A 60,948-nucleotide genomic window follows, 5' to 3' on the forward strand; every position below is an offset into this window, starting at 1 on the left:
GAAAACAAAATATCCCCTCAGTCTGTTTCAGGCAAAGAAGCCCGGTGTGAAAGCAACAAATGTTCATGTCAGCAGGGGCAGTTTTACCAAACTGAGTTCCCAAGGACCAAGTTTTGCACCTGAGCGCGAATTCGTAAAATTAACGATATTGTCATCAGTGCCTAATGTAACAAATCGTTTCTCCAGATTAATATTTAAGGAGATACACTAATTACGTTTGTGGCGTCATGCCCCGAAGTATATTGCACATCTTCCAGAGTGGAGAAATGTTTTCCAATGAATCCTTAAAGGTAAATCGGATACAATATAAAAATAAGAGCAATCAATCTTACTAGCTGTTGTAATGTAGGAAACTGGGCAGTCAATTTACGCACAGCAAGCTCCCACAAACAGCAATGTGATAATGACGAAATCATCTGTTTTAATGATGTTGATTGAGGGATAAATATTGGCCAGGTCACCAGGGATAACTCCCCTGCTCTTCTTCGATTTAGCGCCACTGGGTCTTTTAGGTCCACCAGAGAGGGCAGACTGGGCGTCGACTTAACGCCTCAACTGAAAGACGGCACCTCTGACAGTGCAGCACTCCCTCAATACAGCTCCTCCAGCCTGTTCCACCATTCAATTACATCATGGCAGTTCTTTTTACTGCATCACACTAAGTCAAATTCGAACCGATATGCTTTTACTCATGTATATTTTATTCTGCTCTCCCAATGCACAGTAAACCATGCAGAGATTAGTCTGGTGCTTGATTGGTGGTTGGAAAGCTACCAACTGCACCATTTTGTAAGCTGCAGAGAGGTCAGACAGAAAAAGCAGCGCCCACTCCTCTTTCGACTCAAGCACCGTTTACTCATGGCACGGCTGTTTTTTTGGGAGAGATGAACTATTCCGTTGGACGTTTTCAACGTTTCCATGAGCATAATGAATAGTTAGTTGATGGCAAGACAGAAAGCAGTTAGTAGGGGTGCTATTCAGAGTGGAAGAATGTGGGAAGTGGGGTCCCACAAGCACCACTGTCTTTCACAATTTATATTAACGCTTAAGATTTTGGAATCAAAAAACACAATTTCTAAATTTGTGGACACCAAATTTGGAGGATGGGTTGGGGTAGTCAATATTGAGGAGGACTACAACAAATTACAATTACCTGTCATGGACAGGTACAAAAAACAATGAAAACGGCTATTGGAATGCTGGCCTTTATATCTAGACCAATGGGATATAGTCCTCCGGCACCACACCTGAATATTCCTGGGATGAGCGGATTGTCCTATGAGGAGGCATTGAGTAGAATGGTCTTATGCGCTCAGGAGTTTAGAAGAATGAGAGGTGATCTCATTGAAGCAAATACGATTCCGAGCAGACTTGATAGGGTAGATGCTGAGAGAATGTTTCCCTCGGCAGGAGAGTCTAGAACCAGGGGGCACAGTCTCAGGATAAGGGGTCGGACATTTAGGGCTGAAAGGAGGCGAATTTCCTCACTCAGAGGGTTAGAAATCTTTGGAATTCTCTACCCCAGAGGGCTGTGGATGCTCAGTCATTGAGTATATTCAAGGATGAGATCGATAGATTTTTGATCTCTAAGGGAATCATTGGTATTCGGGATTGGGCGGTAAAGTGGAGGTCGAGGTTCAGCCATGACCTTATTGAATGGTGGAGCAGCCTCAAGTGTCCATATGCTCTACTCCTGCTCCTATTTCCTATGTTCTTAAATTACGTGGTGATGTTACACAAACTAGGGATATTTTCCCTGGAATTTAAAGATTAAGTGGTGATTTGATCTTCCTTTATCAAGATATTAAGGGGAACTGATACGGTAGATAGAGAGAAACTATTCTCAATGGTTGTGAAACTAGGATGAGAGGACATAGCCTAATAATTAGAGCTATGCCTTACAGGAGTGAAGTTAGGAAACAAAGTGTGCTAGAAGTGTGGTACTCTCTTCTGCAAATAATTGATGCTGGTTGAGTGGCAATTTCTTAGGTAAGTTGCTATTGATTCTCTACTGGTTCCTGTACAGTTTATTTGAGTACTGGCTTGGTGTAGACCTTTAAAAGTTTGTTACATTGGGAAGGGTTGTAGGAAGTGCTTCTGGAAGTTTTCAATGCTTTGACTCTTAAAGGAAGGCCTCTGAGAACACCACTTTCTCCAGGTCCTGAGGACTCTAGTTGCAGTCCCACTTAGGCTGCAGCATGAAATGGAGATGGAGCAGAGGTAGCAAAGGGGACAAGCTGTTTGGAGAGGAAGGAGAAAGAAGAAGAGGAGGAGGAAGAGGAAGTGGAAGGAAGGAGACAACCCACACAGCCTCTTTTTAGCCGGGGCTATCTGGGAAGGAATCATCCACCTGTGGTACAAGTGAACAAAACCCCAGTTCCCCTTACAACATTAGTCCCACACATTACCTCCCCTCTGTAACTGACCATCACACCGTCCTCGTGGCCACAATGCTGAAATATAAAGCCATGGTGTGGAGATGCCGGAGTTGGACTGGGGTGGACAAATGTAAGAAGTCACACAACACCAGATTATAGTCCAACAGTTTTATTTGAAATCACAAGCTTTCGGAGCGCTGCTCCTTTGTCAGATGAAAGCTTGTGATTTCAAATAAAACTGTTGGACTATAACCTGGTGTTGTGTGACTTCTTACATTTGGAATATAAAGCACCACAAAGCAGTTTATAATCCAACTTTATCCATATATATATCCAATATTTCAACAAAAAATCAACTGATCACCCTTGTGCATTCCCTTAGCAACTGTCTTGCATATCCTAGTGCTCCTACGCAGTGCTACCACAGTGGCTGCTGCATGGCTGGTGGAAACTTGCTGACGTTCAATGGAGAGACTGCAGATGGCCTTGTAGGTGATCTCGATGAGCTCTGGGCCTAGCAGGCCTGGCTTCCGAAATGCACCACCTCGGCATGGCCGGCAGCAGTCTGGGCTGGCTGGCTAACAGGCAACAGCAAGGGCACTGGTGGAATAGCAGTGGTGTGAGTACGAATGCTATCATCCTGAGGGGGCAGCACGGTCTGCCTCCACGGATCAATTGCCACTCCCGGGGCAGCACCTCAAAAATTCTATTAATCTGATGAATTACAGCTTGCTGGAATGCTTTGACACCCTGGAAGTCCCATTCAACACTAGTAAACCCAGCCATGATGGCATCACTCTGCCCTTATGTGGCAGAAAGCTGAGCTTGCAAGTCTACAGTCTGAGCTTCCATTGCAGCACTCAGATATTGGGTGTTTTTTGCTTGTGCTGCAATGGAAGCTGAGACGTCGGCCATCAGACACTGCATGATGGTTGTGTCCACAAGTGCATTAGTGGATCTGCCCACCCCTTCCACGCTGGAAAAGTTGGGCTCCAAGATCTTCCCACATCCCTGTTCAAGGCTGGAGCTGGACTATTCCATGCTCCTTGACATTATATTCATGCTTTCTAGCAGGCCTGCTAATGCGTATCCACCAGCGTTCTTCTGTACACCACCACATTTAAGGCCTCATTTGAGTCCTGTGCGGCAGAACTCGTGTATGACCTCAAACTCCAGGGAGCTGTCACCTCTGCTACTCTTTCCCCCTACCCTGGCTGCAGGTGACTCATGCCCGGTGTCTCGCCATGTGCAGATCCTGCATCGAACCTATCCTCTACAGTACCCGACGTTTCAGTATCTAAGCTGGTGACTGGGAGTGTGAAATCGAGTGACAGGTTTTCTTCTTCTGCTTCATCATTCTCCTCTCCCTCTTCTTGTTGACCCATTGGCTGGGCATGCTGGATTTCTTGGGTGTCTGAAATTAGAAAGTCACAAGGTTAGGATTGTGGTGAGGGGAGCGGGTAAAGCAAGAGGTGCATGTTTACAACATTTGCAGCTTGTAAATCAGAAGAGATTGTGAGATGAGGGTGAAGTGAGATGTGAGAAGGAGGATAACACATGAGGATAGCAGCATCTTGTATTATTTCAGCCCCACCACAAGCCACGGGCCCAGCCATGCCCTTGCCAAGAATGGCCAGCACTGTCTCCTCCAAGGGGGTGAGGTGATGCAGGTGAGTCTGTCCCCCGCTGGTTAATGCACCACCTTTTCCTGGCCTGTTCATGTATTTTGGTTTGCATTGAAGCAGTTTTAAATATTTTGATCACAAGAAGTCATCACCTTTAAGAGGTGCAGACTTCCTTTACGAGGTGCAGGATTGCTTTAGTTAAAGCTATCATCGTGCGAATATTGTGCAAACTTTAGGCCTCTGCTGAGTGCACAGCCAGTCAGGAACACGTTCAGCGCTGGGTTGCAATCATGCAAAGTAGCAGGCAGCACGGATTGTATGTGCTGTCTAAACTCCTTTCAAAAGGAATGGGCAGATCACGTTTTGCCATCCTGGCACCCATTCTCAGGCCTAATTCAATTTCAACCCCAATGAATTGACAGCTCGACTGTTTCTATCACCTTTTCCTTCTACCGAGCGAGATACAAGAGCTTAGGGCATTAATAAAAGAAAAGCTGAGAAACATCACTGTTAAGACGAAAATTAAATGTATCTAAATAGCATCTTCGGGTCCCAGGAAGTCCGAAAGCACTCCATGGCCAATTAGTTACTTTTGAAGTGCAGTCATTGCTATTATGTAGGTAAACACGGTGGTCAATTTTCACACAGCAAGTTCGGATAAGAGGGACTGAAATAAATGACCAGATAATCTGTTTTCCTTTGCAATGTTGAATGTGGGCCAAATGTTGGCCAGCAGACCAGGAGACCTCCATTGCTCCTTTTGGATTCGTGCCTTGGGACCTTTTAGGCCCACCTAAAAAAGACAGAGTTCACCTTGATTTAACGTCTGGTCTTAAAGATTATTTCTAGTTTATATTCGTTTATGGGATGTGGGTGTCGCTGGCAACACCAGCATTTACTGCCCATCCCTAATTGCACTTGAGATGGTGGTGGTGATCTGCCTTTTTGAACCGCTGCAGTCCGTGTGGTGAAGTTACTCCCAAAGTGTTGTTAGGTAGGGAGTTCCAGGTCTTTGACCCAGCAACGATGAAGGATCAGTGATATATTTCTAAGTCAGGATGGTGTGTGACTTGGAGGGTAACTTGGAGGTGGTGGTGTTCCCTTGCACCTGCTGCCCTTGTCCTTCTAATTGGAAGAGGTCGCGGGTTTGGGATGTGCTGCTGAAGATGCCTTGGCGAGTTGCTGCAGTGCATCTTGTAGCTGGTACACACTGCAGCCACGGTACGCCGGTGGTGGAGGGGGAGAATGTTTAAGATGGTGGATGGGGTGCAAATCAAGTGGGCTGCTTTGTCCTGGATGCTGTCAAGCTTATTGAGTGTTGTTGGAGCTGCAGTTATCCTAGCAAGGGAAGAGCATTCAATCACATTGCTTACTTGTGCCTTGTAGATGGTGCAAAGGCTTTGGGGAGTCAGTAGGTGAGACACTCACCGTAGAATACTTAGACTCTGACCTGCTCTTGTTGCCACAGTATTTCTGTGGCTGGTCCAGTTAAGTTTCTGATCAATGGTGACCCCCAGGATGTTGATGGTTGGTGATTCGGCGATGTTAATGCCATTGAATATCAAGGGGTGGTAGTTGTCTCTCACTTTTTGGAGACTGTCATTGCCTGGCACTTGTGTGGTGTGAATTTTATCTGCCACTTATTAGCCCAAGCCTGAACATTGTACAGGTCTTGTTGCATGCGGGCATGGACTGCTTCATTATCTGAGGAGTTGTGAATGGCACTGAACAATGTGCAGTCATCAGCGAACATCCCATTTCTGACCTAATATTGGAGGGAAGGCCATTGATGCAGCAGCTGAAGATGGTTGGGCATAGGACAATGCCCTGAGGAAATCCTGCAGCGATGTCCTGGGGCTGTGATGATTGTCCTTCACCCACAACAACGATCTTTCTTTGTGCTAGGTAAGATTCCAGCGAGCGGAGAGTTTTCTCCCCGATTCCCATTGACTTCAACTTTACTAGGGCTCCTTAATGCCACACTCGGTCAAATGCTGACTTGATGTCAAGGGCAGTCACTCTCACCTCACCTCTGGAATTCAGCTCCTTTGTCCATGTTTGGACCAAGGTTGTAATGAGGTCTCGAGCTGAGTGGTCTTTGCAGAACCCAAACTGGGCATCATTGAGCAGGTTATTGGTGAGTAAGTACCACTTGATAGCACTGTCGATGACACCTTCCATCACTTTGCTGATGATTGAGTGTAGACTGATGGGGCGTTAATCGGCTGGATTGGATTTTTCCTGCTCGTTCTGGACAGGACACAGCTGGGTAGTTTTCCACATTGTTGGATAGATGCCAGTGTTGTAGCTTTACTGGAACAGGTTGGTTAGAGGCGCGGCTAGTTCTGGAGCACAAGTCTTCAGCACAATAGCTGGGCTGTTGTCAGGGCCCATAGATTTTGTTGTATCCAGTATGCACAGGCATTTCTTGTTATCACTTGGAGCGAATCGAATTGGCAGAAGACTGGCTTCTGTGATGGTGAGGACCTCAGGAGTAGGCCGATATGGATCATCCACTCGGCACTATTGGCTGAAGATGGTTGCACACAATTCAGCCTTGTCTTTTGCACTCACGTCCTGGGCTCCACCATCATTGAGGATGGGGATATTCATGGAGCCTCCTCCTCTCGTTAGTTGTTAAATGGTCCACCACCATTCATGATCAAAGCTCTGCAGTCCTGCCACACCCATTCATTAAATGTGGTGGGCCATTAAGCAACTAATGGGAGGAGGAGGCAAGGACCTCAAGAGTAGGCCGATATGGATCATCCACTTGACACTTCTGGCTGAAGATGGTTGCACACATAATCAAACAAAGAAAATTGACGTCAAGGCATTAGTACAAGTGACCAAAAGCTTCATCACAGAGGTCCAGGTGAGCTTAGGCCCTAAGCACTGAATGTTCTCCCTAAATCTCTCCAAATTTCTCTCCTCCATTAAGACTCTCCTTAATTATTCTCTCTTTGACCAAGCTTTAGGTCACCTGTCCTAAATTCTTCTTTGTCTTGATGCCAACTCTTTATATGCCCTTTGAGATTCCTTGGCACGTTTTATTACGTTAATGATGCACGTTGTTGTTGCTCTTGACTAAAATGAATCATATTAAAACAAATTAAAATGCCCATTAAAATGAATGGATGAAAATCATAGAATCACACAGCAAAGAAGCTCCACCATGGCGACTTTTGGGAATAGTTATCCAATTAGGCCCACTCCCCTGATCGTTCCCCATAGCCCTGCAAATTCTTCCCCTTCGAGTATATATACAATTCCAATTTGAAAGTTACTACTGAACCTGCTTCAACAAAAGACACCAGCAGTTTGTTCACGATTTACCTATGCAGGCTACCGCATGTGCATTTCTTAATTGCACATGATGAAGAGAAAATCGTCTCAATTACGCCCATTTCTGCTGTGGGTCACTCTCCAACACCGCACATTGGCTGCAGAATTAGGAAGGCGCCGATTTTGATTTATATTTAGCGGACCAGCTATTGGGTGAGTGAAGAGTCTGTCGGGATTTTCAGGCCCTGGCCTCATTTGAATTTGGCAAACAAGCTGCAGATGCCAAACGGGTGTTCCTGATGCAGCTTCCTCTCTTCGCCCTAAGGAATGTCGACTGGCTGGGATGCAGGCAATGGCCCGCAGGTTGGGAGAAGAAACATCCTTCGTACCAAGGCACGGGCAGCAGCGGCCAGCAGTATTATTCTGCAGCAAGGAGGAGCACACCTGCTCCTTGCCTACACAAAAAACATATTTTTAGAAAACCTTTCCATCCATTTCCACATAGGCAGAGCATTTCTGTCTCAAGGTTCACCCATGTGTCTTTTAAAGTTGCAATTGGGTCCTAACTATATCATTAGGACCCCGATTTTCATAACAATGTGGCCTACCACTTCTTTCAGGCAGGTACCTCGGCCGCCCAGCTATAGGCCTCTTTCAAAATGTTAGTGTTATTTGGGTGGTAAAGCTATTGACCCTATATTGAGAGTATTACCGCCCCGTTAATGCTAGGTGATAGAAGCCAAAATTGACCACAAACCGTGTAAATTGTAACATACCGTTTCTCCGGAATGTACGTCCAGTTGCGGCGGTAATTTCCCCATGTAAACTATTGGTGCATAATGTTATCTGATTTAATATAAATTGCTCCCACCTCTTTTTTTAACAGAGCAGCTCTTGTTTCAATGTTTAACATGGGCATTGGTAGGGCAGCAAGCTGTTCCTTTAACCTTATCACCTTTTAAAAATAGATTGCCATATTAGTAACAGGGAGGATGTAGTTGTGAAAAAGATACATTATGCAATTTTTTGAATAAAAAGAAGTGAGATTGCAGTAGCAGTAACAATTGTTGAAAATAATCACAAAAATGGAATGGCTCTATAAAAACACGATAGCAGAACTCAAGTTGGACAAGTCACAGAGCCTTGATGGACTGTACGTTAGTGTGTTGAACAGACAGAGAAGATATCACAGTCGTTATGTCCAAGAATATTGAAGTATTCCTTAAATATGCAAGTTGTTCGGTCGGTTTGGACTGAAACCATGTAACACTTTTGCTGTAGAAGGGAGAGGAACAATTCAGTAATTTTCATACAACCTGAACGATTTCCCTTAGCATTGACTTCAGTGCAAAGGAAGGTCACTCCGGGTGTATAACAGGCGATTAAGCCGATGCCTCCATTTTGCACACTGGCTAAATTTAAATTTCACACCATATGATCCTTAATTTGAGATGAAATGAGTCAACATTTAGAAATTTAGAGATTCTGGATTAACCGAGAATTTCGGGTCTCCATGGGTGAGTACGCATGGGGTACTCACCCATAGGCCCAATGGAAGTGCCAGTTTCCTGCATGCACTGCGCATGATGGGAAACTGGCACTTCCGTTCCTCTGAATGAAGGGATTCAGAGGTCGAACGCGTGTGCGGGAGAGGCTACGCGTGCGCATTTAACTTCGGTTTATTTTGCAGGTTTTCCCGTGAGGGTACATCTCCAGAAGTTAGAAATGTAAAAAGCAGGCATAAGACCTGCTTTTTACAAGGTAAGTGGTGAATTAATTAAAATTAAAACATTTTTTCCACAGGTTTATTATTTTTAAATACTGTAAAGGAAGGTAAGTTTAATTTTAGCCCCGTTAGAACCTAAAATTATTTTTTTCAAAAATTTAAATTATTGTTTAAAATAGTTATTTCATGTAATTTATAGTTTATTTAAAAAATGTGATTTAAAAAAAATTTAGTTGAAGATTTAGTGCTATTTTGGGGCTGTAGTATTTATACGTGTTGACAGCTCTTCCTGTCAGACTTATGAATGGAGCATCCCCTGCTCCGATTGGCTGCCCATGGCCAACGTGATCCCAGAGGACTCATCGAACTAACTGCGCCCCTGGGATATGCAAGCACTGCGCACCGGCAGTTGGAGCAGGCCCAGGATCGGAATCCCACGCGGGCCCACAGCTCAACGGCCGGCGCGCTAGGTAAGTGCAGGTCGGGGGCTTGCACCCGCGGTAAGCCCCAGACCCGAATTTCTGGGCCTTTAATGAAGTTTTCGAAGCAGTGACTGACTGGGTAGATAACATGAAAGCAGCAGACGTACACTGGGAATTTTCTTGGAGCTTGCTCTGATCAGCCACCACAACATTGACAGATGATTGTCATAAGCCCCAATAAACCATGTACATTGAGTTTCCACCACCTTCCACCGAAATAACGGCAGTCAACCGAGAGTTCCCAAGGAAATGTCTAATGACAATCCTTATAGATTTTCTGAAGGCAATATGTAAAATGTCGCACAAAGAAAGCACTTGCATTTATATAGCACCTTGCTTGCATTCACAAAGCGCCCACAATGCAGCAATTATATACTCAAAACAGGATATGTTCACATTTCTGGTGTATGGCTTGAATGTGTAACTGACGCACATGAGTGTGCTACCAATGAGCTACGTTGCCACCAATATTGTGGGCATGCTGCAGAATTTCCTTAAACCATAAGCTTAATAAGAAACTTGTTTTAGGCATATGGCACAAGTGGACAGACGTTGGTTGAGAGACACAGAGTTAGGGTGAATGGGTATTACTCAAATTGGAGAATTTTTGGAAATGGTGTACCATTATAAAATCTCTTATTATATACTTGCAAGCCACATGCCATTGTAATCTTCCTCTATGAATCAGAGTGGACAGTTGCCTATATTTACCAGCCTCTGGAAACTGTCAACATTTTATCAAAAGTTTTGTTATTATTATTATAGATGGAGGGAATGCTAACAGAATGGAGCATTGGAAATTGGAGAGGTACACCAAGATGTTGACATACCTGGAAGAACGTGGCTGATACATTGTGATGCAGGAAGGCAGATTATTATCAGGAAGGCAGATTATTATCTGAACAGCAGTAGATTGGGAGAAGGGGAAGTGCAACGAGACCTGGGTGTCCTTGTGCACCAGTCGCTGAAGGTAAGCATGCAGGTGCAGCAGACGGTTAAGAAGGCAAATGGTATGTTGGCGTTCATAGCAAGAGTATTCGAGTACAGGAGCAAGGATGTCTTGCTACAGTTGTATAGGGCCTTGGTGAGACCTCACCTTGAGTATTGTGTGCAGTTTTGGTCGCCTTATCTGAGGAAGGATGTTCTTGCCATGGAGGGAGTGCAGCGAAGATTCACCAGGCTGATACCTGGGATGGCAGAAATGAAGTATGAGGAGAGATTGGGTCGATTGGGCTTGTACTCTCTGGAGTTTAGAAGAATGAGAGGGGATCTCATCGAAACTTATAAAATTCTAACAGGACTAGACAGACTAGATGCTGGAAGGATGTTCCTGATGGTCGGGGAGTCCAGAACCAGAGGTCACAGTCTAAATATAAGTGATAAGCCATGTGGGACAGAGATGAGGAGGAATTTCTTCACCCAGAAAGTGGTGAACCTGTGGAATTCTCTACCACAGAAGGCAGTTGAGGCCAATTCATTAAATATATTCAAGAAGGAGTTCGATATATTTCTTAAGGCTAAAGGGATCAAGGAATATGGGGAGAAGGCAGGGACAGGGTACTGAGTTTGGTTGATCAGCCGTGATCTCAATGAATGGCGGAGCAGGCTCAAGGGGCCGAATGGCCTACTCCTGCTCCTATCTTCTATGTTTCTATGTTTCTATTATGGTCCACCAGTCCTTGGTTCCCTTTGGAATCCCAGGCCTTTGTAGTTGGCTGTAATATTCCTCCCCGTCCTCCAGCCATGCGCAAGTCAGTATAGAAATAGGAGGATAGAACAGCTGAATGCATGGCTGAAGAGATGGTGCAAGATGGAGGGCTTCAGATTCCTGGGGCATTCGGACCGATTCTGGGGGAGGCTTGTACAGGCTGGACGGGTTACATCTCAACAGGGCCGGAACTAATATCCTCGTGGGGAGGTTTGCTGGTCTTGTTGGGGAGGGTTTAACCTAATCTTGGCAGGGGGATAGGCACAGGAATGTAACTTTAGAAAGGAGAAATAACGAGCTTAAAGAATTGGGAGAGGCAGCGAGCACTAAAGTAAGAAATAATAAGTTATTAGGTGGAGTCCAACTAAGAGAGAATAGAGAATGGTCTAAGATGGGTTTACAGTGTATGTATGTGAAGGCACGAAGCGTAGTAAGCAAGGTAAGTGAGTTGGTGGCACAAATAGCCACATGGGAATATGATGTTGTGGCAAAAACTGACACCTGGCTCAAAAAAGGGCAGGATTGGGTATTAAATATTCCTGGATATAACGTGCTCAGGAAAGATAGGGAAGGAAGGATAGGAGATATGTGGCAGTATTAGTTAAGTGAATGTTACACTGCTGGAGAGGGAGGATGTCCTGGAGGGGGTCAAGGACAGAGTCTACATGAATGGAGTTAAGAAATAATTGAGGTGCCATTACACTGCTACGTGTATTTTATAGACCAGCAAATAGTGCGAAAGATATGGGGGAGCAAATTTGCAGAGAAATTACATGGAGGTGCAAGAACTATAGATTAGTAATAATGGGGGACTTCAACTATCCTAATATAGACTGGAATCATAATAGTGTAAAGGGCAGAGGAGGGGAAGAATTTCTGAAGTGTGTTCAGGAAAATATTCTCGATCAGTATGTTTCCAGGCCGACAAGGGAGGAGGCATTGCTTGATCTGTTTCTGGGGAATGAGGTAGGTCAAGTGTAGCAAATGTCAGCAGGTGAACATTTAGGGTACAGTGATCATAGTATCATAAGGTTTAGATTCGCTATTGTAAAGGACAGGGAGCAATCAAGAGTAAGAATGTTTAACTAGGGGAAGGCCAATTTCAGTGGGATGAGAACAGATCTGGCCCAGGTAAACTGGAATCAAAGGTTGGCAGGCACAACTGTAGTGGAACCTTTAATGGGCTACCTTTAAAGAGGAAATAGTTTGGGTGCAGTCGAAGTGCATTCCCACGAGGGGGAAAGGTAGGGCAACTAAAGTCAAAGCTCCCTGGATGATGAAACGGATAGCCAATATGATGTAGCAGAAAAAGAGCGCATATGACAGATGTCAGGTTGCAAATATATGTGAGAATCAGGCTTTATATAGAAAGGTCAGAGGAGAAGTGAAAAAGAAAATAAGGGGCTAAGAGAGGGTATGAGAATAGAACGGCAGCCAACATAAAAAGTAATTCAAAGATCTTCTATTGACAAATACGTAGTAAAAGGTTAGTAAGAGGAGGGGTGGGACCGATTAAAGATCAGAAAGGAGACCTATGCATGGAGGTAGAGGGCATGGCTGAGGTACTAAATGAATACTTTGCATCTGTCTTCACCAAGGAAGAGAATGCTGCCATAGACATAGCGAAGGAGGAGGTAGTGGAGACATTTGATAGTATAAAAATAGACAAAGAAGAGATATTAGAATAGCTGGCTCTACTTAAAGTAGATAAATCACCAGGGGCAGATGGGATGCACCCTAGGATGCTGAGTGACTTGAGGGCGGAAATCGCGCAAGTACTGGCCATAATATTCCAATCCTCTATAGATAGAGCCATAGTCATAGAGTTATACAACACAGAAAGTGGCCCTGCGGCCCATCGTGTCCGCACCAGCCTTCAAGCCCTATCTATTCTAATCCCATTTTCCAGCACTTGGTCCGTAGCCTTGTATGCTATGGCGTTTCAAGTGCTCATCTAAATGCTTCTTGAATGTTGTGAGGGCTCCTGCCTCTACCACCCTTTCAGGCAGTGGGTTCCAGATTCCAACCACCCACTGGGTGAAACTGTTTTTCCTCAAATCCCCTCTAAATCCCCTGCTCCTTACCTTGAAACTATGCCCCCTGGTTATTGACCACTCTACTAAGGGGAAAAGCTCCTTTCTATCTACCCTATCTATGCCCCTCATAATTTTGTAAACCTCAATCAGGTCCCCGTTCAGTCTTCTCAGTTCTAAAGAAAAGAACCCCAGCCTGTCCAGTCTCTCATCATAGCTGAAGCGCTCCAGGCCAGGTAACATCCTGGTGAATCTCCTCTGCACCCTGTGCAATGAAATCACATCCTTCCTATAGTGTGGTGACCAGAACTGCACACAGTATTCCAACTGTGGCCTAACTAACATTATGTACAGCTCCATCATAACCTCCCTGCTCTTATATTCTATGATTTGGCTAATGAACGCACGTATCCCATATGCTTTTTGAAGGTCGAGAGCTGGAGTGACAGTGTGAAGGTCGAGAGCTGGAGAGACAGTTTGAAGGACGAGAGCTGGAGAGACAGTTTGAAGGTCGAGAGCTGGAGAGACAGTTTGAAGGTCGAGAGCTGGAGAGACAGTTTGAAGGTCGAGAGCTGGAGAGACAGTATGAAGGTCGAGAGCTGGAGAGACAGTTTGAATGTCGAGAGTTGGAGAGACAGTTTGAAGGACGAGAGCTGGAGAGACAGTTTGAAGGTCGAGAGCTGGAGAGACAGTTTGAAGGTCGAGAGCTGGAGAGACAGTTTGAAGGTCGAGAGCTGGAGAGACAGTATGAAGGTCGAGAGCTGGAGAGACAGTTTGAATGTCGAGAGCTGGAGAGACAGTTTGAATGTCGAGAGCTGGAGAGACAGTTTGAAGGTCGAGAGCTGGAGTGACAGTTTCAACGTCGAGAGCTGGAGAGACAGTTTGAAGGTCGAGAGCTGGAGAGACAGTTTGAATGTCGAGAGCTGGAGAGACAGTTTGAAGGTCGAGAGCTGGAAAGACAGTTTGAAGGTCGAGAGCTGGAGAGACAGTTTGAAGATCGAGAGCTGGAGAGACAGTTTGAATGTTGAGAGCTGGAGAGAGGACAGTTTGAAGGTCGAGAGTTGGAGAGACAGTTTGAAGGTCGAGAGCTGGAGAGACAGTTTGAAGGTCGAGAGCTGGAGAGACAGTTTGAAGGTCGAGAGCTGGAGAGACAGTTTGAAGGTCGAGAGTTGGAGAGACAGTTTGAAGGTCGAGAGCTGGAGAGACAGTTTGAAGGTCGAGAGCTGGAGTGACAGTTTGAAGGTCGAGAGCTGGGGTGACAGTTTGAAGGTCGAAAGCTGGAGAGACAGTTTGAAGGTCGAGAGGTGGAGAGACAGTTTGTAGGATGAGAGCTGGTGCGGAACCCGGTTACCAGGACGCCAAGTTGGACAGCCAGGGGTAATGTGCAGGCCAGGTGTGTGGAAGAAACCGAGGGGAACATCGAGAAAAACTGAGAGGAAACATCGAGAAAGACAGAGGAAACATCGAAAGAGAGAGCGGTAACATCGAGAGAGACCAAGATGGAAACATCGAGAAAGAATGAGGGGGCACTTTATTTATTTAATTTTATTAATTAATTAATTAATTTATTTATTTATTAAATTGATTTAATTATAAGTTGTGTGTTCCTCAGGATGCTCTCCCAGTGTGGCCACCCTGTAACCAGAGATTATTCTAGAAGCCTGGGTAGAAATATCAATGTAATTACTGTAGAAATTACTTTTTTTACATTATTGCTTGTTCATTTTATGTGCTGTCTTTTTATGTCTTTTATTTATTTTATGCCTGCTTTATTTATATTTAAAGTATGTATGCGTGTATATGTCGGTATGTATTTTTTTGTGATGGCGCCGATGAAGATGGCTACCATCCTTGCGAGCTCCGTGCGTACCAGGCAGCTAAGTGTTCTTGCTGCTTGGTGCTCTCGGCTTGTCAAGAAAAAAGCATTTCACTGACTAGATTACACTTCTTGTATTTAGTTATGTGACCAATAAAATTGAAATTGAAATTGAAATGTTTTAACCACCTAATCTACCTGTCCTGCTGCCTTCAGAGATCAATGTACATGCACACCAAGGCTCCTCTGATCCTCTGTCCTTCCTAGGGTCCTACCATTCATTGTGTATTCCCTTGCCTTGTTAGTCCTCTCAAAATGCATCACCTCACACTTTCCAGGGTTAATTCCATTTGCCACTGTTCTGCCCACCTGACTAACCCGTCTATATCGTCCTCTAGCCTGAGGCTTCCCTCCTCGCTATTTACCACTCCACCAATTTTCATGTCATCTGCGAACTTACTGATCATACCTCCTACATTCATGTCTAAATCATTAATGTACACTACAAACAGCAAAGGACCCAGCACCAATCCCTTCTGTACACCACTGGACACAGGCTTCCAGTCACAAAAATAACCTTCGACCATCACCCTCTGCCTCCTGCCACTAAGCCAATTTTGGATCCAATGTGCCAAGCTGCCCTGGATCCCATGTGCTCTTACCTTCTTCACCAGTCTCCCATGCAGGACTTTGTCAAAAGCCTTACTGAAGTCCATGCAGACTACATCAATTGCACTACCCTCATCCACACATCTAGTCAGCCCCTCGAAAAATTCAATCAAATTGTTTAGACATGATCTCCCCCTAACAAATCCATGCTGACTATTCTTGATTAATCCTTGCCTCTCCAAGTGGAGACTAATTCTGTCCCTCAGAATGTTTTTCCAATTATTTCCCTACCACTGATATTAGGCCTACTGACTTGTAATTCCCTGGTTTTTCCCTGCTACCCTTCTTGAATAATGTTAGCTATCGTCCAGTCCTCTGGCACCTCCCCTGTAGCCAGAGAGGTTCTGAAAATTTGTTTCAGGGCCCCTGCAACCTCCTCCCTTGCCACACACAGCAGCCTGGGATGCATCTCGTCTGGGCCTGGGGATGTATCCAATTTTAAGCCAGCTAAAACTGCTAGTACCTCCTGCCTCTCAGTACTAATTTGGTCAAGTATATCACAATCCCCCTGCCTGATTTGTATGCCTATGTCGCCCTTCTCCATAGGATACGGGGCTGGTGCCAGAGGACTGGAGAATTGCAAATGTTACAAATTACAAATGTTCAAAAAAGTGTGTAAAGTTAAATCCAGCAACTACAGGCCAGTCAGTTTAACCTCGATAGTGGAAAGCTTTGAGAAATAGCAATCAGCGACAAAATTGAGTCATTTGAATAGGTGTGGATTAATTAAGGAAAGCAAGCACGGATTTGTTAAAGGCAATTAAAGTTGACAATGCTGGAAATACTCAGCAGGTCAGGCAGCATCTGTAGAGTGAGAAACAGAGTTAACGTTTCAGGTCGATGCCTGTTAAAGGCAAATCGTGTTTATCCAACTTGATTGAGTTTTTTGATGAGGCAACAGAGAAGGTTGATGCAGATAATGTGGTTGAGTTAGTGTACATGGATTTCCAAAAGGCATTCAACAAAGTGCCACATAATAGGCTCACATGCAAAGTTGAAGCCCATGCAATAAAAGGAACAGTGGCAGTATGGATACAAAATTGGCTAAATGACAGGAAAGAGAGAGTAGAGTTGAACGGTCATTTTTCGAATGTATAGAGTAGTGCTATCCAGGGATCGGTTCTAGGACCACTGTTTTTCTTGATATATATTAATGACTTGGACGTGGGAGTACAGCGCACAATTTCAAAATTTGCAGATGACACAAAACTTGGAAGTATAGTGAACAGTGAGGAGGAGAGTGATAGAAATCAGGAAGACATAAACAGGCTGGTGAAATAGGCGGACACGTGGCAGATGAAATTTAACACCAAAAAGTGTGAATTACTACATATTGTTAGAAAGAATGAGGAGAGGACATATAAACTAAATGGTACAATCCAAACTTGGGTGAACAAACTGAGCGACCTGGGGGTATATGTATGCAATTCGTTGACGGTGGCAGGGCAGGTTGAGAAAGCAGTTAAAAAGGCTTAGGGGATCCTGGGCTTCATGAATAGAGGTATAGAGTACAAAAGTGTGGAAATTATGATGAAACTGTTTAAAACTCTGGTTCGGCCCCAGCTGGAGTATTGTGTCCAATTCTGGGTGCCAAACTTTAGGGAGAATGTGAAGGCCTTAGAAAAAGTGCAGGAAATATTTATAAGAATGATTCCAGGAATGATGGACTTCAGTTACGTTGATGGACTGGAGAAGCTGGGGCTGTTCTTCTTGGAGCAGAGAAGATTGAGTGGAGATTTGATTGAGTTGTTGAAAATAATGAGGGGTCTGGACAGAGTAGATAGAGAGAAACTGGTCCCATTGACAGAAGGGTCGAGAACCAGAGGACACAGACTTAAGGTGATTGGCAAAAGAACCAAAGGTGATGTAAGAAAAAACCATTTTACGCAGGGAGTGGTTAAGATCTGGAATACACTATCTGAAAGAGTGGTGGAGGTAGACTCAATCAGGGCTTTCAAAATGGATTTGGATAAGTATCTGAAGGGGAAAAAATACAGGGCTACGAAGAAAGGGCAAGGGAGTAGGACTAGCTGAGAGTCGGCACGGGCTCGACAAGCTGAATGGCCTTCTTCCATGCTGTAACCATTCTATGATTCTATGATTCCCTAGGTGCAAGTTAGTGTCCATGCTATTCCCAGGATGCTTGAGCTTGGCTGGGGTAATTTAACTTGAATGCTAGGGCAGAATAACAGAAATTTAACCAAAAGCAGGCCATGATTGAAAGATCCAAACCCACGAACCCCAAAGGGAACAAAGGTGCAATGCAAAGGAAGCAAAATAAAAGATGCAAAATGAACTCCTCTATGTCAGTGGTAAATAGCCCAGATCACAGCTTCAGCGTTACTGCCGCTCCTTGAACACATGCAGGAACGGGCTACTCTATAACTTTTAATGCCCAGGGACCGATGAAAAATAAGAGATAACAGGGTGGTTGTGACCTAACATTGAGTTTCGTAGCCTTGAGAACCCCAACGATCGGCCTGCTGTAACTTTCACTGAAGCCCGCTGCTGCTAATCGGGGTCCTAATGTATTGGGGCCCCGATTCCAATTTTGGGCATAACTTGGGACAAGAGCGCTCCGCCCATGTGCACTGGTATTCCGAACAGGAAACGGCTTCAATGGGAATTAAAGTAGGGCGCGCGTATAACAGGCGGAGTTTCCGCTGCCTGCCGCTGTACGCCCATACTAAGTTGAATTTTAATCCCTATGGTTTTCCTGATTATTTTAAGTTATTGGATAGTAATGTGAGTTCCAGAAACCCCAAATAACTGCATTCCTGCCAAAACTTTCAATGGACAATAGCGTGCCGCCGGTGAGCACTTCAACGCAAACTTTAAGCCCGACGGCAAGCTGAAAAGCTCAGAAACGTTCACATCCATGCAGAAGATTTAGAATACTAGTGAACTAATTAGGGGTAAATTTCGACTTCCAAGTGGACGTAACACTGACGGTTTGTGACAGGCTTCCCTACACCAGGCTCGAAATTCCTTTCCATTGAAGTCAAAGGAAATTTTAGTCGGGCGGAGTGCATAACCGGCGTAACGATCCTGTTCCGACAGTTTTACGCTCTCCAAGCTGAAAGTTACCCCATCGCCTGATATTACCATTAAAAAAATGAAAGGAGGTTAATCTATTACTGTATCCACTGGCGACAGTGTCATTTAAATGTGTTCCCTTCGCGTTGTGCTTATTTGCCCTGGGCTAATCAAGTCATATCTTATTTCCTTTTGGGATTTCTCACTAATTTTAGAACTCTCTGAATATTTCCATCAATTTCAGATAAACAACAGCAGTTATAAATGGCACTTGCAGTATCTAAAGTGAATTTACAGTACTTTAGAATCACTGCTGTTACTGTAGCTTTTAAGGATGGATCACGGTTTTCTATGTTGTTTATTATTAGTTGGATTTGTTCCTGTGCGGTTGACGGACGGGCCAACTTGCACACGCTGGGCGATGGATGAATTGGCCGGGATGTCTAAGGATGGAGACATCGTTCTCGGCGGAGTTTTCAGTGTTCATGCCAATGTTGAACATCGGGATCTTCCATTTAATACCCAACCAACTGCGGTCAAATGCACAATGTAAGTGATAGACTGAACCTCGATAATTAGATATTTGTTGCAGCTTCATTCATTTGTGATGATATAGTCAAATATTTAGACTGTGCGCTTGTTCTGGAACAAATTTACGAACAAGAGCCGGATCCAATAATTGATCATCAATTATTCTTGCGCGAGAGAAAATCCTTCCTGAATTGTTTTCAAAGGGAAATGTTGTACAATCCCTAGCATTCCTTTCATTGTTTAATCTAACCGTGCTCTGTCTTGGTATAGCGAATGCAGAACTTTCGAATACCTGTTTTCATTTATTAAAATAACCCAAGAATGCCAATGTCATATTTCAAAAAGAAGACAATTGAAACAATCTCTATATTTGTTTTAGCAGCCTCCAAAATAATTTCCGCATCTTTCAAATAACACCTCTGAAGACGAAAACCAAAATAACGGTTGAAATCCTGTTATTTAAACATGAAATGAAAACATAAACGTACCGCTCTAAGCTTTCCGAACAAATGATAAACCAAATTGATGTTACATTGCATTAGTTTGAATTGCAAGATGACATTCAAGATTAACGATTAATAATGCAATTCAGTGTTCGATATGTAATCTCATCCACAAACACCTGCTCGTCTCAACTAAGAAGTTATAACTCTAGTTCAGAATATAGAGGTTTCAATATCACAGCTGCGAAAGCCAAAACAATTTCCGCTAGGTATCTATGCTTTCTAACCCAGCAATGTGTCTTCCACAGATTTTGGTTCCGAGCTTTTCGCTTTGTACTGGCGATGATTTTTGCTATCAAAGAGATAAACAAGGACCCAAAGCTACTTCCCAACGTTACACTGGGCTATCGGATTTATGATGCGTGTACCATGCCGCCGCTCTCTCTCAAAGCCGCCTTTGAATTTATGAACAGACCGGAAGGATCATCTTCAGATTTAAACTGCAAAAGACCCTCCACGGTTTCCGCGATTGTTGGTGACTCTGGATCGTCACAGTCTATGGCGATAGCGAGTTTAATCGGTTCTTTCAGGATTCCCATGGTGAGTTACTGAATTGATATATCATAACTCGAGCATAGTTCCACGTAATTGTCATACTCCGAGAGAAATTTTTTAATTATTCTATTTAATCAACGCTTTAATGCAAACTAAATGATACCTAATTTTAGTAATACTCGGAAAACCGAATGCATTTCTTATCTGTAACATAACCGTTCACTTTAATGATGAGTAATGAACGTGTCACAGTTTAATAGGTTGTTCAATTTATTTTGCTCTTTCCTTATAGTCTTCGTAAAATTGCAGTTAAAGTCCATGCAATTATTATAGAGGAAAATGTAAATTGTTACTTTTCATGATGAATTGAACAAATATTGTAAAAAAGCAAAATATTGCGGATGCTGTAAATCAGAAATAAAAACAGAAAATGCTGGAAATACCCAGCAGATCAGGCAGCATCCGTGGAGAGAGACACAGATTTAACGTTTCAAGTGGAAGAATTTGTCAGAACTGGAAAAAGACAGAGATTTTATAGATTTTAAGCAAGTGCAGGGGCTGGAGAGATTAAATGACAAAAGCGATGATACAAGGCAACAGGAGATGATAATGGAGTGATTACCTTTTGCCTTGCACCATCATCCATGTTGTCTTTTAATCTCTCCTGCCTTCCACCCTATCACCGACCTTCCCTTTTGTTCTTTCCTCCCCTCCCCCCTTTCCCTGCCTCAGTACTTGCTTAAAACTATTACATCTCTAACATTTTCCAGTTCTAACGACGTGGCACGTTAACTCTGTTTCTCTCTCCATAGATGCTGCCTGACCGGCTGAGTATTTCCAGAATATTCTGTTTATATTCATGGCTGTACTATGTTATCAGCTGTTTTGATAAACTCATAATGGGAATTATACACATCGTTTTATCTACACGGTTTATTAATTGCCACATCTGCGCGAACACTAAAGATGCTCGAAATTTGATTGAGCTTGACTTTGAAAAAAATCAAATTAGGTATACATTTTCTGTGTCACATTGTTGAGACTTGTTGACACTTTTAGGGGTGATTCCACGGCCCGTTGTTCCCAGTCGTTGGCTGTGGAAGCGGACCGGAGAATCGCTGGTCAACAGCGACTGATTTCCTTGCCGAGAGCGTTTGCTACCAGTAGCATTCAAACTGCGGAATCAGCCCTGTTTTCGTATAGAAGTTGCGCTGAAAAATAGGGAAAAATTAAAACAGTGAAGATAATAAAAGTAATTGAATACTGAACAAATTTGGAAATGGGTAAAGCGCGATTTAAAGTTAATTGTTTCTCAACCGTTGGAAATTGTCAATGAAACATGCTTTTCTCATCTTTTCAATTTTACTATTCCACAGGTCAGCTACTTTTCCACCTGTGCGTGTTTGAGTAACAGAAATCAATACCCGTCATTTTTCAGAACAATACCGAGCGATTACTTTCAGGCGAGGTCTTTAGCGCAGCTTGTGAACCATTTTGGATGGAAATGGATCGGGACAATTAAAAGCGACGATGACTATGGCATCTTTGGAATGCAAGCGTTCACAGAGGCGGTAGAAGAACTGGGTGTTTGCATCGCTTTCTCTGAGAGTTTTCACGCAACGTATTCGGAGGAGAAGGTACTTCAAACTTTGGCGACTATAAAGGCATCTTCTACTAAAGTTGTCCTGGCCTTTCTCGCGCAATCGGATATGGATATTTTAGTGAAAGAAATCGTTCGACAGAACCTCACTGGCATTCAATGGATAGCAAGCGAGGCCTGGGCAGCTACGACACTGCTCACGGCTGAAGAAAGTAACCAATTCCTTTCTGGTACAATTGGGATTGCAATTCGTAAAGTACATATACCAGGGCTGAAAGATTTTTTAATGCAGATCCACCCTTCTCAATATCCGGGAAACATTTTAATGAAAGAGTTTTGGGAGACAACCTTTGGTTGCACCCTACGAAAAACGGACAACAGAACAGATGAAGGGAACATTTATTCGCAGTTTAATGAGTGTACAGGAAGGGAGAATCTGCAGTCAGTGCGCAATGCGTTTAATGATGTTACACAGTACAGGGTTACTTACAATGTATATAAAGCAACTTATGCTATAGCCCATGCAATTCACAATATGATTTCATGTGAAAATGGCAAAGGACCATTTTTCAATAACAGCTGTGCAAATATTTCTAGTTTCCAACCATGGCAGGTAAGAGCATATATTATTTAAAAACTATTGAGAAATTAAGAATAATAACCATTCACATTAATATTAGATATGCTTCTCGCTTATTTAGGGGACTACTGTCAGAGGGAAAGCCTATGTTGAATTAATAATAATATATTTTATGTTCATTTTTACATCTTTTCTCTTTTGGCAGCTGCTACATTATATGAAAATGATAAAGTTTGTTACCAAGATTGGTGATACGGTGCAATTTGACAAAAATGGGGACCCGGTCGCAACATATGACATTGTAAATTGGCAACCGAATGCATTTGGTGGTGTCGATGTTGTCAATGTTGGATATTATGATGGAGCTGGTCCATCAGGAAAAGAATTTGTGATCAACGAAGAGGGAATTATCTGGAGTGGAGGTCAAGTTATGGTAAGGCTTTTATGTGTAGGACAGTTCAGCAATGTTTGCTTCCTTCTGAACAATGAGGAGTCACAGATGGATCTCGCCTTAAGCAAACTTGCTTCTTTATCGAATATCCGACGATTCAGAAGAATCTTGCTATCAGGAGAAGATTAGGAAACGTTAAATCGCGTCATCTGGTCAAGAATAAAAAATTGTTGAAATGGCCAGTTGTTGATTTGTGGCCAGGGGCGTATCTGACATCTATGACATTAGATTGGTGAAGCAGGTTTGAAGGGCATAGGAAGATAGGAATAGCAGTAGGCCATTTAGCGCTCGAGCCTGTTCCACCTTTCAAAGAAATCATGACTGATCTTAAACCGAACTCCATGTACCCGCCTTTGGCAAATATCCCTTAATACCTTTGGTTAACAAAAATATATCAATCTCAGATTTAAAATGAACAATTGATCTCGCATCAATTGCCATTTATGGAAGAGAGTTCCAAATATCTACCACATTTTGTGGGTAGAAATGTTTCCTAATTTCAATCCTGAAAGGTCTGGCTCTGATGTTTAGACTATGCCGCCTAGTCCTTGAATCCCCAACCAGCAGAAACAGTTTCTCTCTATTTACACTACGTCCTGCACCGTCTTCAATCCCTCTATATTCTTTTTACAACATACTACTTATGTTCTTATGTAATCTCATGACTAAGGTCAGAGCATGTGGAGTCAGGGGACAGAAAGCAGAATGGATAGCAAGCTGACCACAAAACAGAAAACAGAGAGTAGAGGTTAAAGGCAGCTACTCAATCTGGCAAAAGGTGGGAAGTTGTGATCAACAGGGACCTGAGCTGGGGCCATTGTTGTTCACAATTTACATAAATGGTTTGGACACAGGAATTGTAATACAATTTCTAAATTTGCAGCTGACACCAAATTGAGGGTATAGTTATTACAAAGGGAGAATGTGACAAAATACAGGACGACATGGATAAACTTGCTGAATGGGCATTTAATAAGCAAATTCATTTTAATATTGATCAGTTTGAGATGATGCATTTTGGTGTTAAGAATAAGGAGGCACATACTGCTTGGATAATAATATAAATGAGGTAGAGGAGCAAAGGAATTTAGGGGTACAGATACACAAATCACTGAAAGTGGAGACTCAGATTAACAACGTCTTAAAAAAGTAAACCAAGCACTGGGGTTCATTTATAGAGAGATAGAATTGAAAAGCAGGGAACTTGTGTAGGACCTTGGTTAGTTCACACTTGCCATATGGTGTACCGTTCTGGTCTCCATATTGTAAAAAAAAGGACATTGAGGCATTGGACAAGGTGCAAAAAAGATTCCCAAGTATGATAGCACAACTGAGAGGCTATAACAATCAAGCAAGACTGAATAGTTTGTGACACTTTTCTCCAGAAAAAAGAAGGCCGAGGAGTGACCTGGTAGTGGTCATTAAGAGAAACAAAGGATTTGATAGGATAGACATGGAGAAAACGTTTCTACTTGTTGGGAGACCGAAACTTGAGGCCATAAATAAAAATCCAATAGGGATTTCAAGAGAAACTCCTTTACCCAGAGAGTGGTGAGAATGTGGAACTCGCTACCACCAAGAGTAGTTGAGGAAAATAGCATAGATGCATTTAAGAGGAGGCTGTATTTGCACATGAGGGTGAGAGAATGGAAGGGTATGCTGATAGGGTTAGATAAAGAGGAGTGGGAGGAGGCATGTATGGAGCCTTAATGCAGGCAGATGCCCTATTGGGCCGACTGACCTGTTTCTGTGCTGTAGACTCGATGTAACTTGATCTAAACCAGAAGACCCTAATTTTATTTTGGTGTGTAATACACACGATGATTTACTGGTACTCCTGAGTTCTATATGGGTAACAATTTTTTAACAGGGACCATTGGTAAGTTTCATTGAATTCCTAGCAAGGAGCACCTAATGGATATTTTTAAATGGCAAAGCACCAGAGGAATTATTTTTTTGCATTAATTATTATGGGGAAAGTATTGCTTGAATAAGTGGTGGAAGCAGATTCTATAGTAACTTTCAAAAGGCAATTGTATATAAACTCAAGTCGGAAAAAAATGCAGGACTATGGGGAAAGAGCAGCATTGCCCTGACTCCTTCAAAACTCCACGTAATTTATTGTTCAGTAATAATAATTGATATATCTTGTTGGAAAACGTCTAAAAAATCAACTTTTTAAAAATAGGTTTAGCACAGTTATGATTGGACCGGATATTCCGGTCCCTATGGGAGAGTATGCGCTGTGTACTCACCCGTAGGGACAACTGAAATGCCGGATTCAGGCATGCACTGCGCATGCGCTGGAAACTGGCATTTCTAATCTGTCAAGAAAGCTCTTGGCAGATGCTCCGGTTGCGCTGGAGCAGGGACTCTGCAGATGGAGAGTTCCGTTTTGTGGAGACCCTCCGCCCACAGAAAACATTTACAATTCTTGTGCCTGGTAAAAGCAAGCGTAAGGCCTGCTTTTACCAGGATAAGAGTTGAAAAAAGTAAAAAAAATAAATGTCCACTGATTTGTTGGCCCAGAAATTCGGGTCTCCAAGGGTGAGCATGCATGGGGTACTCACAAGTAAGCCCAATGGAAGTGTCGATTTTGTGCATGCACTGCACATACGCGGGAAACCGGCACTTCCATTCCCCTGAAAGAAGGGGTTCAGAGGTCGAACGCGTGCATAGGAGAGGCAGCGCGTGCGCATCGAACTTAATTTTTTTTTGCATGTTTTTCATCGCAGGTAAGTCTCCAGAAGTTAGACATGTAAAAAGCAGTTGCAAGGCCTGCTTTTTACAAGGTAAGTGGTGAATTAATTAAATTTAAAACATTTTTTCCACAGGTTTATTATTTTTAAATACTTTAAAGAAAGTTAAATTTATTTTTAGCCAAGTTAGAAAATGTAATTAATTTTTTCAAAAATTTAAATTATTGTTTAAAATAGTTATTTCACGTAATTTATAGTTTATTTTAAAAATATGATGTTTTTAAAAATTTATTTGAAGATTTAGTGATGTTTTGGGGCTAATAGTATTTATAGGTTTGACAGGTCCTGTCAAACCTATGAATGAAGCATTCCCTGCTACCATTGGCTCTCCATGGCCCACGTGATCCCAGGGGATGCATCGAACTAACTGCGCCCTTGGGATACGCAAGCACTGTGCGCCGGCAGTCGGAGGAAGCCCAGGATCGGAATCCCACATGGGCCCACAGCTCAATGGCCAGCGCGATAGGTAAGTGCAGGTCGGGGGCTTGCACATTGAGATGGGCGGGAAGCCCCCGACCCGAATTTCTGGGCCATTATTTAAAAATACTTTAAAGAAAGGTAAGTTTATTTTTAGCCCCGTTAAAAACTTAAAGGCCCAGAAATTCGGGTCGGAGGCTTCCCGCCCATCTCCCTGTCTCTGTAACTTCCTCCAGCCCTACAACCCTCCGAGATATCTGCACTTCTCTAATCCCCGATTTTAATCGCTCACCATTGGCGGCCATTGTCTTCAACTACGGATGCCCTAAACTCTGGAGTTCCCTCCCTAAACCTCTCCACCTCTCGACCTATTTTTCCTCCATTAAGATGCTCCTTAAAACCTATAAGCTTTTGTTCATCTGCCCATATAACTCCTTATGTGATTCAGTGTCGATTTTCTTTGATAATATTCCCGTGAAGCGCCTTGTGATGTTTTCCTATGTTAAACGTGCTTCATAAATGCAAGTTAAAGATGGATAGACTCATAGGGTGAACAATTGGGTTGCTTTGTGCCTCCTGTTAGCAACCTAAGAGGGCGCTAATGAGTTGCAAAGGAACTAGCGCCTTCCACGAAATTCAGCAGGAGGTTAGCGGCGGCACTAACTGGTAGCGCCCTGCCACACTGTGCGATGATGTCATCACCGTGCGCAGCACCCCGCTCGCACCCCGGCCACGATCATTGGGAGCGCCTATTGACTGAATGCTGGATGCTATGTCTGAAGGGTTCAGGGGAAACTAACTGCGGCCAGGGAGGTGCTATTTAAAGGTGAGGTGCGGGGTGGCCATTTTTGTTGCTGGCCGCCTGCCAGCACCTGCCTGCGATCCCGTCCCCAGCCTTCTGAACGGCCCTCTGCCACGGAGCGCCGGCTGCAATCCAAGAGCCCAGCACTTCTCTTGAAGAAGCTGGGGCCCGGGTCGCGCTTTGCAAGGCCCCTCCCCTTTAAGAAGTGAAGGGAGGCCTGCATTACCATGGCATGATGTTGCACCACGATATTGACTCGCAGCACCCCAAGAAAGATGCGGGGCACTTCCAGTAGCACCCCGCTTCCCTCTTGGGGCACAACCACTCAATTTCCGGTGTGGGGGCACTAATTTTTCTGGGGCACTACTTGTAGTGCCCCAAGTTTTTAGCCCATAGATTCATAGAGTCACTACACATGCCGGCTCCCTTAGAGCAATCCAGTCAGTCCCATTCCCCTTCTCTATTACCGTAGCCCTGCTAGTTTATTTCCCTTAAGTGCCTATCCAGTTGCCCCAGGAGACCATTGAGTGTCTCCGCTTCCACCAATTCTAGGTCATCAACACTCGCTGCATAAAAAAGTTTTTCCTCACCTCCCCCCTGTACCTCATGCCCAAAACCTTAAATCTGTCTACCCTAGTCCTTGTACCATCAACTAGTGAGAACAACCTTTCCCCGTCTAGCCTATCAAATGCCATCATAATCTTGTACACCTATATCAAATCACCCCTCAACCTCCTTTGCTTCAGTGAAAAAAAATACAGCTCCAACCTGTCATTGTAGCTAAGATCCTCCAACCCTGGAACTATTCTGGTCATTCTCGTCTGCACCCTCTCAAGGGCTTTCACATCCTTCCTAAAGTGTGGTAACCAGAACTGGATGCAATACTCCAGTTGTTGCCTAACCAGCGCTTTATAAAGGTTCAGCATAATTTCTCTGCTTTTGTACTCAATACCTCTATTTATGAAACCCAGGATCCCATATGCTTTGTTAACCACTCTCTCAATATGTCCTGCCACATTCACGGACCTATGCACATTAACTCCCATGTCCCTCTGTCCCTGCTCACTCTGAAAAACTGTGCCATTAAGGGGTAGATTTTCCCAAACCTGTCGGGAAGAAGGCGGGACTTCCCCTTTCGGGTTTTTGACCCGCCTACTTTGTCGTCTGGCCAATCCGCTCGATTTTCACTTGATTGACCTTGTTGAGCCCGCCCAGCAGGCTCAGCAGGCCAATTAAGGGCCACCCGGCAACAGGTGATGTCACAGACTGCAATTTAATCTGTCAAAAGTTCTTGACAGATGAAATATCAGTGTTTCACAGCTGTTTGAAGCTGTCAAGCACTGACGGTCCGAGTTCTAACATGAGTCCTTCTGCGCAGACTCAGTTAGAACTCTTACCGGCACTCAAAGCTGAAGGCTGTCACTTTTGCCACATCGCAGCCGTTCAGGGTTCAGTTCCGGCTGAGTGATGGGCTCCCGACAGCTACAGGAAGAAAGGTTGTTAAGGTAAGTGCAGGTAAGTAAAAGTTCTTTAGGCACTTTAGACACACCAAGCACACTTACATTTACACTCATACACCCATCATTCACCTGAGCACCGACACCTGGCGTGGTTTGGAGCCGTCGGGAAACCCACACGAGACCCCTCAAAATCGGGATTAGGCTAAAAACTGCCTGTTAACTACCTGTTAACAGGCAGTTAATTGGCACTAATCCCTTCCCGCCTGGTTTTGGTGGGTCCCAGTGCGGGGCAGGTTCCCGCTGCCCCTGAAACTTACGAGGGGCAGGGTTTTGGGCGGGATGGTGTCGGGACCCCCAAATTCAGGATTCCCCCCCCACATGCCTGAAACCCCGTCTGATGGCTCCACGAAAATCTAGCCCTAAGTGTATATTGCCTCTTACTGTTCCTCCTGCCAAAATGCATCACCTCACACTTCTTTGTATTGAATTCCATCTGCCACTTGTCTGCCCATGCTGCTAGCCTTTCTATGTCCAGTTGCAGTCGATTGTCACACCCAAGTTTGGTGTAATCTGTAAAATTAGAAATTCAACTCTGTATTCCAATATCCAGGTCATTTATATATACCACAAAAAGCAGTGGCCCCAGCACTGACCCTTGGGGAACACCACTGTCTACCATCCTGCAGTCTACCACAAATCGCTATTTTCTGTCGTTAAGCGATTTCCTTATCTAAGCTGCCACTGACCCACCTAGTCCATGAACCTCAATTTTGGTAACCAGCCATCTATGTGATACTTTGTCAAATGCCTTCCAAAAATCCATGTAGACAACATCCATTGCATTCCCTTCATCAATCCTCTCTGTTACTTCATCATAAAAATTCAATTAGATTAGTCAAACACGATCTGCCTTTTACAAATCGTGTTGACTTCCTTAATTAGCTTAAACCTCTCCAAGTGCCCGTTAATTTTTTCGTTGATTATTGCTTCTAAAACTTTATCCACCACTGATGTTAAACTGACTGGCCTGTAGTTACTAGGATTATCCTTACACCCTTTCTTGAACAATGGTGTCACATTTGCAACTTTCCAATCATCGAGCACCTCCCCCGCATCTAGGGAAGATTGGAAAATTATGGCAAGCCCTTCCACTATCTCCTCCCGCAATTCCCTTAGCAACCTGGGATGCAAACCATCTGGATCAGGCGTATTGTCTACTCTAAGCATACCCAGCCTTTTTGTAAATCCTGTCAATCAGTTTTCATGCCTTCCATTGCTTCTACCTTTTCCACTTCATCAGCATCCACCTCCTTAGTAAACACCGATACAAAGTACTCATTGGCCCAGAAATTCGGGTCGGGGGCTTCCCACGGGTCCAAGCCCCCAACCTGCACATACGTAGCGCACCTGCCGTTGTGTTGTGGGCCCACGTGGGATTCCGATCCTGGGCCTCCTCCAGCTGCCGGCGCACAGTGCTCATGTATCCCAGGGGTGCAGTTAGTTCGAAGCATCCCCTGGGATCACGTGGGCCATGGAGAGCCAATCATAGCAGGGAATCTCTATTCATAGGTTTGACAGGAAGACCTGTCAAATCTATGAATAGAGATCGGCCCCAAAACCTAACTAAAACTTCAAAATAAATTTTAAAAATATCACAATTTTAAAAAAGCTATAAATTACATAAAATAACTATTTAAGCAATAATTTAAATTTTTGAAAAAATTAATTACAGTTTTTTTAAGGGGCTAAAAATAAACTTACCTTTCTTTAAAATATTTAAAAATAATAAACCTGTGGGAAAAAATGTTTTAATTTTACTTAATACACCACTTACCTTGTTAAAAGCAGGCCTTGCGACAGCTTTTTAAATGCGCAGCTGCTAGAGACTTACCCTCCCGGAGAAAGCTGTAAAAAAAATGGAAGTTCCAGGCATAAGCGCTGCCTCTCCGGCGCACGCGTTTGACCTGTGAACCCCTTCCTTCAAGGGAATGGACGTTCCAGTTTCCAGCGCATGCGCAGTGCATGCACGAAACCCGCACTTTCGTTGGCCCTATGAGTGAGTACCCAGCATGTACTCACCCGTGGGGACCCGAATTTCTGGCCAATGAGTATTCTAACCTTGCCCTGCGCCCCTAAGCATGTATCCCCTTCGTTGTCTCTAACAGGACCCACCCCGCCTCTTACTACCCGCTTACTGTTTACATGCCGGTAGAAGATTTTTGGATTTCCTTATATGTTAACCGCCATTCTACTCTCATACCTCTTTGCCAATCTTATTTTCATCCTCACCCCCCCTCTCAACTTATTGTGCTTGGACTGGTTCTTCCTTGAAGAATTCACCTGACATGCATCATACATCCTCTTTTTTTTCATCATCTTCTCCATCTGGCTCGTCATCCACGGAGCCATTGCTTTGGTTCCCTTACCCTTCCCTCTTGTTGGAATCTACCTAGCCTGTACTTGGAACATCTCCTCCTTCAAAATCACCCATTCCTCCATTAGAAATTTTCCTGTCAGTCTTTGGTCCCATGTACCCTTGCTAGATCCTTTCACATCCCATTGAAGTTAGCCCTATTCCAATTTAGAACTGCCACTCTAGATTGTGCCTTGCTCCTTTCCATTGCTCATCTAAATCTTATGATACAATTATCACTCATACCCAAGTATTCTCCCATAGACACTTGGTCGATCTGGCCCACCTCATTCCAAGCACCAGATCCAGCAATGCCTCCTTCCTAGTTGGGCCACGAACATATTGGTAAAGGAAATTCTCCTGAACAAATTTCAGAAATTCCTCCCCCTCCTTTCCCTTTACTCTAGCATTATCCCAATCGATATTTGGGTAATTTAAGTCCCCCAATATCACCACTCTATGGCCTAGAAATTCAGTTTGGGCCCGCCAGCTCGCTTGCGCCCAGAAGTTACCGCTGCGCGCGGAGCCACCTATGCCCGCCGGAAGTTCAGTTTCAGCGCCCCAAGTCGAAGCCGGCCGCTATTCAAGGGTGCGGCCGCCCCCGCTTGGGGTGCTGAAACTGAATTTTGGCGTGCTAGGTGCCGCAGCACCACCCGCTGCAGAGCGGCAGGCTGCAGTACTGCAGGCCTTCCTCCCTCTCTTAAGGGGGAGGTGCCTGCAACAGCGAGATCGCCACTCGCTAGTGCCGGCAAATGAGCCCGGCACCACGGAGAAGTGCCGGGCTCCCGGAAAACAGCCGGCAATGCCACGGGGGGGGGGGGGGTGGAGGAGGCCGGGGAAGGAGGTGCGGGCAGGCAGCCGCCAAAAAGGCGGCCGGCCACACCTCCGCCTTAACTCGCCCCACTAAGGCTGCAGGATGGCCCCGTTTTCAGATCGCTGTTTGCGGCGGCTGCGAAGGAGGCGGCCGCAACTAAATATGGCGGTCGGGCCGGTAGCGGGGCACTGCGCACACCGATGACGTCATCGGTGGCGGTGCAGCGCTACTGGCTAACGCCGCCATTACCGAATATCAGCGCAATCTCAGCAAGTAGCGCAAAAGCCCTCTTTGGGCCAAAACTGGGCGCAAAGCCTACTGAATTTCTAGCCCTATAACTCTTGCATCCCTCTGTGATTTCCCTGCAGATTTGCTCCTCTACTTCCCTCTCACTATTTGGAGCCCTGTAGAATACCCCCAATAGCATGACCATACACTTTTTGCTAATCAACTCTAACCAAATGGTCTATGTCCTTGTCCCCTCAAGAACATCCTCCCTTCCCAACACTACGATGTCGTCCTTAATTGGTACTGCCACCCAACCTCTCATTTTGCCTTCCCTATCTTTTCTGAACACCTTGTACCCTTGAATATTAAGTGCCTAGTCTTCACCGTTTTTAAGCCACGTTTCCACTATTGTCACAGCATCATATTACTACATGGCTAATTGTGCTGTTAGCCCACCAACTTTATTCACCACACTTTGTGCGTTTATGTACATGCATTCTAAACCCATTTTTGAATTATTTGTAGTCTTTCTTAGTGTGCTCCTATCTAATATGGTACTACTACCGCCTCTAGTACTATCTTCTGCAGTACTATCACTCTTTATGCACCTTATTCCTCTTTTCTATTCCTATATGCTGGTGCCCATCCCCCTGCCAAGCTATTTTGAACCCGCCCCAAAAGCACTAATCAATCTCCCAGCGAGAATATTGGTCCCAGCTCTGTTGAGGTGTAACCCGCCCGGCTTGTACAGGCCCCACCTTTCCAAGAAATGGTCTCAATGCCTCAGAAATATATAGCCCTCCCTCATGCACCTTCTCTCCAGCCACACATTCAGCTGTTATATCCTTTTATTTCTGTACTCACTAACATGTGGCACCGGGAGTAATCCAGAGATTACTTCCTTTGAGGTCCTGCTTTTTAATCCCTCTCCTAGCTCCCTAAACTCTGCCTGCAGGACCTCATCCCACTTTCTGCCTATATCGTTGGTACTGATATGGACAACAACCTCTCGCTGTTCACCCTCCCCCCTCAGAATGTCCTGAAGCCGCTCAGTGACATCCTTGACCCTGGCATCAGGGAGGCAACATGCCATCCTGGAGCGACGTCTAGGGCCACAGAAATGCTTGTCTGATCCCCAAACATTTGAATCCCCTATTGCTCTTTCACACTTTTTCCTCCCCTCACCCCGTGCAGCTGAGCCATCCGTGCTGTTGTGGACTTAACTCCAGCTGCACTCGCCAGAGGAACCATCATCCTCACCAGTACTCAGAACAGAATGCTGGTTGGAGAACACAATACACTCAGACGACTCCTGCACTACCTGCCTGGTCCTCCTCTTCTGTCTGGCAGTTACCCATTCCCTCTCTGCCAACATATCGTTAAGCTGCGGGATGACAGACTCAAGAAATGTGCTATCCATGTAACTCTCAGCCTCGCAAATGCACTGCAGTGACTCCAGCCACCACTCAAGCTCCAAAACCCCGAGTTCGAGTTGCTGTATTAGGCGATACTTCCTGCACATATGGTCGACCAGGCTACACAAAGCATTCAGGACTTCCCACATGGCACAGGATGTGCACTCCATGGGACTGCGCAGCCCTGCCATGCCTCTATTTAATAGTCTAAGAACTAACCCAGCAGCAATAAACTTAACACTTAAGAAAAAAAACTCCCCAGCTACTCACCAATCAGCTCCTTCCCTCTATTTAATACGCTATTAACTAACTCAGTAGAAATAAACTTAGAAACTTAAATAAAAATACACTCACCAGCTACTCACCAATCAGCTCCTTCCCTTGTGCCGACTTCAATTTTTTAAATCTGACGTCACTTTTTCAAAAATTGCCTCTGTGGAGTTGTTGCCGGGACTGCTGCTTTTAACAGCTCCCTCTCTTTGTGCTCACTCCAGGCCCGCTTCTTCCGGTGCAGCTCCCGCTCTCGGCGCTCTTTGAGGTGCTGCTCCCGCTCTCGGCGCTATTTATACCGCTGCTCCCGCTCACGGCGCTATTTATACCGCTGCTCCCGCTGTTGCGCTCCTTTTGCCACTGCTCCCGCACTTGGCGCACTTGGTGCCGCTGCTCCCGCTCTCGGCGCTCTTTGTGAGTTTTGTTGTTGTTGTTGTCCTACCCAGGTTCCAAAAGCAGTCTGCTCTGAAAGTTGTCTACATGGAACACGAAAAGCCGCAAGGAAAGGACGGCCGATTTGTTGTTTTGATTGTATACAATGTCCTTACGGTGAAATTAGTAACTCCACTGGTAAGAGTACACTTTTGCATAAAATGTTTCATGCATATATATATTTTTTCAGATTTACTCCTTCTAACAATTTAAACTTACCTCTTCTTAGATTCAATAGATTGCATTAAATGTCCCAACGAATATCGATCCAATGAAAAACAAGACCGATGCGTACTAAAGGAAATTGAATTTCTTTCCTTTGGAGAAATTATGGGAATCATTCTAATGGCACTGGCATTGCTTGGAGCCTGCTTAACGACCAGTGTGCTTGCTTTATTCTATGTTTATAGAGATACTCCCATTGTTAAAGCTAACAATTCGGAATTAAGCTTCCTTCTTCTTTTTGCATTAATCCTGTGTTTTGTGTGCTCAATAACTTTCATTGGAGAACCCTCAGTCTGGTCGTGCACATTACGTCACACATCGTTTGGTATTATTTTTGTTCTTTGTATTTCTTGTGTTTTGGGAAAAACAATTGTTGTGGTAATGGCATTTAATGCAACCCTTCCCAATAATAACACGATGAAGTGGTTTGGACCAACACAACAACGCTTAACTGTTTTTCTTCTTACACTTGTACAATGTTTAATATGTATTGTGTGGCTAATTACATCGCCACCTTATCCTCTGAAAAACACTGATTATTTTAAGGATATAATCATTTTTGAATGTGACGTAGGGTCATCAACTGCCTTTTACTGTGTACTTGGTTACATTGGATTTCTGTCTTGTGTGTGCTTTGTTGTTGCATTTCTAGCTCGACACCTTCCAGATAACTTCAATGAAGCCAAGCATATAACTTTTAGCATGCTTATCTTTTGTGCAGTTTGGATAACTTTCATTCCAGCTTATATAAGCTCTCCTGGAAAATATACTGTGGCTGTAGAAATATTCGCAATTTTGGCCTCCAGTTTTGCCCTGCTTATCTGTATTTTTGCTCCTAAATGTTACATTATCTTGCTGAAGAAAGAAAAAAATACAAAGAAACATATCATGGGCAAAGTTATTTCGAAGAATATCTGAATAGTCTTGTAATTATAAAATCCAGTGTTTATAGATCTTCCATTGGAACATAAAATACACTTTCAAGTATTAAATCCATTCGTGATTTCTATAAGTGCATTATGGAATATTTGTCGAAAAGAAAGCATTTAAGAGGGGCTGATTAAATTTCAAATAGTTTAAGACGTTTTTAGTTTACCTTTATACTTCATTTTGTATATAATGAAGAAATTCGTAAGGAAAGACAAAGAATTTGGTGCTGTTTATGTCCCTACACTATTACTAAGCGCTTCACATCCAGTGAGTTGCTTATATTAGGATCATACAGAAAAGAAGGAGGCCATTGAGCTAATTTGCCCATGGAGGCTCTTTGAAAGAGTAATCCAATGAGGCTCACTCCCCGGTTCTTTCCCATATACTTGCAATTCGCCCCTACACGCCGCCTTCTTGCTTTAATCAAATTCCATTTTTAAGGTTACTATTGAAATTGCACCCACCACCCTTTCAAGCAGTGCATTCCAGATCAAAACAACTTCCTGTCTAAATAATATTCTCCTCATCTCCCCATTGGTTCTTTTGCCGATTACCTTAAATTTGTCCTCAGGTTACCGACCCACCCATTACTGGAAACAATTTTGATGATTTACTCTAGCAAAATCCCTCAAGTTTTTGAAGAAATCTATTAAATCTCCCTCTAACTTTCTCTACTGTAAACAAAACAATCTCATGATCACTAGTCTCTCACATAACTGAAGTCACTGATCCTTGGTACAATTCTGGTAAATCCCCTCTGCAACCTCAGTAAGGCCTTGCCATCCTTCCTAAAATGGGGTGGACATTCTTGGACATAATACTCCAGCTGAGTTCCAAGCAGGGATTCATAAATGTTCCGTTTAACCTCCTCGCTTTGACGTGCATTTCCCAGTGGCGCATTTTGTGGTAGTTATTATGGTGTACTCTGAGAGTACGCCATCATACCACCTTTGAAATTGACCTCAAGATCAGGATTTCCGCATGCGCATGTACTAAATGCCGAACTTGCGATCTGTCAAGGTACGCCTTGACAGATGATCCACACTGGCAGGGCAAATACTCAGTCCTTGCGCAGAGGTGGGCTAATAGCCCACCAACTGCCCAGCAATTACTTCCGAAAATTTTACAGTTAGTGAAAGCAGGCGCAGGAGTCTGTTTCACTGTGGAAGGAACGGATTTGTATTGAAAATTGATATCAAGCAGCAGATATAATTGTAATTCATATAACTCTAACTCCAAAACATGCAGAATCTGCAAATTGTTCAGTAAGTTTAAGTAAAATTTTATGATACTGTTACCAGAAAACTACCACAGAAATAAACTACTTGCTCTTAACACATACCACTTGAGATATCCTAAGATTTAAAGGGTTTTTTTTGCAGCAGAGCGGATAGGCTCATGTGGACTCTCCACCGATTTCACAGTGCATTTCAAATGATTCTTAACCCGTCTAAACATAGAAACATAGAAGATAGGAGCAGGAGTAGGCCATTCGGCCCCTCGAGCCTGCTCTGCCATTCAATGCGATCATGGTTGATCATCCAAATTCAGTACCCGGTCCCTGCTTTCTCCCCATACCCCTGGATCCCTTTAGCCTTAAGAAATATATCCAACACCTTCTTGAATATATTTAATGTATTGGCCTCTACTGCCTTCTGTGGTAGAGAATGCCATAGGTTCACCACTCTCTGGGTGAAGAAATTCCTCCTAATTTCTGTCCTAAATGGCCTATCCCTTATCCTTAGACTGTGACCCCTGGTTCTGGATTCCCCGGCCATCGGGAATATCCTTCCTGCATCTAGTCTGTCTAGTCCTGTCAGAATTGTATAAGTTTCAATGAGATCCCCTCTCATTCTTCTAAACTCCAGCGAGTATAAGCCAAATCGACCCAATCTCTCCTCATATGTCATTCCTGCCATCCCAGGTATCAGCCTGGTGAATCATCGCTGAACTCCTTCCATGGCAAGAACATCCTTCCTCAGATAAGGCGACCAAAACTGCACACAATACTCAAGATGTGGTCTCACCAAGGCCCTGTACAACTGCAGCAAGACATCCTTGTTCCTGTACTCAAACCCTCTCGCTACGAAGGCCAAAATGCCATTTGCCTTCTTAACCGCCTGCTGCACCTGCATGCTTAACTTCAGTGACTGGTGCACAAGGACACACAGGTCTCATTGCACTTCCCGTTCTCCCACTCTATTGCCATTCAGATGATAATCTGCTTTCCTGTTTTTGCCACCAAAGTGGATAACCTCACATTTATCCACGTTATCTTGCATCTGCCATGCTTTTGCCCAATCACCCAACCTGTCCACATCATCCTGGAGTTTCTCGGCATCCTCCTCACTGCACACATGCCCACCCAGCTTTGTGTCATCTGCAAATTTGGAGATATTACATCTAGTTCACTTGTCTAGATCATTAATATATATTGTGAATAGCTGGAGTCCAAGGACCGATCCCTGTGGTACCCCACTAGTCACTGCCTGCCACTCGGAAAAAGAGATGTTTATTCCAACTCTTTGCTTTCTGTCTGCCAACCAGTTCTCTATCCAAGTCAATACCTTGCCCCCAATCCCATGTGCCTTAACTTTACACGCTAATCTCTTATGCGGGACCTTATAGAAAGCCTTCTGAAAGTCCAAATACACCACATACACTGGATCTCCCTTATCTATTTTACCAGTTACATCCTCAAAAAATTTCAGTAGATTCGTCAAGCATGATTTACCTTTTGTAAATCCATGTTGACTTTGTCCGATCCTGTCACTGTTTTCCAAGTGCTCTGCTATTACATCTTTTATAATGGGCTCTAGCATTTTCCCCACTACCGATATCAGTCTGTAATTCCCCATTTTCTCTCTACCACCTTTTTTGAATAGTGGGGTAACATTAGCTACCCTCCAATCCATGGGTACTGTTCCAGATTTCATCGAATGCTGGAAGATGATCAGCAAAGCATCAACTATTTCTAGGGCCACTTCCTTAAGTACCCCAGAATGTAGATTATCAGGCCCTGGGGATTTATCGGCCTTCAAGCCCATCAATTTCCCTAACACCATTTCCCTTCAAATAATGATTTCTTTCAGTTCCTCCTTTTCATCAGACCCTATGTTCCCCGACATCATTAGGAGGTTATTTGTGTCCTCCTTTGTGAAGACAGAACCAAAATATGTGTTTAATTGGTCAGCCATTTCTTTGTTCCCCATTATAAGTTCCCCTGATTCTGACTGCAAGGGACCTACGCTTGACTTCACCAATCTTTTTCTCTTCACATATCTATAAAAGCTTTTACAGCCAGTTTTTATGTTCCCTGCTAGCTTACTCTCATATTCTATTTTCCCTTTCTTAATTAATCCCTTTGTCCTCCTTCGTTGAATCCTAAACTGCTCCCAATCCTCAGGTTTACTGCTTTTTCTGGCCTATTTTTATATCCTCTCCTTGGATCTTATGCTATCCGTAAATTCCCTTGTAAGCCACGGTTGAGTCAACTTTTTTGTTTTATTTTTATGCCAAACTGGGATGAACAAATTCTGTGGTTCATCCATGCGGTCTTTGAATGTTTGCCATTGCCTATCCACCGTCAACCCTTTGAGTGACATTCCCCAATCAATCCTACCCAACTCGCGCCTCAGACCACCGTAGTTTCCTTTATTTAAATTTAGGGCCCTAGTCTCTGGGTCGACTACTACATTCTCCATCTTAATGAAGAATTCGATCATATTATGATCACTCCGACCCAAGGGGCCTTGTACAACAAGATTGCTAATTAATCCTTTCTCGTTACATAATACCCAGTCTAAGATGGCCTGATCTCTGGTTGGTTCCTCAACATATTGGTCCAGGAAACCATCCCTTAAACACTCCAGGAATTCCTTCTCCACAGTATTGTTACTCATTTGGTTAGCCCAATCTATATGTAGCTTAAAGTCACCCATGATGACTGCTGTGCCCTTATTGCACGCTTCTCTAATTTCCCTTTTAATGCCATCCCCAACCTCCGCATTACTGTTTGGAGGTCTATATATCTTTCTCACTATCGTTTTCTGCCCCTTGGTATTTCTCAGTTCTACCCATACAGATTCCACATCATCAGAGCTAATATCCTTCCTTACAATTGTGTTAATCCCTTCTTTAACCAGTAATGCTACCCCACCTCCCTTTCTTTTTTGCCTATCTTTCCTGAATATTGAATACCCCTGGAAGTTGAGTTCCCAGCCTTGACCACCCTGGAGCCATGTTTCCGGAGTCCCAATCAAATCATATTTGTTTACCTCTATTTGCACAGCTAATTCATCCACCTAGTATCACTTCACAATAAAATACCTGTACCTAGTAGCAACATCTAGAAATATTGAAAATGTAAAATATAAAATATGACAATTATTATTTAAAATTATCAATGTTTTCTGCACTCCAATTGTATGATCAAGAACTGGGCATTTGGAACAAATCATTTATAGTTCCTCCAAATGTATGAAATAAAACCATTTTGCTATTTAATTGTTTTATATAATACATTTGAAGCTGCCCAACAGCTGGTGTGCTATGTTCATGGTGTATAGTAAATCTCAAGGATCATTGCCAATACCGTTCAGCACTGTTGAATCGCAATCCCTCATAAAGTTAATCGACCTTTGACAGGATATTAAATGCTAGCCTTTAAAGAATAAAAAACTTACCGATTTATATAAAACACACTCAACACAGCCTTAATTTAAAATGCTGGGATATTTGAAGTACAACACAGGCAATTCTTAGGGCTAACAAAACATTCTACAATGATCTGCAATGCTCCTTAGTGCAAATAAGAAAAGGAACATGTTTCTTAGTATGAAATATAAATAATGTAACATTTAATACACTTCCCAGGTGATAGAAACTGTTTTAATTTCAGTGGAAATTTGAACAGTTAAACGATTTCTTTCAGGTTAGAGAAGTTAAAGGACGAGAATATTTCCATTAAGCTCAAATTATCTTTTTTAACCTACAAGTGGAAAACAGATGCAAAATTATTGTTGGTATTGAACAAAATGCCAATATATGAAATAAGTCCAAGTGCTAGTTTTGTTAAAAGTTTTTAAAAGATAAAAAATAATTAAATGTAATTTCAATGCAAGAGCCTGAAAGACGTTCCTGTGGGCGTGGCTTAGTATTGACATACTTTTTGTGGGCGTGTATTCCCTTACGCTTGGGCTGTACGCTGAGCTCCTGGCCTTCGTGAAGTAAGATGGTGCACACAACTCTGCAGCGCGGAACATCAGGTCTACATGTATGGCCTTACACAAGGTCAGTTTGTATTATTTTCCGAGGCCAGCGGCGTAAGCCGTAGCTACACCGCCTACCGCAACTATTGGGCCATTGATTTTGTTAGGCAAACAGGGTAGCCAAGTAGATTGCAGCAAGATCCTACAAAGAGAAATGAAACACATCACCAGCAAATCTGACCTGATCCTAAGCTTTACTCGTTGACACTACATACTAAATTATGGAAACTAAATAATAGCCGTAATTTTCAACTTAACCACGGGCTGGAGCACAGCCTGGATTAAAAACTCCTGATTTACGTTGATTTGAATGAGGTTAAAGTAACACTTGATTGGGGCACAAAACAGGTGGCAATGGATTGTTAGCCCGTTATATACCAGCCCGATTTCCCTTTCTATTGAAAAGATCTTCCTATAGCTCAATTAGTTTTATAGTATATGCCCGTATAGTTCTTTGGGATGATTTTGACATCAAACGATGGTACAAAATGCGCAGAATCGGCCGGGCCGCACGGTAAACACCTCTGCTGCATTTTCAGTTCTATTGACGTGAATAGAAATGAAAATGCGGAGAGATATTTAACGGGTGGTCGAGCTGACATTGCGCATTTTGCACTATCGTCAAAAGTCGAAATTACCCACCCTCAGTCCATTCACCTTATCTCTTGGACATGGTTTTTTATGTCAGTGAGTCGTTTGGCATCTCGCGGCGTGGATCATCACATCTGATTTGTTGTACTCATTCAAGATGTTTCATTGTCCATTCTAGTGCAGACAATTACGTGCTTGTTCTTGCAAATGCCATCCAATCTGTTTTGTTTTGGTGAGGTAAGGCCCTTTTACTATGAAGATTTCCTCGCCGTGGATGGGACAAGCAGTTGGCCAACCATGCAACAGCCACTGTGAGGTTTCGATACCTGTGCAGCTGAAGTGATTGCTAACGCGCTGGTGAATGCCGAACGCTGATAGTTAGGTTACTAAAGGACGTGCTACTACTGGGGGTCCTCATAGCGGTAGCTCATTCCCGCAGCAGAAAACCCCTCTGAGGAAGCTTTGGCTAGGAAATTAAAATAACGTTGATGCGCTAATTCCCGCTTTGTACTACTGCCAAAGGTGAACTTTACACCCAAATCTTATTTAAACAAATGTAAAACAAAGCATTAAGACCAACGGTGGTTAAATGCTAATGTTTCCCTGAAGAAAAAAATCAGTAGCATTTCATTACATTATCTGACCGAGAAATGCCTCACGTCCATTGGGCAGAACTTTTAACTTTGGTCGTGACGCAAAATGGGTGCTAGCAGATCGGGTAAATTGACTTCAATGGAAAAGAAAATCAGCTGTGGCTTGTAAAACGGGCTGCCGATTAGTTTTTATGGCATATATATTATATATATATATACACGAGTTGACTCAAGATCGAATGGAGGGTCATATGTAACCCATTACTTGCAAATCCAGAGACAGAGTTTTGGCCTCCTTATCTGAGTAAGGACATAAATTTCTTAGAGGCGGGTCAGTGAAGGTTAACTGGATGATTCCTGGGATAAGAGCGTTTTCCTTTGTGGAGCGATTAAGTAGAATGGGCTTATACTCTCTGGACCTTAGAAGAATGCGAGGTGATCTAATTGAAACAGATAAGATTCTGAGCGGGATTGACAGGGTAGACACTGAGAGGCTGTTTCCCCCTGGCTGGAGAGTCTTCAACTAGGGGGCATAGCCTCAGGATAAGGGTCGGCCATTTAAGATTGAGAAGAGGAGAAATTTCTTTACACAGAGGATTGTGAATCTTTGCAATTCTCTACCCCAAAGGGCTGTGGATGCTGATTCGTTGTTTATATTCAGGGCTGAGATAGGTAGATTTTTGGACTCTAGAGAATGAAGGGATGTGGGGACCTGCAGGAAAGTGGAGTTGAAGTCGAAGATCAGTTATGATATTATTGAATGCTGGAGCCTTCTCCTGCTCTTAATGTTCTTATGTGGAAACTCCCGGTACGTCAGGTGTCCTGGGTGACCATCTGTGCAGGAAGTGCCTCCGGCTGCTCGAGCTCCTGCTCAGAGTTTCTGAGCCTGAGGTGTGGCTGCTGTTACTGCAGGACATACGGGAGGCTGAGAAATTCCAGGTCCTTACTTTCCAATATATGTCACCCCACAGCTCAGGACACTAAGTGGCTGGCCATTCGGCATGGTAGGAAGAGGCAGGCATTGTAGGAATCGTCTTGGAATGCGTTGCTCACTAAAGAGTTTGCAGTATTATTTGCAGGTGCAACTAAGAGTAGTGCACTCCATAGCACCATGGGGGAAAGGAATGCATAGAGGGCCGCAGTGAAGTGTAGGAATGCAATGGTTATAGATGTTTAAATAATCAGAGGGACAGACAGTCATTTCTGGAAACGGAAATGTGAGTCGCACATGGTGTGTGGCCTCCCTGCTGCGGGTTAAACTAGTGCATTGGGGGAGAGTCTAAACTAATTTTGGCAGGGCTGTGGGCACCAGGATGAAACTTTAGAGAGGAGCAACATGGTGCACAGTGATGGGGTGATACAATTAGCACTAAAGTAAAGCAGAGATCAGAAGTAGGAGTGATCAGACAGTGATCAAATGCGAGGCTGTCTACGATGGGATAGGAGCGCATGTCCATGAATGCACTTAGTGTGGTAAATACAGTCGTTGAGCTGCAGGCACAATTCGCCACAAGGGACTATGCTACAATGGCAGTCACAGATCTGGCTCAAAGAAGGGGAGCATTGGGAATTTAACATTCCTGGCTGTAAAGTATTCAGTCAAGATAGGAAAGGAAAAAAGTGAAGAGTTTGGCAGTAGAGATCAAATAAACTCTCATAGCACTGGAAAGTGATGGTGTAGTTGTGGGGTCAAAGACAGAATCTATTTGTTTAGAATTAAGGAACAACATATGAGCTATTACACTACTGGGTGTATACCATAGGCCACCAAGTACTGGGAAGGACAGAAGCAACGTACTGAGAATGCTGGAAATCTGAAATAAAAGCAGAACATGCTGAAATGCTCAGTAGGTCAGGCAGCATCTGTGGAGAGAGAAACAGACCAACGGCCAGAATTTTCCGGGATGGTAGCGGGCGCAATCGGTGGTGCGTCAGGTGAGAAAGTTTTTATTTTTGACAGCGGGTCGGGAACCCACTGTCATCCCGCTCCCTCGCACCTTTCCCCAAGGCACGTCTGTCATCGCGGAGCCAGCCCGATCAGCAGTGGCGGGAAACCCAATAAAAAAATCATTATCAGATAGATTACAAGCACTTGAGAGACTATTTTAACTTAATTTTTAAATTTTCCTGCATGGCCACGGAATTCACGCAGCTCGGGAACAACATCTGTCAGCCTGAGGCGGGACTTATGTGGCCAATGCTCCAGCTGATTACTTGACAGCATCAAATGTACAGTAAAAGCTTCCACCTGACAGATGATCACGTTCCTCGGGCAGAAGCTGTTGCTCAGTCCATTTCCAGCACAGTTTCAGCATGCTGCAAATGTTTCCAGCAAATTCTCCATCCAGTCTCACCTCGTTGGAAGAACTCTCTCATCATTGACAGACTACTTCTGTCATCTGTATTTCACCTGCCATCTATTCCATCGAAATGGGTGCCAGTTATACTGTTTCACCTTGGTCCTCAGAATCGAACCACACTGAGACCCAACACCAGCAGAACGAGGCACACCAGGAGCACCAACAACAGCAACAATGATCTCCATTGCTGCACAGGACAGAGGGCAGCCGCACCCGAGCAGATTGCTGCCCGGGAGGCCAGGGAAGGCCTCACCATGGCCAGATTTATTTAACTTTATGCTGTACATCCAAACGGCTTCCACATCATGCACCAGGTTGACACCACACCACACCAACAACATAAAGCATCTCTACAATGACCAAGCCATTCTTTTCACACGCATTTCCATTGCGGGGGATACCGTTATGTCTCACCACGCACTGCAACTCACTAAACCACTTCCAAAGGTGCACACAAATCTGTCCAAGACTGAAAAGTGTTGAAAACAAAGATTTTTATGTTTACCATCATAATAATAGAAACTTTACATAAACATTGGATAAAACACACAAGTGGCTACTGGTGTGTGTTGTTAGTTGGTATGATTGCACTAGGATAAGCGTGAGTCTGAGGCGTGTCTAGTGAGATGGGGATGTGATAATGAAGATAGAGAGAGAGGGATGGGTTGAGGTGCAAGGGATGCTGGTGTGAGTAAGGATGTGCAGGAGCAGGGTAGGGAAGGCAGAGTGATGGGGATGTGATGAGAGTCACAGCAGGATAAAGTTGAGTGTAGCTTGGTACTAACGTTTTCTGATCTAATGAGATCATTGAAACGTTTGCAGAACGGCACCCAGGTACTCCTGACCACATCCCTGCTTGTGAATTCCACTGCAATCTGCAACCAGGCAGTTTTGGTCTCCTGGGGAAGTCTCTTACGCCCATCAGAATGGAAAAGGACCTCCCTGCATGCTCTGTCATCCTCCATAAGCATATGGAGGGAGTCATCAGAGAGCCTGGGTGCAGCCCTCTACCTCTGTACCGTCAATTTCAGTGTTTGCAGCACTCCAGTGCTGCAGTGCACTGACAGCAATATATTAGATTAAACTTCATATCTAATTTGGCCAGGGCTGCTCCATTTAATTTGGCTGGGTAACGGGTTGGGCAGGCTTGATAGGCCCAATTACGGTAAGTTCATTTTCCACAGCGGGATGGAGCCAGCAATGGATTTGCATCCCCCCATTGACACCGCCTGCACTGGACCCGCCGAGGTAATATACATTCTGGCCAATGTTTCAGGTCAATGATCTTTCGTCAGAAATAGAGGAAAAAATTTGGAGACAAATTACAGAAAAATGCAAGAACTATACAGTCGTGAAAATAGGGGACTTGAAGTATCTGAATATAGACTGGGATAGTAACATTGTTAAGGGCAAAAAGGGAGAGTAATTCCTGAAAAGTGTACAAAAGAATCTTCTTGATCAGTGTGATTGCAGCTCAATGACGAAGGACGCAGTGCTGGATCTAGTTGTGGGGAATGAAGTGAGAGAAGTGGAGCATGTTTGAGTGGGGGAGTATTTGGGGTACACTGATCATAATAACATCTGTTTCAGAATAGTTCAGGAAAAGATCAAGGAACAATTAAGGCTAAAAATACTTAACTGGAAGAGGGTTAATTTCAGTGAGTTAAAAGGGAAAAAGGCCCAGGTGAATTGGTATCAAAATTTGTTAGTCAAAATGGTAATTGAGCACGAGAGGGCTTCAAAAAGGACATGGTTCAGTACAAAATAGGTACATTCCCACGAGGTGGCAAGGAAGAGCACCCAAATCTAGAACTTCCAGTTTCCAGTTTCCTGCTAACAACTGCATCTTCTTCACTATGGACGTCGCATCCCTCTATACCTCCATCCTGCACCAGAATGGCCTCAGAGCACTCCACTTCTACCTTGAAGATAGGCCCAACCAGTCGCCATCCACCACCAGCACCCTCCGCCTAGCTGAACATGTTCTCACCTTGAACAACTTCTCCTTTGACTCCACTCACTTCCTCCAAATTAAAGGAGTTGCTATGGGAACTTGCATGGGCCCTAGCTATGACTGCCTTTTTGTGGGATATGTGTAACATTCTTTGTTCCAGTCCTACTCATGTCCCCTCCCTCACATCTTTTTCCAGTGCATTGATAAATGTATTAGTGCCATTTCCTGCTCTCACCCTGAACTAGAAAATTTCATTCACTTTGCTTCCAATTTCCATCCTTCCCTCACCTTTACATGGTCCATCTCGGGCTCTTCCCTTCCATTCCTCGACTTCCCTGTCTCCATTTCTGGGGATAGGCTATTGACCATCATCCACTATATGCCCACTGATGCCCACAGATACCTGGACTACACTTCCTCCTTCCTGTAACGACTCTCTTCCATTCTCCGAGTTTCACCATCTCCACTGCATCTGATCTGATGATACCAATATCCATACTAGTACTTCCAATATGTCTTCCTTTTTCCTCAACTGAGGATTCCCTTCTACCATGGTTGACATGGCCCTTGACCGTTTCTGTTCCATTTCCTGCACTTCTACTTTCACCCCTTACCCTCCCTCCCGGGGAAAGGGTGAAAGTAGAACTGCGAAGATTCACCAGGTTGATACCTGGGATGGCAGGAATGACGTAGGAGGAGAGATTGGGTCGATTGGGCTTGTACTCGCTGGAGTTTAGAAGATTGAGAGGGGATCTTATTGAAACTTATAAAATTCTGACAGGACTGGACAGACTAGATGCAGGAAGGATGTTCCCGATGGTTGGGGAGTCCAGAACCAGGGGTCACAGTCTAAGGATAAGGGGTAGGCCATTTAGGACAGAAATGAGTAGGAATATCTTCATCCATAGAGTGGTGAACCTGTGGAATTCACTACCACAAACGGCAGTAGAGGCCAATTCATTAAATATATTCAAGAAGGAGTTGGATATATTTCTTAAGGCAAAAGGGATCAAGGGGTATGGGGAGAAAGCAGGGACCGGGTACTGAATTTGGTTGATCAGCCATGATCGCATTGAATGGTTGGAGCAGGCTCGAGGGGCCGAATGGCCTACTCCTGCTCCTATCGTCTGTGTTTCTATGTTTCTCCCAGAACCACGATAGGGATCCCCTTGTCCTCACTGCTCACCCCACCAGCCTCTACATTCAATGGATCAACCTCTGTCATTTCCGCCACCTTCAACATGATCTCACCACGAAACACATCTTCCCCTCCCCCTCCCATTCAGCATTCTGAAGGGACCACTCCCTCCGTGACACACTGGTCCACTCCTCAATCACCCCCAACACCACTTCCCCGTCCCATGGCACCTTCCCATGCACGTGCAGGAGCTGCAACACCTGCCCTTTTACCTCCTCCCTTCCCACTGTCCCGGGCCCAAAACACTCTTTCCAGCTGAAACAGCGATTTACTTGTACTTCTTACAATTTAGTATTCTGTATTCACTGACGCAAAACTTGGAAGTATTGGAAGTACAGTGAAAGTGAGGAGGAGAGTGTTAGACTATAGGAAGACACAAAACAGGCTGGTGAAATGGGCGGACACGTGGCAGATGAAATTTAACACAGAAAAGTGTGAAGTGATACATTTTAGTAGAAAGAATGAGGAGAGGACATATAAACAAAATGCTACAATCTTAGAGGGGGTGCACGAGCAGAGACACCTGGGGGTGTATGTGCACAAATCGTTGAAGTTGGCAGGGCATGTTGAGAAAGCAGTTAAAAAGGCTTACGGGATCCTGGGCTTCATAAATAGAGGTATAGAGTACAAAAGTGTGGAAATTATGATGAACCTGTAAAAAACACTGGTTCGGCTCCAACTGGTGTACTGTGTTCAAATCATGGCAGCACACTTTAGGAAGGATGTGAAGACCTTAGAGAAGGCGCAGAAAAGATTTACCAGAATTATTCCAGGAATGAGGGACTTCAGTTACGTTGATATACTGGAGAATCTGGGATTGTTCTCCATGGAGCAGAGGAGATTGAGATGAGAGTTGATAGAGGTATTCAAAATCAGAAGGGGTTTGGACAGAGTAGAGAGCGAGAAACTGTTCCCATCGGCAGAAGGGTCGATAACCAGGGTAAACAGATTGAAGGTGCTTGGCAAAAGAACCAAAGGTGACATAAGAAATTATTTTTTTATGCAGCGAGTGGTTAAGATCTGGAATGCAATGCCTGAAAGTCTGGTGGAAGCAGACTCAATCACGGCCTTCAAAAGGGAGCTGAATAAGTATCTGAAGGAAAAAATATGGCATGGCTACCGGGAAAGGGCAGGGGAGTGGGACTAGCTGAGAGGTCACTTGGGCTCGAGAGGCCACTTGGGCTCGACAGGCCCAAACGCCTTCTTCTGTGCGGTAACAATTCTATGATTCTATGATTCCCGAGATGCAAAGTAGTGTCCATAGCTCAGATACTTTAACTTGAATGCTAGGGCTGAATAACAGAAATTTAACCAAAAGCAGGCCACGATTGAAAGATCCAAACCAACGAAACCCAAAGAGAACAAAGGAGCAATGCAAAGAAAGCGAAATAAAAGATGCAGAATTAACTCCTCTATGTCACTGAAAAATAATATAGATCACAGCTTCAGCGCTACTGCTCCTGTTTGTACACATGCATGGCTGGCTACTCTATAATTTTTAATGCGCAGTGCCAGGTGAAAAATACCAAATAACAGGTTGGCGGTGGCCTAAAATTCAGCTTTGTAGTCTTGAGAACCACAACAATCAGACCTTTTTAATACATTTGTTTATGGGATGTGGGCATCGCTGGCAAGGCCAGAATTTATTGACCATCCCTAATTGCCCTTGAGAAGGTGGTGGTGAGCCGCCTTCTTGAACCGTTGCCGTCCATGTGGTGAAGGTACTCCACAGTGCTGTTAGGTAGGGAGTTCCAGGATGTTGACACAGTGACGATGAATGGATCAGCGATATACTGCTAAGTCAGGATGGTGTGTGACTTGGAGGGGAACTTGGATATGATGGTGTTCCCTTGCGCCTGCTGCCCTTGTCCTTTACGTGGAAGAGGTCGTGGGTTTGGGAGGTGCTGCCGAAGAAACCTTGGTGAGTTGCTGCAGTGCATCTTGTAGATGGTACACACTGCAGCCGCAGTATGCCGGTGGTGGATGGGGTACCAATCAGGTGGGCTGCTTTGTCCTGGATGATGTCGAGCTTCTTGAGTGTTGTTGGAGCTGCACTCCTCCAGGCAAGTGGAGAGTATTCCATCAAACTCCTTACTTGTGCCTTGTAGATGGTGGAAAAGCATTCGGGAGTCAGAATACCTAGCTTCTGACCTGCTCTTGTTGCCACAGTATTTATGTGGCTGGTCCAGTTTCTGGTCAATGGTGATACCCAGGATGTTGATGGTGGGGGATTCGGCGATGGTAATGCCGTTGAATGTCAGGTGGAGGTGGTTAGCCTATTGTTTGTTGGTGAAATTCATTGCCTGGAACTTCTGTGGCATGAATGTTACCTGCCACTTATCAGCGCAAGCCTGAAAGTCATTCAGGTCTTGTTGCATGCAGGCATGGACTGCTTCATTATCTGAGGAGTTGTGAAAGGTGCTGAACACTGTGCAGTCATCAGCGAACATCCCCATTTCTGACCTTATGCTGGAGGGAAGGTCATTGATGAAGCAGCTGATGATGGTTGGGCCTAGGACACTGCCCTGAGGAACTCCTGCAGCGTTGTCCTGGGGCTGTGTTGATTGACCTTCAACCACCACAAAAATCTTCGTTTGTGCTAGGTATGACTCCAGCCAGTGGAGCATTCTCCCCCAGATTCCCATTGACTTCAGTTTTACGAGGGCTCCTTGATGCCACACTCAGTCAAATGCTGCCTTGATGTCAAGGGCAGTCACTTTCACCTGACCTCTGGAATTCAACTCCTTTCTCCATGTTTGGACAAAGGCTGTAATGAGGTCGGGATCGGAATGGTCTTGGTGGAACCTAAACTGGGCATCAGTGAGCAGGTTATTGGTGAGTAAGTGTCACTTAATAGCACTGTCAATGACACCTTCCATCACTTTGCAGATGATTGAGAGTAGACTGCTGGGGCAGTAATTGGCCGGGTTAGATTTCTCCTGCTTTTTGTGGACAGGACATACCTGAGCAGTTTTCCACATTGTTAGATAGATGCCAGTGTTGTAGCTGTACCGGAACATCTTGGCTAGAGGCATGGCTAGTTCTAGAGCACAAGCCTTCAGCACAATAGCCAGGGTGTTGTCGGGGCCCATAGCCTGTGCTGTATCTACTTTGCTCAGCCGTTTCTTGATATCACGTGAACTGAATTGAATTGGCTGAAGACTGGCTTCTGTGATGATGGGGATCTCAGGATTAGGCCGATAAGGATCATTCACTCGGCACTCTGTACTTCTGGCTGAGGATGGTTGCAGATGCTTCAGCCTTGTATTTTGCAATCGCGTGCTGGATTCTACCATCATTGAGGATGTGGATATTCATGGAGCCTCCTCCTCCCATTAGTTGTTTAATGGTCCACCACCATTCATGACTGGATGTGACAGGATTGCAGAGCTTTGATCTGATCCATTGATTTTGTGATCGCTTAGCCCTGTCTATAGCATGCTGCTTCCACTTTTTAGCATGCAAGTAGTCCTGTGTTGCAGCTTCCCCAGGTTGGCAGCTCATTTTTAGGAATACCTGGTGCTGCTCCAGGCATGCTCTTCTACACTCCTTATTGAACCAGGGTTGGCCCCCTGGCTTGATGTTAATGGTAGAGTGAGGGATATGCGGGACCATGATGTTACAGATTGTGTTGGAATACAATTCTGCTGCTGCTGATTGCCCACAACGCCTCATGGATGCTCAGTTTTGATCTGCTAGATCTGTTCTGAATCGATCCCATTTAGCACGGTGGTAGTGCCAGACAACACGATGGAGGGTGTCCTCATTGTGCAGACGGGACTTCGTCTCCACAATGCTACCAATACTGTCATGGACAGATGTACCTGCAACAGATAGAATGGTGAGGATGAGGTCAAGTAGGATTTCCCTCACCGCCTGTCACAGGCCCAGACATGCAGTTATTTCCTTCAGGACTCAGCCAGCATTTGGTGCTACTGAGCCACTCTTGGTGATGGACATTGAAGTCCCCCACCCAGAGTATATTCTGTGCCCGTGCTTCCTCCAAGTGGTGTTCAACATGGAGGAGTACTGATTCATCAGCTGATGGAGGGTGGTAGGTGTTAATCAGTCGGAGGTTTCCTTGCACATGCTTGACCTGAAGCCATGAGACTTCATGGGATCCAGAGTCAATGTTGAGGACTCCCAGGGCCACTCCTTCCCGACTGTACACCACTGTGCCGCCAGCCCTGGTGGGTCAGGACATACCCAGGGATGGTGATGGAGGAGTTTGGGACATTGGCTCAAAGTAGGATTCTGTGAGTATGACTATATCAGGCTGTTGCTTGACTAGCCTGTGGGACAGCTCTCCCAATTTTAGCACAGGTCCACAGATGTTGGTGAGGATGACTTTGCATGGTCGTGCCATTGCCTTGTCCGTACCGCGGTCAATGTCAGGTGGTCCGTCTGGTTTCATTCTTATGATTGTGTTTCGTAACAGTTTATTACAACTGAGTGGCTTGCTAGGCCATTTCAGAGGGCAGTTAAGAGTCAATCACGTTGCTGTCATCTGGAGTCACATATAGGTCAGACCAGGTAATGACGGCAGATTTCCTTCCCTAAAGGACATTAGTGAACCAGATGGGTTTTTTGGACAATCCGATAGTTTCACCATTACTGATACTATTTATTTAACTGAACTTAAATTCCCCAGCTGCCATGGTTAGATTTGAACACACGTCTCTGGATCATTACTCCAGACCTCTGTGATTACCAACCCAGAGACATTACCAGTACACTACGAATTCCTTTTGGTAAATTTCACTGAAGCCAACTGCTGCTTCAAATCGGGGTCCTGATGTATTGGGGCCCCGATTCCAATTTTGGGCTGCACTTGGGAAGAGTGCACTGCCCATGTGCACTCGTATACCAATCAGGAAATGGCTTCAATGGGAATTAAAATAGGACGCCTTTATAACCGGTGGAGGATCAGCTACCTCCCACTTTGCACCCATACTAAGTTGAATTTTAACCCCTATGGTTTTCCTGCATCTTTTAAGTAATTCGATAGTAATGTCAGTTTTAGAAACCCAAAACTGCTGTCAAATCTTCCATGCTAGACAATAGCTTTCCGCCAGTGTGCACTTCAACACCAGTTTTAAGCCCAACGGCAAGCTGAAAATTTACCTCACCACTCAGAAATGTTCACATCCATGCAGAAGATTTAGAATGCCAGTGGAGGCATTGGGGGTAAATTTCGACTTCCACGTGGATGTAAAGCTGACGGTTTGGGACAGGCGTCGGGGGCATCCCGCGGGTGCAAGCCCCCGACCTGCACTTACCTTGCGTGCCGGCAGTTGAGCTGTAGGGCCCCGTGGAATTCCGATCTGGGGCCTGGTCCAGCTGCCGGCGCGCAGTGCTTGCGTATCCCAGGGGCGCAGTTAGTTCCAAGCGTCCCCTGGGATCACATGGGCCATGGGCAGCAAATCGGAGCAGCGAATGCTCCGTTCATACGTTTTGACAGGAAGTGCTGTCAAGACTTATAAATACTACAGCCCCAAAATAGCACTAAACCGTCAAATAAATATTTTAAAAATCACATTTTTTAAATAAACTATAAATTACATGAAATAACTATTATTAAACAATAAATTACATTTTTGAAAAAAAGTAATTTTATATTCTGACGAGGCTAAAAATAAACTTACCTTGCTTTAAAGTATTTAAAAATAATAAACCTGTGGAAAAAATGTTTTAATTTTAATTAATTCACCACTTACCTTGTAAAATGCAGGCCTTATGCCTGCTTTTTACATTTGTAAATTCTGCAGACTTACCTTTCTGGGAAAACCTGTAAAAAAAAATGAAGTTTGATGCGCAAGCACAGCCTCTCCTACGCACGCGTTCGACCTCTTAACCCCTTCTTTCAGAGGAACGGAAGTGCCGGTTTCCCGCGCATTGGGCCTACGGGTGAGTACCCCATGCGTACTCACCCCTGGAGACCCGAATTTCTGGACCAATGGAAATGTTAGTCTGGCGGAGTGCATAACCAATGTAACGATCCTGTTCCACCAGTTTTAAGTACGCCAAGCTGAAAGTTACCCCATCGCCTGATATTACCATTAAAACAATGAAAGGAGGTTAACCTATGATGGCATCCACTGGTGACAATGTCATTAAAATGTGTTCCCATCGCGTTGTGCTTTTTGTGCCCTGGGCTGTGTCAAGTCGTAACTTGTTTCCTTTTGGGATTTTTCCTTAATTTGTTTGAACTCTGAATATTTCCATCAATTTCTAATGGACAATAGCAGTTATAAATAGCACTTGCAGTATCTAAAGTGAATTTGCAGTACTTTAGAATCACTGCTGTTACTTTAGCTTTTAAGGATGGATCACGGTTTTCTGTGCTGTTTATTATTAGTTGGATTTGTTCCTGTGCAGTTGAGGAACGGGCCAACTTGCACACGCTGGGGGATGGATGAATTGGACGGGATGTCTAAGGATGGAGACATCGTTCTCGGCGGAGTTTTCAATGTTCATGCCAATGTTGAACATCGGGATCTTCCGTTTAATACCCAACCAACTGCGGTCAAATGCACAATGTAAGTGATAGGCTGAACCTCGATAATTAGATATTTGTTGCAGCTTCACTCATTTGTGATGATATAATCAAATACTTAGACTGTGTGCTGGTTCTGGACCAAACGTACGACCAAGAACCGGATCCAATAATTGATCATCAATTATTCTTGCGCGAGAGAAAATCCTTCCATACATTGTTTTCAAAGGGAAATGTTGTACAATCCCTAACATTCCTTTCATTGTTTAATCTGTATTGCTATAGCGAATGCAGAACTTTCAAATACCTCTTTTCATTTATTAAAATAAACCAGGAATGCCAATGTCGTATTTCAAATAGAAGAAAAAAAGAACAGTCTCTATATTTGTTTTAGCAACCTCCAAAATAATTTCCGCATCTTTCATTTAACACCTCTGAAGACGTATTTGGAAAGCAAATACCAAAATAATGGTTGAAATCCTGTTGTATAAACGTGAAATGAAAACATAACCTATTCGTTCTAATCTTTACGAACAAATGATAAACCAAATTGATGTTACATTGCATTAGTTTGAATTGCAAGATGACATTCAAGATTAACGATTAATAATGCAATTCAGATTTCGATATGTAATCTCATCCACAAACACCTGCTCGTCTCAACTAAAAAGTTATGACTCTAGTTTAGAATTTAGAGATTTCAATATCACAGCTACGAAAGCCAAAACAATTTCCGCTAGATATATATGATTTCTAACCCAGCAATGTGTCTTCCACAGATTTTTTTACCGAGCTTTTCGCTTTGTACTGGCGATGGTTTTTGCTATCAAAGAGATAAACAAGGACCCAAAGCTACTCCCCAACGTTACACTGGGCTATCGGATATATGATACGTGCACCATGCCGCCGCTCTCTCTCAAAGCCGCCTTTGAATTCATGAACAGAGGGGAAGGATCATCTTCAGAATTAAACTGCAAAAGACCCTCCACGGTATCCGCGATTGTTGGTGACTCTGGATCGTCACAGTCTATGGCGATAGCGAGTTTAATCGGTTCTTTCAGGATTCCCATGGTGAGTTACTGCATTGATATGTGATAACTCGAGCAATGTTACAGAAGAATTAAAGGGATTTAGCATATAATTAGTTCCACATAATGGTAATACTCCAAGAGAAATCATTAATTATTTTTTAATAATCTAAATGATACCTAAAATGATACCTAATTTAATAATATTCGGTAAACTGAATGCATTTCTTATCTGTAACATAACCGTTGACTTTAATGATGGGTAATGAACCTGTCACAGTTTGATAGGTTATGCAAATTATTTTGCTCTTTCCTTATAGTCTTCTTAAAATTGCAGTTAACGTTGATGCCATTATTACAGAGGAAAATGTAAATTGTTACATTTAATAATGAATTAAACAAATGGCTGTATAACATAAAAAAGCAAAATACTGCGGATGCTGTAAGTCAGAAATAAAACCAGAAAATGCTGGACATACTCAGCAGATCAGGCAGCATCTATGGATAGAGAAACAGAGTTTTGAAAAAGGGTTAGACCCGAAACGTCGACTCTAATTTCTCTCCACGGATGTTGCCTGGTCTGCTGAGTTTTTCCAGCATTTTCTGTTGTTATTTAACATTTCAAGTCGATGATCTTTCGTCAGAACTGGAAAAATTCAGAAATGTAATAGATTTTAAGGAAGTGCAAGGACTGGAGAGATTAAATGACCAAAGGGATGATGATGCAAGGCATACGGAGAAGATAATGGACTGATTCCTTTTGCCTTGCACCATCATCCATTTTATCTTTTAATCTCTCCTGCCTTCCACCCTATCACCGACCTTCCCTTTTGTCCTCTCCTCCCCTCCCCCGTTTCCCTGCCACAGTACTTGCTTAAAATTGTTACATCTCTAACTTTTTCCTGTTCTGACGAAAGGTGTCGACGTGAAACTCTGTTTCTCTCTCTACATATGCTGCCTGACCGGCTGAGTATTTCCAGCTTTCTCTTTATATTCTTGGCGAGGATATGTTATCAGCTGTTTTGATAAACTCATAATGGAAAGTATAAACATCGTTTTATCTGCATAGTTTATTATTTGCCATATCTGCTCTAAACTTTATTGAGCTTGATTTTGGAAAAAATCGAATGAGATATATACATTGTTCAGACTTGTTAGCACTTTTAGCGGTGATTCCACGGCCCTTTTTTCCCAGAAGTTCACTGTGGAAGCGGATCCGGAGAATCGCTGGTCCACGGCGTCTGATTTCCGGACTGACGTTCCTTGACGGGAGAATTTGCTACCAGTAGCATTCAGCCAGCGGAATCAGCCCCGTTGACGGAAAATTTAAATAGTTAAAAAATAAAGTAATTGAATACTAAAAAAAAGCTGGATTTGGATAAAGCGCGATTTAATATTAATTGTTTCTCAACCTTTGGAAATTGCCAGTGACACATGATTTTCTCATCTTTTCAAATTTACTATTCCACAGGTCAGCTACTTTTCCACCTGTGCATGTTTGAGCAACAGAATTCAATACCCGTCATTTTTCAGAACAATACGGAGCGACTACTTTCAGGCGAGGGCTTTAGCCCAGCTTGTGAACCATTTTGGATGGAAATGGATCGGGACAATTAAAAGCGACGGTGACTATGGCAACTTTGGAATGCAAGCGTTCACAGAAGCGGTAGAGGAACTGGGTGTTTGCATTGCTTTCTCTGAGACTTTTCATAAAACATACTCGGAGGAGAAAGCACTTCAAACTTTGGCGACTATAAAGGCATCTTCTACTAAAGTTGTCAGGGCCTTTCTCGCGCAATCGGATATGAATATTTTAGTGAAAGAAATCGTTCGACAGAACCTCACTGGCATTCAATGGATAGCAAGCGAGGCCTGGGCAGCTACGACACTGCTCACGGCTGAAGAAAGTAACCGATTCCTTGCTGGTACAATTGGGATTGCAATTCGTAAAGTAGATATACCAGGGCTGAAAGATTTTTTAATGCAGATCCACCCTTCTCAATATCCGGGAAACATTTTAATGAAAGAGTTTTGGGAGACAACCTTTGGTTGCACCCTAAGAAAATCGGAAAACAGAACAGATGAAGGGAACATTTATTCGCAGTTTAATGAGTGTACGGGAAGAGAGAATCTGCAGTTAGTGCGCAATGCGTTTAATGATGTTACACAGTACAGGGTTACTTACAATGTATATAAAGCAACTTATGCTATAGCCCATGCAATTCACAATATGATTTCATGTGAAAATGGGAAGGGACCATTTTTCAATAACAGTTGTGCAAATATTTCAAGTTTCCAACCATGGCAGGTAAGAGCATATATTATTTAAAAACTATTGAGAACTTAAGGATAATAACCTTTCACATTAATATTTGATAGATTTCTCGCTCATTTTGGAGGCTTCTATCGGAGTTAAGGCCTATATTGAATTAATAATAACATGTTTTATGCTCATTTTATCACCTTTTCTCTTTTGGCAGCTGCTACATTACATGAAAATGGTAAATTTCGTTACCAAGATTGGCGAAACGGTGCATTTTGACAAAAATGGGGATCCGGTCGCAACATATGACATTGTAAATTGGCAACCAAATGCATTTGGTGGTGTCGATGTTGTGAATGTTGGGTATTATGATGGAGCTGGTCCATCAGGAAAAGAATTTGTGATCAACGAAGAGGGAATTATCTGGAGTGGAGGCCAAGTTAAGGTAAAGCTTTTATGTGTAGGGCAGTTCAGCAATGTTTGCTTCGTTTTGAACAATGAGGAGTTGCCGATGAATCTCGCCTTAAGCAAACTTGCTTCTTTATCGAATAAGTGTGTAATTAATACAAAGGAAGAATGTGACAAAATATAGGAAGACATGGCTAAATTTGCTGGACGGGCGTTTAATAGGGAAATTCATTTCAATATTGATCAATGTGAGATGATACGTTTTGTTATTAAGAATAAGGAGGCACATACTGCTTGGATAATAGTACGAATTGGGTAGAGAACAAAGAGATTTAGGGGTACACATACACAAATCACTAAAAGTAGTGACGCAGGTTACTAATCCCTTAAAAAGGAAAGCAAGCACAGGGCTTCATTTATAGAGAGATAGAATTGAAAAGCAGGAAAGTCATGTTCAACTTGTATAGAACCCTGGTTAATGTATACTTGCCATATGGTTCACCCTTCTGGTCTCCATACTGTAAAAAGGAGATTGAGACGTTGGACAAGCTGACAAAAAGATTCCCAAGTATGATAGAACTGAGCGGCTGTAACTATCAGGAAATACTGAATAGTTTGTGGCTCTTTTCTCTGGACAAAACAAGGCTGAGGAGTGACCTGGTATAGGTCATTAAGATAATGGAGGGTTTGATAGGATAGACATGGAGAAAACGTTTCTGCTTGTAGGGAGACCAAAACTTGAGGCCATAAATATAAGAAAGTCACTGATAAATCCAATTGGGATTTCAGGAGAATATCCTTTACCAAAAGAGTCATGGGAATGTGGAACTCGCTGCCACCAAGAGTAGTTGAGGAAACTATCATAGATTCATTTAAGAGGAGGCTAGATAAGCACATGAGGGTGAACGGAATAGACGGAAAAGATGATAGGATTAGACAGAGGGGTGGGAGGAGGTATGTATGGAGCATAAATGCAGGTCGATGCTCTGTTGGGCCGACTGGCCTCTTTCTGTGCTGTAGACTCGATGCAACTTGATATAAACCAGAAGACCATAGTTTTATTTTCGTATGTAACACACAAGTTTATTGACTGGTACCCCTGAGTTCTATTCAGATAACTATTTTCTAACAGGGACCATTGGTAAGTTTCCATTAATTCCTAGCAAGGAGCACCTAACGGATTGTATTTAATTGACAAATGCACCAGAGGAATTATTTTTATGCATTGAATTATTATGAGGAAATTACTGCTTGAGTGACTGGTGGAAGCAGATTCAATAGTAACATTCAAAAGCAATTCGATATAAGCTCAAGTCGGAAAAAAATGCACGGCTTTGGAGAAAGAGCAGCTTTGTATGTCTTGTGTTTTGGGAAAAACCATTGTTGTGGTGATAGCATTTAATGCAACCCTTCCCAATAATACCATGATGAAGTGGTTTGGACCAACACAACAACGCTTAACTGTTTTTCTTCTTACACTTTTACAATGTTTAATATGTATTGTATGGCTAATTACATCGCCATCTTATCCTCTGAAAAACAGTGATTATTTTAAGGATATAATCATTTTTGAATGCGACATAGAGTCAACAATAACCTTTTACTCCGTCAAAAGCCTACGTAATTTATTGTAGATTAATTAATATATCTTGTTGGAAACTGTCAACAAAATCAATTATATTAAAATATGTTTTGCACAGTTATCATTATCTGAGATCCCTTGATTCTATTCCTCGATTTTAAAATTCTCATCCCTCCATGGCCTGGTCCATCTCTCTAACTCTAACTTCCTCCAGGCCTAAAACCCTCCGAGATATCTGCACTTCTATAATTCTGGCCTCTTGCCCATCCCCGATTTTAATCGCTCCACCATTGGCGGCCGTTGCCTTCAAATGCCGACGCCCCAAACTCTGGAGTTCACTCCCTAGAACTCTCCACCTCTCGACCTATCTTTCCTCCAAGACGCTCCTTAAAACATATTTTCACGAAGCATTTGCTCATCTGCCCATATATCTCCTTATGTGTTTCAGTGTCGAATTCTTTTTTGATAATACCCCTGTGAAGCACATTGTGACGTTTTTACTGTATTAACGGGGCTATATAAATGCACGGTTTTGTTGTTGTTGTTTTCCTACCCAGGTTCCAGAAGCAGTCTGCTCTGAAAGTTGTCTACATGGAACACGAAAAGCCACAAGGAAAGGACGGCCGATTTGTTGTTTTGATTGTATACAATGTCCTTACGGTGAAATTAGTAACTCCACTGGTAAGAATAAGCAATTACATAAAATGTTTCGTGCATATTTTTCTTCAGATTTACTTTTTCTAATAATTTAAACTTACTTCTTCTTAGATTCAATAGATTGCATTAAATGTCCGAAGGAATATCGATCCAATGAAAAACAAGACCGATGCGTACTAAAGGAAATTGAATTTCTTTCCTTTGGAGAAATTATGGGAATCATTCTAATGGCATTGGCATTGCTTGGAGCCTGCTTAACGACAAGTGTACTTGCTTTATTCTATGTTTATAGAGATACTCCCATTGTTGAAGCTAATAATTCGGAATTAAGCTTCATTCTTCTTTTTGCATTAATCCTGTGTTTTGTGTGCTCAATAACTTTCATTGGAGAACCCTCAGTCTGGTCGTGCACATTACGTCACACATCATTTGGTATTATTTTTGTTCTTTGTATTTCTTGTGTTTTGGCAATAACCATTGTTGTGGTGATAGCATTTAATGCAACCCTTCCCAATAATACCATGATGAAGTGGTTTGGACCAACACAACAACGCTTAACTGTTTTCCTTCTTACACTTTTACAATGTTTAATATGTATTGTATGGCTAATTACATCGCCACCTTATCCTTTGAAAAACAGTGATTATTTTAAGGATATAATCATTTTTGAATGCGACATAGGGTCAACAATAGCCTTTTACTGTGTACTTGGTTACATTGGATTTCTGTCTTGTGTGTGCTTTGTGGTTGCGTTTCTAGCTCGACACCTTCCAGATAACTTCAATGAAGCCAAGCATATAACATTTAGCATGCTTATCTTTTGTGCAGTTTGGATAACTTTCATTCCAGCTTATATAAGCTCTCCTGGAAAATATACTGTGGCTGTAGAAATATTCGCAATTTTGGCCTCCAGTTTTGCCCTGCTTATCTGTATTTTCGCTCCTAAATGTTACATTATCTTGCTGAAGAAAGAAAAAAATACAAAGAAACATATCATGGGAAAAGTTGTTTCGAAGAATATCTGAACAGTCTTCTAATTATAAAAGCCAGTGTTAATAACTCTTCCATTGGAACATAAAATACACTTTCAAATAATTAAGTCCATTTGTGATGTCTATAACTGCATTATGGAATAGTTGTCGCAAAGAAAGCACTTAAGAGGGGCTGATTAAACTTCAAATATTTAGTAACATTGTTAGTTAAACTGTAGGCTTCATTTTATATTTAATGAAGAAATTGGGAAGGAATAACAAATAACTTGGTGCCTTTCATGTCCCTACGGCATCGCTAAGTGCTTCACAGTGAAAGATTTGCCAATTATAGGATCTTTCAGAAAAGAAGGCGGCCGTTTGAGCCATTTTGACCGTAGAGGCTCTTTGAAAGCGTTATCCAATTAGGCTCACTGCCCTGTTCTTTCCCATAGACTTGCAAACCTCCCCCCCTCCCCCACTACACGTCACCTTCA

General features: G+C 43.5%; 2 protein-coding genes across 2 annotated transcripts; both read left to right on the forward strand.

Moving 5' to 3' along the window:
• The first annotated feature begins 20,048 nt into the window (after window positions 1-20,048).
• On the forward strand, window positions 20,049-35,090 carry LOC147115475 (extracellular calcium-sensing receptor-like). The gene is made up of 5 exons (XM_085989428.1): window positions 20,049-20,332; window positions 21,664-22,440; window positions 22,643-22,900; window positions 33,943-34,066; window positions 34,158-35,090. The coding sequence occupies exons 1-5, from the start codon at window positions 20,075-20,077 to the stop codon at window positions 35,069-35,071; spliced, it is 2,331 nt and encodes a 776-aa protein (XP_085845554.1). The 5' UTR covers window positions 20,049-20,074; the 3' UTR covers window positions 35,072-35,090.
• An 18,370-nt stretch (window positions 35,091-53,460) lies between these two features.
• Window positions 53,461-60,508, forward strand: LOC147115476 (extracellular calcium-sensing receptor-like). Its single transcript, XM_085989591.1, has 6 exons — window positions 53,461-53,588; window positions 54,325-54,616; window positions 56,045-56,881; window positions 57,054-57,281; window positions 59,384-59,507; window positions 59,595-60,508. The coding sequence occupies exons 1-6, from the start codon at window positions 53,461-53,463 to the stop codon at window positions 60,506-60,508; spliced, it is 2,523 nt and encodes an 840-aa protein (XP_085845717.1).
• The last annotated feature ends 440 nt before the right edge of the window (window positions 60,509-60,948 follow it).

This window comes from Somniosus microcephalus, chromosome 6, assembly GCF_052327205.1.
Source record: "Somniosus microcephalus isolate GS21.2 chromosome 6, FLI_Smic_1.0, whole genome shotgun sequence".
Classification (NCBI taxonomy): Eukaryota; Metazoa; Chordata; class Chondrichthyes; order Squaliformes; family Somniosidae; genus Somniosus; species Somniosus microcephalus.

Excerpts from the sequence above, each read along its gene's own strand:
- LOC147115475 (XM_085989428.1), top strand. The coding sequence starts at position 20,075 with ATGATTTTTGCTATCAAAGAGATAAACAAGGACCCAAAGCTACTTCCC. Across the intron at positions 22,901-33,942 it reads GGAGTGGAGGTCAAGTTATG|GTTCCAAAAGCAGTCTGCTC; the intron begins GTAAGGCTTTTA and ends TGTCCTACCCAG. Across the intron at positions 34,067-34,157 it reads TGAAATTAGTAACTCCACTG|ATTCAATAGATTGCATTAAA; the intron begins GTAAGAGTACAC and ends ACCTCTTCTTAG.
- LOC147115476 (XM_085989591.1), top strand. The coding sequence starts at position 53,461 with ATGGATGAATTGGACGGGATGTCTAAGGATGGAGACATCGTTCTCGGC. Across the intron at positions 53,589-54,324 it reads ACTGCGGTCAAATGCACAAT|ATTTTTTTACCGAGCTTTTC; the intron begins GTAAGTGATAGG and ends TGTCTTCCACAG. Across the intron at positions 59,508-59,594 it reads TGAAATTAGTAACTCCACTG|ATTCAATAGATTGCATTAAA; the intron begins GTAAGAATAAGC and ends ACTTCTTCTTAG.